Source organism: Ursus arctos, unplaced genomic scaffold (assembly GCF_023065955.2).
Source record: "Ursus arctos isolate Adak ecotype North America unplaced genomic scaffold, UrsArc2.0 scaffold_7, whole genome shotgun sequence".
NCBI lineage: Eukaryota > Metazoa > Chordata > Mammalia > Carnivora > Ursidae > Ursus > Ursus arctos.
This window is the reverse complement of record NW_026623089.1, coordinates 29700995-29770922: the sequence shown is the minus strand read 5'-3', so window position 1 is coordinate 29770922 and position 69928 is coordinate 29700995. Positions and strand designations below refer to the sequence as shown.

The window sequence follows — 69928 nt, the reverse complement described above, 5'->3', positions numbered from 1 at the left end:
CCATCATTTCAGGGAGAACCTCCAACTGCCAGACTTGAAAATTTACGACTCTTTAAAAAACCCATCTCGTGTCTTGTGGGTGAGGTTCTTAATACAAAACACGCGGTACCAGGAAAGGACCTTTGGGGAGTTGAATAGAAGTAACGTTTGCTCTGCCTCCGCTTTGCAACTGGCTGCGGGTCTCAGAGTGGCGGGGGAAGGTCCTGCGCGCGATGGGGATGGGAGGCGGGGGCGGACGGTGCTGCGGAAAGGGTAAGGTGAGACGCGGAGCGAACCCTCCTTCCTCTCTCAAATACGTTCACAGCCGGCCCCCTCCTCCTCGGGTTCAAGGTCACTGTTTCCTCAGCGCCCGCGGAGTTACGGGGCTCTAGTAGAGCAGAAGGGTTGCCGGGTTCCGCCTGTACTCGGGAGAAGTGCTCGGTGTTTTGCAAGTACCGGAGTCTCCTAAGGACACGCGCACCGCGGCCACCGCGGTGTGGGGAGGCGGGGACGTGCCGGGCGCCGGTGCCTTCCGCGGGCGACCGCGCCCTGGGCTTACATAGAAACTGCCCAGAGTCTTAGCCTCGGGTCCCGGCACTCCCCCTCGACTCTTCTGTCCTACTCCAAGCGGGTGGCGCTGGCGCTCCTTGGGGCCCGGGCTGGGGGCTGGGGAGGTGCCACGTGACGGGCACTCCGGGGACACAGCCTCGCACAGCAGCTTATAATGGACTCTCCGGGGCCATTTGCAATAACAGCTGCAATTCCCTGGATAGACGGAGTTGATTTCCTCCTTCTGCCCCTCCCCCAGCCATGCCAGCTCGCCTTTGTAAGTGAAGGAAACCGAGTAGAAAATGTGACCCTCCAAACGGAGAAGCTGCAGGCTTTGCCATTGTGAAGCGTGGTGAAGTGTTTTTAGCATACCGTTCACTTACTCTGAGGGATCGAAAACCGTTTTGTTGGTGTTTTAGTTGTAAAAGATTCAATGGCTGTTCATCATCCGGATGTGGCTATTGACATATCTACACTTCGCACCGGAGTGTCTGGAATTGTGACTATCCTGATTATAGGATTTTAACTTAACTGAAATACTTGTTTTTAATAAATGCACTGGGATTTTTGTTGGGTTTTTGTTTGTTTGGTTGGTTGGTTGGTTTTATCTTATTCTTGCCTTCGGTAGGAAAGATGCGCAGAACACGTTTCTCTAATCCATAAACCTAAAAACACTTGACATCCTTGTCAGCCTGGCTTGTGGATGGTAATTAGAGCGTCTTTGTGTCTGAGCAGCTCACTAGTTAAGCAGGGTCTGCGTGGCTGGGTGTGTATTGGTGCTGGCATGAAATTAAATGAAAGTGAGGTCAGGTTTTGGACCAATCCCATTCACTAAAACCTTAGAGCCTTTTGGATTCCTAGTCCGTGATAGAGCTTTTTTATGAAGCTGCCTCTGACTGTATTAGCAGAGGACATCAGATCAGCCCATCACTGCAGACTGGGAGGCTCATCAGTTTTTTTTCTTTCTTTCTACTGTGGTCATTAGGTGGACTTGTTTCACAAGGCAGTCCTTAAGGCTGGGGCAGCTCTTGGTTAGGGGCTGATCAGGATACAAACCCACAGTGGGAAAGCTGGCTGGCAGCGTCTGAAAGGACTCCTCTCTTTGCCCTTGGAATGTTTGCTGCCATGCTCTCCCTAAATGGTGACCTAACAGCCATTCTCTGTCCCTCCCTTTCTGATTTATTTCAGTCTATTCTGAAGGAGCCACAGTAGGCAACAGATGATCCCAGGTTCAAGGCCACTTATTAAATGGGGTCCTTGGTCAAGGTGCTCAACCTCTGTGGGCTTTGGTTTCCTCATCCGTACAACAGATGAGAAGTGAGATGAGGAAAATGTTCATGGTGACTGGCATGTACTGGAGATGACAGTCTCTAGTCCCTATTCCTTCCTTCCCAGGACTGCCCCCTTGGTAGCCAAACGACTGGGTCCTCAGTTTCTCATGAAAGAAACAATGCTTTCTGGATTGACTGCTGTATGACACCATCCTGATTTTCTAACACCCTTTGGGACTCAATGCCTGGCATCTATAACCACCCCATTCTCTCAAATGCACACACAGCCCCTGATGGTCTGTGAGAGGTACCTCCAGGGCACACCAAGCCCGCTATTTCCCACAACCTGTCCAGGAAGTGTTGTGGGAGTCTTGTCCAGTGCCACTCAGCAATGGAGGCGTGATTACGGGGGCTCTAACACAAACGGGGGGGGGGGGCTCCAGCCGGGCAGGTGGCTGCCACCCCTGGGCACTGAGCAGGAGGAAAGTGGTCGAGTGCTGGCTTCCCCTGGCATTGGAGCAGCCCTGAGCTCCTCAGCCCCACTACTTTAGTGGGGATGGGATTTCCTGGAGGTCAAAGGGTTAGGAGCAATCCAGGGCTAAACTGGCCATGATCCATGCCACTGCACAAACTGAGCTGACTTCTTGTAAGGATTGATTAAGGCTAGACTCAACCATGGGGCTCGTGCAGTACTACTCCCTCCTTAAAGAAGGAAGACTGGAGAAAACGAATGCCTACTATCAGGCACTTTAAATATACTATAACCCTAACTGTCCCTCTTTTTAAAAATCCTGCAGCTCTTAGTAGTCACCCCAAAATCCTTTTCCAGAATAAGTCAAGGTTTACACAAATGGTTTTAAGTTATTAGACCATTTTATAGATGGAAAAATAGTCCCGGAAGGGGACAGGGCAGAGTGACCTACTGAAGTCACTTATGAAGTCAAAGGCCTATCAGAGTCTAGAACCCAGGTCTCTGGGCTCCCAGCTCAGGCCTCTTTCCAGTAGCCTAACACCATTACGCATAGTCCAATATTGTTCACCGCACAACTCCACACATGAATGACACCCCTGCCTGCCGTCGTCGAACATGCCAGCCCTGTCCCTGGAACCCGGAAAACCCTACCCCAGATTCCACCAGGTACACCACAACCCTTTTCTTACAAAATGTTCAGCACCCTATGAAGATAGCTAGCTGGCCACAGAAAATGGCCTGGATGAGATAAAAGACCAAGCTATAAAGTCAATGAAAAAAATCCAAAATAAATTAAAACACAGAAAGCGGCAAACAACAAGTGCTGTGAGGAAAACAATGGCACACCTCACGGAGGACTGCAGAGTCTGCCGCCCCAAGATTTCATTCTAAATTAGGCGCAAATGCTACAATATTTGGATTCAATTTTCACCCTTCCTTTTTCAGCTCATAAGCAGAGACATGGAACGAAGATCAGACACCACTTTCCTATCCAGCAAAGTCTGTGTTGAACCCTGTGATCCCTTCCTTCCAATCAGGAAAGAGTTACCCTGGCAACCAAATTACTAACTCACTCAATTAGCTCCCCCCTCTTCCACCAATGCTCAGTAATCACAGAATGTCAGCGCAGGGAGAGCTGAGCCTTAGGCGGTCCCATGCTATTGCCTCGTTTAGTGATGGAAGCCCAGAGAGGTTTCCACTCAGAGGTGCACTCGTTGGAACACCGTGCAGGCTGGTTCAGGCAAAGGAGCAAAACCTTTCCCATGGAGCGCATCTTCCTGGTCTGTCCATAACTGAAAGGAGACCAAGTCACCTGCCCTTCACAGTTTCCCAGAAGGCATGAGAGATAAGAGCGCGGGCTCTGCAGGCAGGCTTCCACTGCCTCCACACAGGCGGCGGTGGGATTGGGGGCAGGGTCCTTAATCTCAATGATCTCAATGACTCATCTGCAAAATGGGGTAAGAACAGAGCCTGCCTTGAAAAGTCGTGTGAGTAGTCAATTAGGTCACGTAGGAGAAGCAACAGTAAACACTCAAATAATAAAACATCAAATTTGGAAGCTATTGCAGAAAGGCCACTACTTTATTTTCTGTGAAAAATCCTTTTAAAGGCTTCTTCAATCTGTTTCTTAAAAAGCATCAACCTGGGCACCTGGGTGGCTTGGTCTGCCTTCCCCTCAGGTCATGATCCCAGGGTCTGGGATTGAGCCCCGCATCGGGCTCCCTGCTCAGCGGGGAGTCTGCTTCTCCCTCTGCCTGCCACTCCCCCTGCTTGTGCTCTCTCTCTTTCTCAAATAAATAAATAAAATCTTTAAAAAAAAAAAAAAAAGCACAAACCTGTTTCCTCTGAAGATTAGTTGTTTGAGCATACGCTTCTGCTGTACAGGTGTTAAGGCAAGTATAGAGGAAGGGAATATTCAGTCGAGAAGAGGTTTAATCTCAAAGGGTGGCAATCCCCTTTATCCCAAACCTTGAGAGCAGATCAGGATTGGGACTGATAGAGTAGGACCAGCAGGGCATATTACAAAGGGGAGGGTTTGTGCTGAGGACAGCCTGGGACCACAGCTCTTAATGCCCCCATCAGAAAAACCATCCCCTTCTAATTCAAATTCAACGCTCAGCCGAAGTTCTGCGTGCCCACCCCGTCCACTCGTGTTCCTAGTTTGTACTGAGGAAATCATGCAATTTCTTCACAGGGAGTGTCTTGGAGTTCGTTGTGTTCTTACCCTTCATTTTATTTACTGTGATTATAGGGTTATCTCAGGAGCTCATATGTGAATGTCTTCTTTTCCCCAAAAGATCAAATAGTCTTTGATGGCAGAGGACAAGATGAGGAGGATGTGTTGGGCAGATTATCAGGCCACTCAGCATGAGGGATGGTCTGAGGTTGGGGAGAACATTTATGGTCAGCCAGAGCAGTTGAATGGCTGTTATAACATCCAGGCACTAGGTGATAAGGGCCTTGGTGGGAAGAGAGAGGAAAAGACAAGACACACTTTGAAAAGAAAACAAAAACCAAAACCATGGGCCTCCATGCAGTACCTTGTGGCATCGAAGATGTCAGTTCTGGAGCCAAACGGCCTATGTGGCCAGTTCTGGCTCTTTCCTTCAAAGCTCCTTCCTGTGACTTGGGCAGGTCATGTCACCTAACCTAACCTCGAGTTCCTCATCTGTGAATGCCGATAGTAATCAAGTCCCTGCCTCACAGGGTTGTGAGGATTCACCGGGCTACTGCTAGTAAAAATGCCGAGGCCACTGCCCAAAACGTAGCTGCATTTAGTAACGCTGCCTGGGTATTGGCATTTAGTAATATTTGCAGAGCAAACAAATGGGGCGATTTCAACAGACTTGTAGAGCCAGGGAAGTGGGGTGCTTGGGGTGAGGAGTTGTGGTTCCTAGAAGTTCAAAGGAGATGGAAAAGAAAGGACAGCATTCAAAAGGGAAAAACCGGGGAAGGATCTGCTCAACCAGGAGAGACCTGTGTTTGCCTGACTGCCACGGAGGACGTGCTGAAGGGGAAACTGAAGGGAAGACGCTCCAAGGGGACAAGCCCGCCTGGGGAGGCAAGAAGGACAGGGTGCCCAGTCTGGACACGTTTGAACGGCAGGGTTCAGGAGGGGTCATAGGGGTGGCTGTCCCACCTGACAGCGCCTTATGTCACAAACTGTCCTGCCACGGTGGGCTGGGGACCTGACCGTTGGCCGTTGGAACCACTGTGTATAACCCTTCGTGCCCGGGATCCCTGCGCAGGCTTCTGTCGTGCTTACGTGAAGGAATCCTTCTCTGCGACTTACGCCAGAACAGAATCGAAGCTAAATCTGCTATCGAGGAGTTTATTAATTGCTCCCCCTTATCAAGTAACTGACTCATAAGGAGGTAAAATTCACAACCCCCACCTGATGGCCTGCGCAGGCAGTTTGTTTGACTTATTGATTTGGGTGGGTTAAAAAAAAATCACAAGCTTGTTATCATCTTGTTACCTTTGGCCTGCCTTTTGCCTGTTTCTTTTTTACTAAATTAGATTCCACAACCTAACTTGGTTAAAAATTGATTTCCTAGGTTTTCCCAAAAACCTTCCCCGGACTGGAGTCATCTCGCCTTTCTCCAGATGCACCAGGCATCGTACTTTGCTTCAGCGGGGTTAAGGAGGTGAAGAACCCACAGCGCAGATATTCAAAACACAGGCTTGATGGTGCCAAGGGGGGAAATTGAGGGACTTCAGGTGCAAAAAAGATAGTGAAAGTCACTGAGCACGTTCCGATTCCATATACCCTGGACCTAACCACAGAGGATGTACGCAGAGATAATGTAGATAAGCTCTGCGTGCGTGTGCAAACGCCCATGCGCCTGTGTAGACACACTCGCACACCAGCCAGCCCTTACGGCCCACCTTCGGCCTCCCTTGGTTCTACTCCTACGTGCGCTCCTATTATTTACTTTTCTTCCTCCCACGTAGATGTGATGAGTTGTCTTCGTAAGGTACTTGGAGCCTAGCACCTTGTAGGCACTGGGTACATTCGCTGGTGTGAGTGCTGCTTCTCAAGGGCCAGTGTCTCCCGGGCTCCATCCACCCCCCTTAGTTCCAACAGCCGAATCCTTAGCTTCAGCCCTGCTCTCTCCTCTCCAGCCTGAGGCCCTAGGCTGTTGTCCCTGTAACTTCCCATATGAAACTCCCAATCAAGCCCCATCCCCCACTCCAACAACCAGCTTCTGCTTGCCACTTCCCTATTGTTCAGGACCTTCTGGGCTCGACTGGCAGAATGTTACCAGGGAAACCTAGGCCCCAGCTCCTTCAGATGAGAGTTGCCTCAATTCTGCCGGCTCCCACACCCCCGGTTCTGTGCCTAGCCACTCCGGACGGCTAGGGCTATCCCAGCCACAGTCATTCGTGGGCCAAGTACTAGGAATGGGCTATCGCAAGCTGCAAGCCCTTGGAAATGGTCATTGCCTCAACACAGACACACTTGCCCCAGCTCAGGTCCAGGCTCTGGATGGTCTTTGCAAATGGCTGAATCAGTAGCAGAGGCCATTCACGAGCTGTGCGGTAGGTTCAGGCAGGAGGCAAGAGGATCAGCTTCAGAACCAAGTTCAGATCCCGCTCTACCACCAATAATTCCTACCTCTCCCCATTATAAAGTGCAAAGTCACGTCTTATAAAATGTGCCAGCAGAGTACCTGCCCTTAACAGGTATCGTGTCTCTTTCCCTCTCTCTACCTGGCTTCCCAGGTCCTGTAGACCCTCCCTCCTTTTCTGCAGACGCCATCCTAACTTCATTCCCGAGGGCCTTCATTCCCGAGGGCCTTTCTGGTCATCGTGCCAGACACCGCACCACCGTGGCCCTACGTCCTCATCTTACAGACAACCTGAGGTTTGTTATCCATGCCTCTCTTATGCAATTCCTACTACCTTACAGGAAGGCCTTAGCCCCAAATCTGCTTGTGAATTCTTCCAGGATGTCTCAAACCCAGATCCCCCAGGACCTTACACATGAGGCTGGCATTCAAGAGAAGTTTGACAACAGTGATGCTACTGTGTTAAGTACTTAGTGGGTCAAGGTCTGTGGGATGCTCTTAAGAAATCTTAATAAATCCAACATGGGAGAAAATGGTGTCAAGAAAGTCTCACACGGGTGGCACAGTATACTGGAAGTTCTGGTTGAGGAACAGGAGATCCCAGAACCAGGCTGCCTGGGTTCAAATCCCAGCTCGTCCACTTAAAAGGTGGTGACTTCCAGCAAATCACTCAGTCTCCTGGGCCTGTGTCCTCATCTATACAATGAAGGAAACAGTGCCTACCTCATGGCCCATAAAACCATGACATAATGAAATGACAGTGATTTAAGGCACCCAGAATAGTACTTAGCACGTGTGCCCAGGGAATACGACCCCCAGAATGATGAAAGCAGAGGGACAGACTGGTTTACAAGGTTATGTGGAAGCAGCCTTCTGGGAGTTAGAGGGACTTGTAGGGTACAGTAGCAAAAGGCTAGGGCACCTTGTGCTCATGGGGGCTGAAGTTAGGGCAAGTTGCACATTTATGAGACAGATATGGGTCCCCTGGGAGGAAGGGACCGTGGTGGTGCCAAGAATTAGCCGCTATCGTTTTTTGAACATATAAGTTATCTCAGACATCCAGATCTTCATTTAATCCTCCCAACCACCCTATTAGGTAGTATTGTTTTATTAACGAGAAAGAAAAAGCACAGAGCAGTGACTCGCTCATTATGACACAGCTGATGAGTCGCAGAGCTGAGTCAAACCCAGTCACTGAGGGCCAGCTTTCTCCTGCAGCCCCAGCGTGGGTGAGTGGTGGGCAGGCCAGGGAGGAAGAGGTGCTAAGCAGGAGAGGACCTGGGGCGGCTGCCTGGCAGACCTCTGGGCTGGACCAGGTAGGAAGGGACTCAACAAGAGTTCCACGCCCGGGCAAGATGGGCCTGAGGACAGGAAACCTTCAGTTAATCTAACCCCTGCCTGCTCTAACCAAGCCATTTATAACTACCAAATGCATGGCTGTGAAACTATTTTTCCTTTTCTAGCCCATAGCTCAAGACTGGGTCACTGGCGAGAGAGGAGAAAAGGATGGCTTCACCTCTGCCCTCCCCATTCTTCACACACAAAAATCCAGATGAAAATCACCTTCCCCCACCCCCTCCAGACACAGCAAGTCACTTGGCCTCTGCCCTCCAGCCTAGAAAACATTTCTGGAATATGTTCTTATTTCACAAAGGGAATGGAAGCCCATCTAGCAGGTTTCAAAAACCTGGACTTAATCTGCTGTTCTCCTGGAACATCAACCCAGAAACAATGAAGGACGGCAGCCCTACCGATATTCTATGCTGACCAAAGCTGGCTCCAACCATTTGCCCAGGTGCCCCCAAGGACACACTCAATTATGAAGGTATCATATCCCCTCTGTGTGTTTCTCTCCCCCACATTCCACCAAAAAGCCAAACCACGCTCCAAAACAAAACCGAATTTATTCAGCAGACATTGTAATTAAGAAATCCTATAAATCAGGACCACCGCGATTTCTGACACTCCGGTGCGAAGTGTACGTCAACAGCTACATCTGGAGGATGAACAAGCCATTGAATCTGTTTTTAAAATTGGTTTAGCTACCTTAAGTTTGGGGGTGGCACTTTACTTAAAGCGCCGTCAAGTTTCACAAGGGTAAAGCCAGCGGGTTCTCCTCTCGGAGAGTCACATTTTAAACACGGTTTCAGTCACTCACAAGAAGAGCTGGTGACAGGAGGAAACTGTGAGAGATGAAGGCTCACGAAGTCTCAGGCCCACGGCTCCACAGACGGCCAGGACGGAGCGGAAAAACGGCCGGGGTCTCATCTACCCCACGCAGACACCAGAAAGGGTGGAGTAAGAAAGTCTGGCTGGGAGGACAGGGGAGATTGTTTATGACTGTTTCTCAGAAAGCTCATGGCAAGGCGAAGAGTGGCCCCAAGAGAGGAGGAGGAGTTCTAGAAAGAGGAAAGCACAGAAAAAACAAATAACTATCCCCATTTGTCCCTCTCTGCCTGTGTGTGTCCTGGGCAGACTCCACGACGTAGCAAAGCACAGACACAGCTCTTCTTGGAGCAGGAAAAAGAAAAGACACAGGGGTGAATTTAGCTCTCCCAGGAACCCCACAGCCTTTTGTGCACAGCAAACTGTGACCTTGAACCACAGGTGGCAAGGTCAAGTCAGTTAAAAAGTCCACATTCAACTCCAACTCTACCCACCTTCAAAATTCTCCACCTCCCTCTAACCCCTAACAGGAGCTCACATCTCCCACCACCACCAAACATCAATTAAGTGGGAAGAAGGGGGTGATGGCAACCCACCCACCAACAAGCTTTTACATTCTTCTTCCCTCCGGAATTTCTTTGCACAGCAGTTGTAGCACCATTTCCACTAAGCTCTTCCACCGGAAAATAAAGAAAATGTATGCGTATCATTAGTTTTCAAGTATTGTTATAAAGCCCTGGCGATACCCGCCCCTTGGAGCCCAATCTTTGAACAATCCAAGCACACGACGCCCCCAAGGGTTAAGTCAGGTACAAGTCGATGCAAGTAGCTGCCTTAGTTCTCCCAGTTTATCCCAGGTCCTTGGCCCCGAGGTGGCCGGGGAAATTCTCACGCGGCACGTCTGCGCCCTGGCCGGTGCATTTCTCCACGCTCTTGTTCTCCGACAGCCTCGCTGGGGCCAGTTAACTTCTCGCCTTGCGGTCTCTCCCCCGCGCGTCTCCCCGCAGCCCGGGCGGTCGCTCCCAGGACCGCGACGGCGGCTTCAGCTCAGGGTTGGGGAGGGCAGGACGCTGTAGGGTCTGCGCAGCGGCGTCCTCTTCCTCCTCCAGGGGCCCCGGGTCAGTGCAAGGCGCCGGAGGGCTGCAGGGCGACAGGGTCCGGTCCGCTGCGGCCGCCTCCGGGCCCAGAGGCGCCCGCGGGGCTCGTGGCTGCCACAGCGGCGACGGCTCGCTGAAGCCTCCGCACGGCCTCCTTGATGAGGTTCCCCGAGAGCACCAGCTGCTGCAGGAGCCGGTGCGGGTCGTCGTCGCGGGCGCGCGTCCCGGCTGGGGGCCATCGTCGCTGTTGCAGGCGGCGGGAGGCAACGGCGCCCCGCAGCCATCCTCGTCGGCACGGCCCGGGCAGCGCGCTGGGGCCTGCGGCGAGCTCGGCCACGAAGTAGGGCGCAGCCCGGCCCCGCACGCGGCCGCGGTCCCCGAGGGCGCAGCGCAGGGCCCCCGGAGGCGCCGGGCCCACCGCCTCGGCCGGCGCCGGCTGCAGAAGCAGCGGCAGCGCGGGGGGCCGGGCCTTGTCCGCCCGCACGGCCGCCGGGGGTCGCGGGGGCTGCAGCGGCGGCCCCGGGGGCGCGCACGGGGAGGCCGGGCTGTCCTGCGCCGCGTCCAGCTGCAGCGTCTCGCCGATCTGGGCCACCAGCAGGTCCACCTCGCCCGAGCCGCCCAGCGTCACCGACTGCTCCAGCAGGAGGAAGCTGTCCTCCTCCTCCTCCTCCGCCTCCCCCTCCGCTTCCTCGCCGGCTTCCTCTTCCTCCTCCCTCCGGCACGGCATGGCCCCCTGTCCGGGCACCCGGAGCTCTGCGGCCGGCGGGGCTCGGTGGGGCGCGGCGGAGCGGGGCGTGGGACTGAGGCCGAAGCGGGGGCGGGGGCGGGGGCCGGGGCGGGGGGCCGGGGCGGACGCGGAAGCGGGAGCCCGCCAGGCACTCGCGCCGCGCGCCTGCAGCCGCGGGAGCCGGAATCCTACCGGCTCGGGTAGATTTGTAAACAATGGGTGACGTCGCCGCCGGGCCCTACCACCGCGCCGGGCAAGGGAGGGGGACGCGCGAGCAGGGGCCGGGTTGCGGGTCGTCGCGGGCAGTGCAAGGCCGCGGCCGGAGCCTGCTGGCGTTTGCTTTCGGTACCTACTAAGAGGGGATCCCGGGAGTTGGGAGAGCTGCGAACTTCCTCGGCCCGGTAAGCAGCACGAGAAAACGCCGACTCTGAGGTGGTCTGGGTTGGTTTCTCCCACTCGCGGACACACCCACCCACACACCCAACCCCTCCTCCTCCGACGCTTCCTCGCTCCCCACGTGTCAGAAGCGCTTGGGCCCGCCCCGCTCCTCCCCCGCGCACCCGCAGTCACCCGGACCTGGCGTAGTGGGGGAGGGGTGGGCTCCGCCGGCGGTCCGGCTTCGCCGCGGTGGGGGCGGGGAAAGAAGGAGGAAATTGGGGTGCAGAGGGGACATTGCAAAGGAGGGCAGGTTCGTTACGGGGTCGGGTCTCTGAGACTTCCCCTCTGCCTTGTCCTCAAGTCCCAGGGACACTGGAAGGGAAGGACGCGCCACCGCAGGGCTAAAGAAGAGCTTTTGTTTATTTAAAAAAAAAAAGTTAACTAGAAATATAGGACGGTGGAAAAAATCTCTCATAATCATAGGACTCAAACATGTTCACATTAAAATTGTTTTTCCTTTCCAGCCTTTCTCTAGCAAAGTGTTATACAAACAACCACACATAGTGTTACACGCTTTTCCATTTCTCATTACACCATAAATGGTGTTCGCGTTGTTACATGCACTTTGACAACCTATTATTACATAAGTTTCCATCAAGTTGCTGTTCTATAAATTATTTAACAATTCCTTTAGCGTTTCCTGTTTACCAAATTTCACCACTCTAAGTGTGTGACTAACATTTCTTTTCGTAAAACTTTTTCAATGTTCATGATTCTTTTCCTAAGACCATATTCCCAGGAGTAGAATTTTAGGTCAAATGATACGGATATTTTAAGGTTTCTGATAAACTACCAAACTGCTTTCCAAGAGTTGAGTACATTTACTCTCCCATCATTAGTGTTGAGTATTAGTTAAAAAAAAATTTTTTTGTTCTGATTTCATAGGTGAGACTGACATCTCCTTTGTGTTTTCATACCTTTGATTTTTAGTTAGGTAGAGCGGTTTTCTAAATGTTAAGCAACTGTACTTCCTTTTTTGGTGGATTGTCTGTTTCCTAGTAAGTTTTTCCTCTTGAGTTTTTCTTATGTATTTGCAGGACGACTCCCCACACCAGAAGTTAAGTTAACCCTTTTCTTTCACATTTTGCTATTTCTTCAGGTTTTTGTTGGCCCTGTAGTCATTTTTTTCCTCTACTAAAACTTAACAAAATTTAATGTAGCCAAATCTACAAAATCCCTTTCTCTGAGACTTTTAACACAAGGCTAAATTTAGAGTCTTCTTGTCTCCAGAAAGTTATTAAATATTCAGTTCTATTTTCCTGTTGTTTTTTTTTTAATGTCTTCCGGTTGGGTTGTGTTTTGTTTTGTTTGTTTTTCAAATCCATCTGGGATTAATTTTGTTTGGTCTTTGGTGTAGGGAGACGATATGAATTTTTTTTTCCCCAGAGAGTTTGCTGGTCCAGGCTGTATGTCTTCATTAGAAGAGAGGTGTGTGGGCAGTGTGAACACAAGCTCTGTCCTCCTGAGCGCCTCATTGCTGGTTAAGCGGCGGCTGTGAAGATTGGGTGGGGCTGGGAATATTTTGATCAGTCTGCTGTGTGGAGTCAAAAGAACCCTGAACAGGTTGCACAAAGATCTAGATTGAAGTCTCTCATTCCTGCCACGTCCTGGGTGTGTGGCTCCTGGCAAATCAGTTTACAAGTGTTTTCACTTGTAAAATGGAAAAATAATCCCCGCCCTGCCTCCCTCTGAGGATTGTTTTCAGGATCAAATGAGATAATGGGAACAGGCTTTGTCAGGCATTACACAAATGTAATGTGGGATTAGGTCCAATGATTTACTAACAGAGGCCCGGCTCAAGTCCAGCGATCCCCCGGGAAACGGCTAGTATATTAATGATAAGTGCTCCCCCTTGCAGCCCACTGAGTAAAATGGGCCCTGAAGGCATGACTTCCTTGGATTCACCCTTGAATCCTGCCTCCTGTCTACCCTGACCTGCGCTTCTTTGAGGCCTTCTGAAGTCAGCCCAGAGGCTCCCAGGTCCTGAGGTATGTCACCACAGCTAGTTTTGCAGGTTTTGGTGACAGATCCTTTCCCAACTGGCAGCCTTCCTCCTCCGTCTCTGTGGAGGGCTCTTCACACACTGATGAGGATTGGAAGCCATTCGCCCCAGAGAGAGTGATTCTCATTTTCATTCTGATGGTACTTACTGGAGAATTTCAATGGGAATAAAAATTAGGGGAGGGTTTAAGGATTTCACTAGAGTTAAATGGTAATTTTCCCCCCTCCTCTCTGTAAGATGATGCCTGCCTGTAAGTAGAGAAAAGCAGTTTTATGCTCCATTGACTTTAAACATTAATGGGGCCGGCTATTGTCTCTAACCCAGCATCCCTGGAAGTTCTGTCTTCTTGTGAGGGTAATTCCCATAGTATTCTTAGTACTACAGGAAATAGAGCTTTGAGATGACATTCTTTTAAAAATCTTCCCTTTGTAACATTGCTTTTGTATGGAGATTGCTACGTAAATATGCGGGGCTTGGTTATTATACTCTCCATTATAGAGATGAATTCATTAGAGAAGACCAGCTCCAGTTTCTGGGGGCACTTCTCTGGGGAGCTCTGAGAAAAGCAAGTGCTGTGCTGGACCAGTGGGAGGCAGAGAAACGCCCCGGATTAGGAATCAAAATACAAGATGCTAGAGAGGCTCCGATGCAATTAAAAGTAATGAGAGGGCATCAAGAAGGGATGTGATGAGAGCTGTGCACTGGGCATGGTGGCTGCCCGCCTAGAGAGAGATGCTCGCGGAGGGTATTCAGAAGCCCCCGTGGAAGGACACAGAATTCAAGGGTTTTCTGCAGTAGTCCACACTGCATTGAAATCTTCCCCAAGGATTTGCTTTCCACACGGACTTTGCTTTCAGTTACCTGCACTCAAAGATACCAGCGGGGGTGCAGTGGGATGGACACCAGGCTTATAATCCCACCTGGATCCAGAAACTCTGTCCTTCCGTGCCTCAGATTCTGAATGTGTAAAATGGGGGATGATCCCTTCTTTACAAAAATGTTATATGGCATGAGAACATGTATGGAAAGGCTGAGCACATGGGCCCATAGGGGTGACATCGGAGTTAGGCTCTGGGGGGTAGAAATAATCTTAGCGATGTTCCAATTAAAAATAAGGCAAGGGGCGCCTGGGTGGCACAGCGGTTAAAGCGTCTGCCTTCGGCTCAGGGCGTGATCCCGGCGTTCCGGGTTCGAGCCCCACATCAGGCTCCTCCTCCATGAGCCTGCTTCTTCCTCTCCCACTCCCCCTGCTTGTGTTCCCTCTCTCACTGGCTGTCTCTATCTCTGTCAAATAAATAAATAAAAAATCTTAAAAAAAAAAAATAAGGCAAATTCTGTGGGCCATCAGCAAACGAATGGGTAGACAAATTGTGGCATGCCCATACAATGGCATATTCGTCGGCTATGAAAAGGAATGAAACGCTGATACGGTACATTATGCTAAGTAAAAGAACCAGACACAGAAGGTTGCATATGATCCAGCTCTAGGAAACATCCAGAATAGGTAATTCATAGAGCCAGAAAGCAGACTGGTGGTTGCTTAGGTCTGGGGGGTGGAAATGTGAGGGGGTGCATAGAGATGGCTGCTAATGGGTACAAGGTTTTGTTTGGGAAGCTGAAGAAGTTTTGGAACTTGATAGAGATGGTAGCTGCACAACACTGTGGGTGTACTAAATGTCACTGAATTGCACACTCTTGCTCTCTCTAAAATAGATAAATAAATCTTTAAAAAAATTTGCTTTGGACAAAACTGTAAGTTCAGATAACAGAACAGCGGTTGCCAAGGGTTAAGACAGCGGTTGAGGGGAGGCCGAGGGGAGATCCTGATTGGGATGACAGTTACATACATCTGTATATAGGTCTTAAAACTCAGAGCTGTACGTCGAAACAACGAAAGAAACCGTAAACACACACGCACCTTATGGTGGTGGTCGCATGGGGATATACAAGTGTCAAAACTCAATGAACACTTAAGATGGATGAATTAATCATATATAAATTATACCTCAATAAGGTTGATTTTTATATTATTTATTTGTTTATTAGAGAGACCACGAATGGGAGGACAAGCAGAGAGAGAAACCCCACTGGGCATGGAGACTGACATGGGGCTTGACGTGGGGCTCGATCCCAGGACCTGGAGATCATGACCAGAGCTGAAGTCAGACGCTTAACTGACTAAGCCTCCCAGGTGCCCCAAAAAGGTTGATTTTTAAAAATTTGTCTTGGAACACGAAGGCCATAGGCCCTATGAATTCTCTATCAACCACGTCGTATGGGGAAGTAGGAACCATGACAAATAGGCTGCTGGCCATGCGCCAGCCCAGGCCTCATGGGGAGAGAGAAATGGGCAGGTTTGCCACGGCCTGGGGCTCACTTTGGGAGGCTGTAACCCTACCCATTCCATCACCTGACACACTGAAGAACATCTACAGTGTCCCAGGTACAGTGCCTATTTCTAATGCCACATAGCAACAAACACTAGAGGCAGTCCTTACAAAGCTTAACGGTGTGTGGTGGTCAAAATAATGGCCTTCCAGAGATGTCTATGGTCTAATCCCTGGGGGCCCTGTGAATGTGTTACCTTACATGGCAGATGTGGTTGAGTCGAAGAGCTTGAGATGGGGAGTTTAGCCCGGATTATCCAGGTGGGCCCAATGTAATCACAGGGTCCTTATAAGACGGAGGAAGAAGGGTCAGAGGCAGAGAAGGAGACGTAGAGGTTGGAGGGCTGTGATGGTTGGCTTTGAAGATGGAAGGGTCTGTGAGCCAAGAAGTGCAGGAACCCCCCCACCATGCTGGAAAAAGCAAGGAAACAGACACCCCCCCACCCCCACCCCAGAGCCTCCAGAAAAGAGCACAGCCCTGCCGACACCTTGGTTTTAATCCAGTAAGACCCACTTCAGGCCTCTGACCCTAGAACTGTAAGAAAATGAATTTATATTGTTTTTTAAGCCACTAAGTGTGTGGTAATCTGTTACTGAAACAATTGGAAACTAATGCACATTCTAACGCAGGAAAATGTGTAAAGAAACCATGATCGTACTCTACCTTCCATATGGGTTATGAAAGGATTGGCTTCCAAGGGTACTGCGGCAACCCCAAGGGAGCAGCTCAACCCAGTCACAATGCGGTAGGAAATACCTTCTGTGAAAGTGACTCGGGCTGACACTCAAGGACAGTGTGTCCATGTTCAAGAAACCCTGCTTCGCTGGGAACACAGCTAGAATGTTGCCCAGACCCCCTCGCAGTGAAGTGTGGCCAAATGACTGAGTTCTAGCTCGTGAAATGTGAGCAAATACATTTATGGTGCTGACCCGGAAAAAGGATCCCCCGGGGGTCCCTCCTGTGGTGCTGCAGCCTGTGGATGCCTGGGGCAATCTTGGAGGCCTTGCCCTCACCACCATCACAGCCAGCCAGCCGACAGCCACAAACTTCAATCCAGATTGTTAGTACCTGAAAACGACTGTGTTAAGCGTGGAAGTTCTGAGATTTGTTACAGCAAATGATTCACCCTAACCAATAGAGATGGGGAAAGGCTAAGGGGGAGAGAGAAGCGGGGAGAGTAGCACACCGAAGCAAGCTGGAAAAGCTCAGGGTGGCTGGAACTGAGGGACAGAGGTGAGAAAGGGGACATGTGAGGGACAGGGATGCTGTGCTGCAGAGCGCCGGGTCCACTTGTGGGCACAGGTGCGTAGGGGGACCGGATGTGCATTTTGAAGAGAGCAGTACTCCCCCCGCCAGAGGCAAACCCCAAAGAAGTGAACACGAAGGCCACATGCCAGTTCAGACTGATGGCAAGTAGAGGCCTCCCTGTGTGAGGAAGGGCACCACGGTCTGAGCCCAACACCTTCCTCTCCCATGCCGCAGCCCGTGTCACCCTGGCCTCCCTCCCAGGAACACAAGTTCCATTTCCCAAGTCTCACAGGCCCTGTGTGTCACAGAATCTTGGTGAGTTTGTCCTAGAAAGGTCGCTTCAAGTAGGCCGTTTTGAGTTTCCCTCCCCAGTAGCTTTGCTTCTGGTTGGTGGGGGGGGGGGGGGCAGGGGGAAGGATGGGTGATTCCATGCATCTGTAGACCCCAACCTGTAAGGACACTTGAGGACTTGTCTTTCCCATCTCAGATTCCTGCCTGCAGATCTCAGGACCTTTTTAGAGACATTGCTGGTCTCATCCACAGAACCACACAACCTCATTTGGAAAACATAAATCCCACCCCCCTACCTGCCCATTTGGAAATGTAGACTTGAGGCGTGTGTCTAAATTCATCCTTAGCTGTTGTGGGCCTACATTCGTAGGCCTAGTAAGCTGTGCGTGGCTTCCAGCTTCCCTGTGGAGTCCTGACCACCTTTAGCAGAGGACCCCGGGTTGGGAGTTGGTGACCTGGGTTCTAGTCCTGGTTCTTCCAGTACCTGGATGCTGAGAAGGGCAGTCCCTGCTCTGGGCTTCAGTGGCCCCATTTGCAAAGCAAGGGGTCTGGACTCAAATGCTGGAGACTTCTCTGGCTCTAGGAGGCTGGGTGGGCAGCTTGGCTGTGATATCCAGGCTCATAATTTCTCGAGCTCCCTCATATTCCTCTTACAAAATTAGGATGGCCAGAAGCTAGTCCCAAAAAAGATGATGAGGGGACAAATGGATTTCTCTGTGCTTTTTCCTCTGTTTCCAACTCCGTAAAATAGACATAACAAAAACATCTATGGGGCGCCTGGGTGGCACAGTGGTTAGGCGTCTGCCTTCAGCTCAGGGCGTGATCCCGGCGTTATGGGATCAAGCCCCACATCAGGCTCCTCCGCTATGAGCCTGCTTCTTCCTCTCCCACTCCCCCTGCTTGTGTTCCCTCTCTCTCTGGCTGTCTCTATCTCTGTCAAATAAATAAATAAAATCTTAAAAAAAAAAAAAATCTAACTCAGGATGTTTTAAGCAGGGAAGGAAGAGTCAGCTTGCACTTTGTGGTCTGCTTCCCAGCCCCAAGTAAACGATGGCCCTTCCCCCATCATCCAGGCCCACCAGACGCATACTTCTAGATACCTATTAGCCTGGCTTTGGGGTTCGTTCTTCTCTCTCTTCTACTATGTGGTTTTATTTTATTTTTTAAATGGAATTCTTTTTTTTTTAGATTTTATTTATTTATTTGTCAGAGATAGAGTGCACAAGCAAGGGGAGCAGCAGGCAAAGGGAGAAGCAGACTCCCCGCTGAGCAGGGAGCCCAATGTGGGACTCGATCCTGGGATCATGACCTGAGCCGAAGGCAGATTTTAACGGACTGAGCCACCCAGGCGTCCCTACTATGTGGTTTTAATATTTTCTTTTCTAGCAGTCTTGCTGTATATTTGGCTTTTTTTTTTTTTTTGGCTTTTATTGTATAAATTTGTGGATGTAGATGGTCTATACACTTAAATAAACACTGCTGTCTCTCCAAAAGGACAAACAAAACTTGTAAGGTTACATTAGACAGGAGTTTAGGTAATGATATCTAACAGTTATTTGTAGTTAATATATGCCATGTACTGAGCTTAATGCTTTACATAGGTTTTATTTTATCCTTAAAACAAATGTACGAGTTAGATATTGTCTCTGAGAATATTATCTCTGGGGAACAGAGAAGTAGGAGAATCAGCTGAGGTCACACAGCTCACAAGTGGGAGACTGGATTTAGATGACCAATTATCACAGTGTGGCTGGGCCTCTCTTGGTTTTAGCATCAGAAGTCTGGTGTCCTGGGAAACCCCCCTAGACCCAGGCAAGCCAGGACAGTTGGTCACAACTCAGGGCTTCTCAACATATTGTCTCAGGGGACATTCTGCAAGTTGTTATGATAATGGCAGTCATTATTATTTGTATTAGAATTATTACCAGGTATAACTTTTTCACCTCTCCCTCTCCTTTCCACCATAATATCCCTAAGGAAGTATTAGCTCTGCCAAACCCCTTCCCATGCTTATAGGAGGAGGAAAGGAGTTGATTTCAGAGTACCGAGGGTGAAGGGTGCCTATGTCTTACTTTTAACCAGAACTGAGTTTTCTGGCAAGACAGGGCTCCCTGGAACCTCCTGCTTTGAAAATCAACTGGCCCAGGGGCGCGTGGGTGGCTCAGTCAGGTAAGCGTCTGCCTTCAGCTTAGGTCATGATCCCAGGGTCCTGGCATGGAGCCCTGCATTGGGGGTCCCTGCTCAGCAGGGAGTCTGCTTCTCCCTCTCCCTCTGCCCCTCCCCCCTGCTTGTGCTCTCCCTCCCTCCCTCTCTCTCTCTCAAATAAATAAAATCTTTATAAAAAAAAGAAAATCAACTGGCCCATTTCTCTGGGTTCTGAGGACAGGGCTGGGTGTTTTAAAATGTTACCTGGGATATTGGTTTTATACAGGTGCAGTGAAGCCAACAGATCAGTAAACTCCAACCACTGAAATGAGAGTTTGTTACTCACGGTTTGCAAGAGCTCAGGGCCTGCTGGGTCCTGTGCAGACTTCAGAACGGCGGCTGCACTGGAAGAGTGAAGACAAAGAACAAATCAGTGAGCGACCCCTGAGCTCCTTAGTGTTGTCCCCTAAACCTGGATCCTTAAAGGGGACAGGCCCTTTCTCCTTTCTGAACAATGAAAGTACATTGCAAATAAAGCCATTTTTAAAACATGGTTGATTAGTGGTTTCCATACAAAGGAGAAATCCTCCAAAAGCTAGACAGCCCAACACAAGTGTAAGGTAGGAACTTTGGGGGCCCCATGTCCTAAAGTGGTGGCCACTGCCCTGCAGAAGTGGCTCTAAGCCTCACACAAAGTAAACAGAATTTATCCTACGATCCTGCAGTTCCAATTCTGGGCACATACCCAAAATCGGGAAAGTGGAAAGCAGGGACCCAAATAGATACTTGGACACCCATGTTCACAACAGCATTATTCTCAAGAGCCAAAAGGTGGAGACGACACAAATGTCCATCAACAGATAAATGGATAAACAGGTGTGTATACATACTGTGGAATATTATGCAGCCTCAAAAAGGATGGAAATTCTGACACACGCTACAACGTGGGTAGAATGTGAGAACATTCTGCTCAGTGAAATAAGCCAGTCACAAAAGGACAAATACAGCATGATGCCATTTGTAGGAGGGATGCCAAGGAATCACATTCCTAGAGACGGGCAGTGAGATGGTGGCTTCCAGGGGCTGGGGGAGCGGGATGGGGAGTTAGGGTACAGTGGGTATGAGGTTTCAGTTTGGGATGATAAAAAGTTCTGGAGCTGGATGGTGGTGATGGTGGCAAAACAGGGTGAATGTACTTCATGCCACTGAACTGTACGTTTAATATGGTTAAGATGGTGAATTTTAGGTTATGCATATTTTACCAGAAAGAAAAGAGGAAAGGAGTGCCAGCTGCAGAGAAGAGGGAGGAGGAGGAGCTGCGGGGCTGGTGTGTCGGCAGGGACACAGAGAGACTGGAGCCCTTCCTCATACCCTGCTGGTGGGAATGTAAAACAGTGTAACTGCTTTGGAAAATGGTCTGGCAGTTCCTCAAAACGCTAGACATGAAGTTAGCATAGGACCCAGCACTTCCACTCCTGGATATACACCCGGGAGAGCTGAAAGCATACATTTGTACACACAAACACTTGTACACGTGTTCGTAGCAACATACTGATTACAGCCGTGAAGTGCAAGCAACCCAAATGCCTACCAACTGATGCATGAATCAACGACATGCAGTATATAGCCACACATGGAAGGTTCTTTGGCCATAGAAAGGAACAAAGGACCGATACGTGCTATAACATGAATGAAACTCGAAAATATCATGCTCAGTGAAAGAGCCAGACAAAAAGGCCAATTCAATTTATAGGACATGTGCAGACAGGCACATCCAAAGAGACAAAGTAGATAGGAAGCGATGGCGAAAAGGGAAGTACGGCGTGGGGAATGAATCCTTAATGGGTACAGGTTTCCTTTTTTTTTTTTTTTTTTTTTAAGATTTACTTATTTGAGGGAAGGAGGGGCAGAGGGAGAGAGTGAATCTCAAGCAGACTCCCTGCTGAGTGTGGAACCCGACATGGGGCTCCATCCCAGCACCCTGACATCATGACCTGAGCCAAAATCAAGCCAGCTGCTTAACCGACTGAGCCACCAGGTGCCCAGTATAGGTTTTCTTTTTAAGGTGATAGAAATTTGTGGAATTAGATAGTGGGGATGGTTGTGCAACATTGTGAATATGCTAAAAAAACACTAAGTTGTATTCTTTAAAAGGGTGAGTTTGGGGGTGCCTTAAGCATCTGCCTTCAGCTCAGGTTGTGATCCCAGGGTCCTGGGATCAAGCCTCACGTTGGGCTCCCTGCTCAGTGGGGACCCTGCTTCTACCTCTCCCTTTCTCTGTGCCGCTCCCCCTGCTTGTGGTCTCTCACTCTCAAATAAATAAAATATTTTAAAAATAAATAGATAGATAGATGATAGATAAAAGGGTGAGTTTTATGGTATGTGAATTCTATCTCGATACAGCTGTTATAAAAAAGATATCACTAAGAAAATAAAATACCACACATTAATGAAAAATTGGGCAAAAGATTTGAATAGACATTTCACTAAAGAAACACACATGGCCAATAAGTACATAAAAAGATGCTTGATGTCGTTAGTCATTAGGAAAATGCAACTTAAAACCACAATGAGATTCCGGTGTACAGCCACTAGAAGGCTATTAAAGGCGACAGACAATGCCAACTGTTGGCAGGGATGTGGAAAGACAGAAGTCCCCAGACATGCTGGTGGGAACGCAAAATAGTCAGCTACTTTGGAAAACAGTTTGGCAGTTTAACTTTTTTTTTTTAAGATTTTATTTATTTATGTGACAGAGAGACAGCCAGCAAGAGAGGGAACACAGCAGGGGAGTGGGAGAGGAAGAAGCAGGCTCCCAGCCGAGGAGCCCGATGTGGGACTTGATCCCGGAACACCGGTATCACGCCCTGAGCTGAAGGCAGACGCTTAACGACTGCGCTACCCAGGCACCGCTTAACTTTTTTTTTTTTTTTTTTTAAGTAATCCCTACACCCAACATGGAACTCAAACTCATGACCCCGAGATCAAGAGTCACATGCTCTACCGACTGAACTGGCCAGGATCCCCTGTTCAGCAGTTTCTTAAAAGATTAAACATAAACTTAGCATATGACCAAGGAATTCCACTCCTAAGACTCTACTCAAGAGAAATGGAAACATATGTCCACACAAAGAGTTGGACGTCAATGTTCATAGCAGCATTAGTCATAACTCCAAATTGGAAACAATCCACATGTCTATCAACTGGTGAGTAGATAAACAAAATGTGTGTGTAGCCATACACTGGAATACTAGTCAGCAATAGAAGGAAACGGAGTACTGACACGTGCCGAAACATGCATGGATCTCAAAAACGCTATGCCAAGTGAAAGAAGCCGGAAGCCAAAGACTACGTATTACACGATTTCATTTACGTGAAATAGCCAGGAAAGGACAATTAATAGAGACAGAAAGAAGACCAGTGATTGCCTGGGGCTGTGCATGGGAACAGAGAGTAACACCGAAGGGGCAGGAGGGAACTTTCTGGGGTGATGGAAATGTTCCAAAATTAGAGATGGGGAACGGTTGCACAATCTATAAATTTACTAAAAACCATAGACCTGTATACTTACAATGGGTAAATTTTATGGTAAAGAAATTATATCTCAGGGGTGTCTGGGTGGCTCAGTCAGTTAAGCATCGGCCTTCGGCTTGGGTCATGATCCCAGACTCGGGCTCCTTGCTCAGCGGGGAGCCTGCTTCTCCCTCTGCCGGCTGCTCTCCCTGCTTGTGCTCTCTCTGTCAGGAGCGCCTAGGTGGCTCGGTTGGTGAAGCGTCTCTCTCAAATAAATGAATAAAATGTTAAAAAAAAAAGAGAGAAGAAGAAATTATATCTCAATAAAGCTGTTAAAAATGGTTGTAAGGGGGGGCGCCTGGGTGGCTCAGTCGTTAGGCTTCTGCCTTCAGCTCAGGGCGTGATCCCAGCATTCTGGGATCGAGCCCCGCATCAGGCTCCTCCGCTAGGAGCCTGCTTCTTCCTCTCCCACTCCCCCTGCTTGTGTTCCCTCTCTCACTGGCTGTCTCTATCTCTGTCGAAGAAATAAATAAATAAAATCTTAAAAAAAAAATGGTTGTAAGGGAATTTATCGGTCCAGAGCTGTGGTGTCAGTTTGGCAATCCCCAGCCACACAGGGTACGGCACGCTTGAAGTACAGGCAGTCCGGCTACAGACGTGTGCAGGGTACACATGGATTCCAGACTTAGCGTGAATAACAGAATATAAGATAGTTCATTAATGGTACTTTACATTATTATATGTTAAAATGATACTATTTTGGATATTAGATTAAATAAAATATATTATTAAAATTATTTCACTTCTTTTTAATGTGGCTACAAGATAATTTAATAGAGGACCTACATTATATTTCTGTTGGACAGTGCTTCCCTAGAGGCCGGTCTACCTTCAGATGGACCTTGATCTAGCAGCTTAACGATGTCACCAAAGACCTAATTTCTTTCCAGTTCTCTATTTGGTCTTCTGTGGGACGGGTTTAATCCTATGGCCAGCGGCTCTTAGAGGGGCAGGCTTCCTTATCCAAGGGCAGAGTCTGTGTATCAGCATTATTCAAAAGGGCTAGGATTCACCCATTAGCTTAGCTGACATGCTCACTCCTGAATCAGTCCTGAGGACAAAAAGATAGACTCAGTGGATAGCTCACATGCCCAACTCCTAGAGCTGGTCACAGGTCAGCCTCTCCAGTACCAAAGTCTTACCAGAACTGAAATTAAGAGTGTTGGGAAGGGAAAAGGATGGAATGGATGCTGAAGAAGCAACCAAGAAATGTTCCACATCGGAAAAGAGTCACAAAAAATAATAACGCAATGTGACCAGTGAGATCATAGAGCTGTGAACAGCTTGCCTGTGGTATATTCTTGTTGTTAATATTACTTCTGTTTTTTTCTCACTCATGCTTTACTGTCTCCTAGTATGCCTGGTTATTTTTGTTGAATATCAGATATTATATTTGAAAACTTATTTATAGGAATAATTTGGAACCTAGGTTGATGTTGTCATGTTTGTTTCTGCAAAATTCCTGGGGACACTAACAGTCCAGAATTACCTAAATCCAAGTCCTAGCCTCAACATTCCCTGGACCACCCAGACGACATGACGGTAGTTTGCAAGCATGTGTGATATGCTTTAGATTTACCCTTACACCTAGGTTGTCACCTATTAGGGTCCCAGACTAAGGTGTGAGTGTGTAATTTATTTGAGTTTCTGCTCTTGGTGGTTCTCAAACTCCAACTTCTGTCCCCTTAATCCCATGAGGCCTCCAGAAATGCACTTCGGCCTTACAACAGACTCTTCCTACTTTGCACCACCACTCACCCGCCCAAGCTTAAGTTCCCCTTTTGCTGGGCTTCCCTTTCCAGCTCCTGTCTACTCTTGGGGCTTGGTTGGTAATACTTCACTCTCCAGCTAGCTCCTTGTTGCTTTTAAGAAGCTTATTTTGGGGCGCCTGGGTGGCTCAGTTGGTTAAGCATCTGACTCATTTCAGCTCTGGTGACGATCTTGGGGGTCATGGGAGGGAGCCCCGCATTGTTGGGCTCCCTGCTCAGCAAGGAGTCTGCCTCTGCCCCTCCCCCTGCTTGTGCTCTCTCTCTCTCAAATAAATGAATAAACTTTTTTAAAAAATAAATGTTTCATCCTACTTTTTAGTTGAACTTGAGAGCAGTTTGGGCTGAACTGCTGATTCCCAGAACTTCTCACCAGCAACCTTCGTGTTACCAAATCCAGCAATCCTCAGCTTACGTGACCTCTCAGTAGACCTGATGCAGCTGATAACCTCTTTTTCCTTGACATATTACCTTGACTTAGTTTCCAGAATACTGTGTTCTCTTAACTTTTTTTTTTTTTCTACCTCACTGGCTGTTCTTCCTTATCTATCTGCTTTTAATATTGGGGTATCCCAAGTTCAGACCTTAGACATGTTCTCTTCTCTATCTGTATCCACCCACTTGTTGATATCCCAGTCTATCTGCTCGAAACACACACACGTACACACACAACTCTCAAGTGTGTACAGCCATGCTGGAACCATCCTGAGTTCCAGATTCCTATCTCCAGCTGCCCCATCTTCATTTAAATGTCTAACACCATCTCAAACTCAGTATGTCTAAAACTGAACTCCTATCTGTCCTGCCCCCAAATGCTCCATCTGCAGTCTTTCCCATCTCAGATGATGGCCTTTTCAGATCATGTGACCCCTATATTCACAATCTTCCAATGGTTCCTCCTTCCATTGGGAAGAAAAGTCAAAGTCCTCATAATGGCCTATAAGATGCAATGCCATCTGGCCCCAGTTCACATCCTGATCTCATCTCCCTCTCAATCTCTCAGCTCCAGCTGTTTTTCTTTGAACACCACATGCACATGCATACCTCAGGGCCTTTGCACTTGCTGTTTTCTCCATTTTGAGGAGTTATCTAAAGGCTCAATTCCTCAAGGCTTTAACCACCTTCTCTGATTTGCCAATTTAAAGTTGACACCATCCCTCCCTTCCATCCAGTTTTTCCTATCCCCTTTTCTGCTTTATAATTCTCTAGAATACTTACTGCTATCTAACACGCTAAAAAAAATTTTTTTTTTAAGATTTTATTTATTTACTTGAGAAACAGAGCACGCCCATGAGCCAGGGGGAAGGGCAGAGAGAGAGGGAGAAGCAGACTCCCCGCTGAACAGGGAGCCCAATCAGGACCCTGGGATCATGACCTGAGCTGAAGGCAGACCGACTGAGCCATCCAGGTGCCGCCAAAATTTCATATTTATTTTGTTTGATCTTCCCATGAAGCTGGAGTTGTTGTTTTGTTCTCTGGTGTATCTACAGTTCCTAGGACAGTGCCTGACACACAGGGGGCAACAACTAAAAAGGGCTTGAAAGATTGAATGAAGTTTGTCCACCCTTTGTGGTCCAGTAAACAAGGGGCCCGGCTGCCCTCTCCCGAAGCTGAAGGTCCCTCCACTAAGAGCACTGGACTTCAGCTTGCACCTATAGCCCCTTCCCGCCATCTCCACCACTGGCACCCCCCCCCCCCCGCCCCCGCCACATGCACCATCCCCTCTGGTCTGGATTCTGACAGCAGCTTCCTAACAGACCTCCTTGTGTCCTCTTGCCCTGTTCCAATCTGTGACTCACACGGCAGCCAGTGATCTTTAAAAAAAAAAGCAAGTCAGATCAGGTCAGCCCCTACCTCGCCACTGCCACTGCCACTGCCACTGCCACTGCCTCACATCTGAGTCAGCTTCGTCCAAGACCCTGTGGAGCCCCAGCAGCAGCTTCTCCAGTTTGTGCACGTCCCACGCACCAACCTGCTCCCCTGGTCTGGCAACCCTGGCTTCTTTTCAGTTCTTTGAAGGGGCCAAACTCTTCTTGGCTCCAGGGCCTCCGCACATGCTATTCCTCTGTGTGGAGCATGAGCCAAAAGTGGGTGAGAGGAGCTTTCGCTGCACCACCCCCCATCCCTCACCACACACACACACACACACACACACACTCTCTCTCTCTCTCTCTCTCTCTCTCTCTCTCTCAACGGAACAGTGAGCCTGGTATGGAGCACAGCTTCAAGACAGGTCTTGCCCAAGCCCACCTTTCAATCCTATTGCTGCCCATAGGCCCCACGATCTGGAAATTGGGGAGCCTTGGTCATGGAGGCAAACGACTTAACCTAAAGCCTGCTCACCCTTCCGGCCTTACATAAACATCATTTATCCCAAGAGGCCCCCACAGCCTCCTCACCCAAACCAGGTCCATTCAAGGCACCCGCGGAGCACTATTCCAGTGACGTGTGTTTATTCTTTCTTGACCTGTCCCTTCCTCATACGGTTCATGAAGGCAAAGATCCTGTCTATCTGGCTTACTACTGTATCTCCCGTCTCACAAAATGCTTTTTTGGAAAGAAGTCCTTTGCTCAGAATAAAGGCACAAAGCCAACGTGTGTGTGTGTGTGTGTGTGTGTGTGTGTGTGTGTGTGTGTGTGAGAGAGAGAGAGAGAGAGAGAGACAGAGAGAGAGAGAGAGGGAGAGATACACCGTGACAGACAGACAGGGAGGGAGGGAGAGGTGAGGAAGAGGACAAGGAATGTGGTAGAACAGAATGGCAGAAAGAAAGGAAAGACCTGCAGACCAGCTCCAGCGCCCTCTGAAAGGGGACGAGGAGGGAGAGGAAGGAAAGCCCAGCAAGCAGCCCCGCCCCCGGCCCTCAGTTTTCAGGAACTGCAGTCCTGCTACAACTCCACCCTCTTCTCGCCAAGTACAAAGAAACCTGTTCTGTAATTGGTTTTAATCCCAGAGTGGCAGGGCTTTGGGAGTAAAAAGCCTGCAAGGGGATGAAGGGAAAGGAGACAGACTCTGGTGTCCCAACCGCAGGCGGGTTTGGAAAGGCCCAGCTAAGCGTGCTTGCAACACCGTGTTCTCCCCGGGGCTAAGTTACGCAGGGCGCAGCAGTGTCGGCTTGAACCCTGGGGGCCTGGGCTCTACCTTATGGCAACGACTCAGCTCTGCCTCTGGGCTCCCGGCCGTGAAGGATCACGACAATGGCAGCCATAATCAGAAGGCCACCGTCTCGGGACCGGGAGATAGTGCCTGTGGATGCGGCTGGCGGTAACTGGGCCGGCTCTGTGCCTGCGCAGCTGTGTGTCCCTGAGTGAAGTCCTGAGGGACGGGATCCACGTGACCCCTGTGACAGTCCTCGTGTGGGATGGCAGCTCTGCGAGCCGGTTACCTGCTCAGGAGGTTTACTCCACCTCCCTGCGAGGAGTTGACCTGGCTGCTGGAATGGCTGAGGAAGGCGTTTTGAGATGTCACCACCCAAGGACCCGATCACTGCGCAGCCGTGTCACATCTTCTCAGGGATTGCCGCACCTCGTCATTTTTATGAGCTTATTTACAACGGAGGCCTGGTCCCAAGTTATCAGCTGTGTTTGTATTTCAGGCTCAAGTCCAAGATCTATGGCCTAGCAACAGTTCTGGCTCAAAGCGAGGCTCTTGAAGAGCGTGTAAACCGACGGAGGCGCCGTCTTCTCCCGGCACCATTCACAAATCCATCCGCCCGTCCTCAGGGCCTCGGGCCCTCCCTGGGATCCTGCCCCAAATGCCATCAGCTCCGGTAATTGCCACCTTTGGGTCTACAGGGTAACATCCCTGGAATCTGGAAATCAAGCTGCCCTCTAGGAGTTAAACCCTTCAAGTCCACACACGACAGGTAGGATTAGTTATGTGCCCAAGGCCCCAGAGAGAACAGGATGTCTCCCCGGCGAAAGCCCAAAGCGTTGGCCTTGGAAATTCAGCGCAGGCGTGCCTGCGTGTGAAGGAAGCAGGAGCCGAAGGAAAGCTCAGAAAAGCTTCTGCACAGCAGGTAACGGGCTCTGAGAGGGCTCAGAACAGAGGGGGACCCGGTGGACAGGTATATCCCACAGAGAGAACGCCGTCCTACCTCAGCACCATGACCACCGCTTTCACGCACATGATTCGCAGGGCCCTGTTCCGTGCTCACTGAAGCCTGATTCTGACTTCCTGTGCGGGGGAGCGTGTGCCGAGCAGTCGCCATGACACCAGTCTCAGGCCCCTTGGCACTTATATTTCTCATTACAAATTAATAAACCATCATTTTCACTAGGCCTCTTGAGAGTCTCTTTACTCCTCTCTGAACACGATCAACTGACTTTAGACTTGTAAAGCTGATACCCAGACCTCAGCCCAGCCTGAGTGTGCCACCATACTCCCCACCCACATTTTTTAAAGTTTAACTGACAGAGCCACCCAGAAGCCCTCCCCACCCCCACATTCTTCATCAGTTTTTACCCATTATTGACCACAGCCTCAAAATCCTGTTCTAGGCACTTCCACGACCAATCAGTGGAGAACACCTGCCGCCACTGTAGCCCTGGTCCTGGACAACGTGGCCAGCCTCTCTGACAGTGTGGTAAATGGTTCTAATGGCAGAAGCTACAGTTCAGCATGATTTCCGGAAATGGCAAGTCAGCTTACAGTGCCCCAAATCAGGCTTATTTTCTGAAGTATACTTATCTATTCAAAATAATGTATAGCAAAAGTAGAACAAAGAGCAGTCATCACGTCACTTTCTAAATACTGCTTTGCACATGATCCAGCATCGAGTGATGGCCTTACACTCCTGTGTATGTCAAGGAGCAACATACTTCTGGGCTCAAAGATTCTTTGTAAACTGACCTACGTCCACTGGGAAGACGTTTAAACTGGGCCACCGAAAACAGTGTTTATCAGGTGCTTATACCGGTAGAGTAAAAAGTTCGTGATAGTCAAGTGCAACTAAACTTGTATTTTAAAAACTCTATTTTTGTATCAAAAAAACCCTCATGTGGGCCTCAGAGGGGAGGGGGGTGGGGGAATGGGATAGACCGGTGATGGGTAGTAAGGAGGGCACGTATTGCATGGTGCACTGGGTGTTATACGCAACTAATGAATCATTGAGCCTTACATCGGAAACCGGGGATGTACTGTATGGTGACTAACATAATATAATAAAAAATCATTAAAAAAAAAAACCCTCATGTATTAAAAAACAGGAATGAAATATATAGTTGATACAGCTGATCCCCAAAGAATATGGGGGTTAGGGGTACTAACCCCTGTTCAGTCCAAAATCCACATACAATTTTTGACTCCTTTAAAACTTAACCACTAACAGCCTACCGTTGACCAGAGACTTACTGATAACACAGCTGAATAACACATACAGTACTGCCAGGGTTATACACTGTAGTACAATAAAGCAAGCTAAAGAAAATGCTAGTAAGAACATCATAAGGAAGGGGCGCCTGGGTGGCTCAGCTGGCTAAGCGTCTGCCTTTGGCTCGGGTTGTGATCTCGGGGTCCTGGGTTTGAGCCCCGCGTCTAGCTCGCTGCTCAGTGGAGAGTCTGCTTCTCCCTCTGGCCCTCCCTCACCTGTGCTCTCTCTCTCAAATAAATAAATAAATCTTAAAAAAAAAAGAACATCATAAGGAAGAGAAAGCACATATATAGTACCGTGCTATATTTATCAAAAACAATCCGGGCGCCTGGGTGGCAGTCAGTTAAGCATCTGACTCTTGGTTTCGGCTGGGGTCATGACCTCATGGGTTGTGAGATCAAGCTCTGCAATCGCGGTGAGTCTGCTTGAAGATTCTGTCTCCCTCTGCCCCTCCCCCCACTCCTGCTCTCTCGTTCTCTCTCTCAAAAAATAAATATTTAAAAAAAAAAAATCCACGTCTAAGCGGACCTGTGCATTTCAAATCTGTGTTGCTCCAGGGTCAACTGTACTAGGATTCACAGTGAGAATTTGGTGGAAGGATTTTCTAGCTCCTGCTTTTACTCTTCTATTTTTTCTAAATGTTCTGTGAATCTTTATAACTTTTACAGTGAAATAGAGAATACATTCAATTTCCTAAGTTACCGTATGACAAAACATAAGCAAGCACGAAGAAGAATGAACACGGAGACCACCTGATCATTGCACGTGACTTTCTCACATGTTGCAAATAGTACAGGAAACACGATGAAGCATGCGGACTGGGGCAGGCGTGCAAAGACAACAGCGGACCCAAGACGGCGGCCCCTGCCAGGAGTGAAGTTCAAGAGCCTTCGCCGCCAGGCCCACTGCCACCGTCCCGAGAAGCTGCATTTCCCAGAAAGGGCTGAGGTCGGTTTAACCAGACACGCCTGTGTCCACAGGCATCAGGATGGGGGGACACGAACGGACTGCCTCTGTAAACCCCGCGGCCGCACGCCTCCTTGGCCAACACAAGGGTTGCTGTTTTGGTGCAGTCAGGCAGGCTGTGTTCTGCCTTCCACTTCTGAGAAGGAATAGAGGAGGGACCCCAGAAAAGCCAGAAGTCTGATTTAGACTTCGCCAAAAGCGTAACAAACTTAAAGTAGTAGATTTGGATCTTGGCGGAGGCCCTCAGCTTTTTTAGTTGTCCGGAAACTCAGTGAGCCTTGTGTTAAGTACCCCCAATTCCCCTTCACCCCCACAATTGGAACAAAAGCAGCACTGACTTTCACAACAAATGTTTCAAGCACCTTAAGTTTCTGGGGCAGATTAATGCTTGCCTCCACTTTAAGATAATTTGCATTTGAAGTCTACTTCCACAAGGATCTGGAATTCAGCATATCAGCAACACCAAGCTTTGTAGTCACCTGCTCCAGCCCCACCTTTGAAAGAAAACGAAGGTCCTTGAGAAGCACGGTATAGTAAGCAAGTTGGCTTCAAACTTTTCGTACAAGACATCAACATTGGGCGATCGGCTCATCCCCATTCCTACTCTCACGGAGCGTCCTACTGCATATGGCTAATTTCCCGAGAAAGGAAACAGGAAAGGGCTGCGATAGGCCTAATTTGTCCCAAAGTGTAACTACAAGGGGGTCTCAGTTAGACCACCTCTGCAAATCTCTAATAGCCACCTCTTGCAACCACCTTCCTTGCTCTCCAAGCCCAGACTTTCTGTGAACAGGCATGTAAAGAGCGCCACCTCTGGGTGAAGTGTGGTTCCTCTCCACTTCCTAGCCCCCAAATCACTAAGAGGAAATGCCCTCATTTAGGGGTCAATGGATCAAATCAAGACTGGAGCTCCCTTAGAGGACGAACAGAACTGTGCACAGGGCCTCCTGGGAGCATTATCAGAGCCGAGGGCATGAAACTAGAATGGAAACTATTGAGTATGTGGCGGGGGGGAGAATTTGACATGAGTAAAGCTATGGATCAAATGCCAGGGTACAAGTCCTCCTGTTGGGAATAGCCCTGGGGTTCCTTGCTTCTTGACGCCTGTTGGGAAAGCACACACAGGGGTCCCCTGGCCGATAAAGTGACCTCAGGGGCAGTGGGAGGTCAGCACTACTCCCTCTGCTCCAGACCAACAAAGCTTGATAGCGAGAATCATGCTGCTCTTTGCACAACTGTCCACCTGGCAGGAAAAACAGGACATGACGATCAGGGAGGCAGGTGATCCAGCTGCGCTCGGTGCTCAGGGGGGGGGCTCAGTAAACACTTCAGTGAATCAGCGAACAAGGCCGCTGGGAGAAAGCTGTGCACGGGACAGCCTGGGGCAGCCAGTGCCATAGCTCTAAGCCACTCTCAGCCGCGCTACAGACCGGCCCAGAGCATTCACAAATGTCACCTTCTGACTGGGGCTGTAAAGTGAAGCCAGGGAGATCTCCTGACACAGGTGGGTGTCCCTGGGCAAGTTCTAAGGCCTGACCCAGGGCTACTGGCAATGCCTTAGACCAGATGCCGGGCCTGGCCAAGAAGCGGTCAAGCTACTGTTGCCAATAGCTGGAAGCGGTTCTTGGCCCTGGAGGGGTAGGTGATAAACACAGTGTTTCTAGGGATAATGCATGGTGGTGCATGTTTATTCTACATCTGGTCACAGCACATCTTACACACCCAGACCACAGTCACGCTAAGTGCCACATGGCTGCAAGCGGCTGGAAGAAATGGAAACTGCTCTGGTACACATGGCCACTCTGGGCAGAAAGCATAGCGGCCTCACTGGCCTACTTGGAGGCAGGGGGGGCCCAATCCCATCTCTAGGCCCTAGGGACATCTCTGAACAAGATTCCAGTTTGGAGCTTCCAAAATCCTGGGTGCCTCTCTGAAAGCCAAGCCCTGTCCAACAAGTCATTCTGAGTCCAGGCTGTGCCAGAACCTCGAGCATCTGGAGCTGATGTCAAAGCAGCTTGGGAGCTGCAGAGGGACCTCAGGCTGGATCCCAGAGCAGCTCTGGGGGCCCTGGGGTTCAGGGCCGACGATCCTTTCTGCGGAGTTTGTGTCCCACCTGGGATCCCCGCTGGGCAGCTTTCACCAGGCCTTTAAACTGTCCCTGCAGCTTCACCTTCTTCCTGCAGGGAAAGGAACAGAAGGGTCACGTCTCCCTGAAGACAGGCGGCCCCCCTCACCATGATGTTGAAAGATGGCTCCCCCAGCATCAGGAGTAGGGGGGGAAGGGCACTGCCTGAGAGTGGGCAGCATGAGGTCTGCGTAGACCAGGCGCTCCCCTGCTTGGAAGAGCAGTTCAAGTTGACACCACACGTGCGTACCAATGATGTGAAGACGTACATTGAAAAGTGAAAATAAAAAACCGGGAAACACTTGAGCCATTAAGTTGTGAGTTTAATGAGAAGGAGACCCTCCCCTATTTGGAGTACTGAGCTCCCCATCCCCATGCTTACCATGCCAGCCCGACCCCGCATGACCCAGCACGTACCTGCGGTTGAGCTTGGTTCTGTTGAGAGGGATGTAGGCATAGGGGTCGAGCCGACCTTTCTTCTTCACGTCACCCTTTGCTTTCTGCTCAGTCGGAGAAACAGAATCAGCTAGGAGTACAGGGTTGCCCTTCCTCCCTGCTCCTGACTTAACAGGGCCCATGTCCTCCCCTTCGCTCTGTGCCTTGGTGGCAGGTACCAAAGGGCCCCTGTAGCCCTGGAATGCCACCCAACAAAGGTGTGGACTTTAGATGCTGACAAGTCCCCGGTGGGCCCCTCGGTGTGGCCTGAGTCTGGCTCCACAAGGGTGCCTCTCCAGAAGGGTGATGGGCACAGCTGCCCTCGTCCTTTCCCAGGGGTTCTGTCCCTACCCATGCCTCTTACCTTGGCTTTGTATTCGGCCCCAGGTGTGGCCTTTTTGGCCACAGGACGATGGATGCCAGAGCCTCCAGCTAGAGGGGGAACACAGAGGCCACGGATCAGGCAAAGGCAGGGCAGCTTCCTCCCAGGAGAAGGCAGTGGGGACCTTCTCTTTGCAGAGCTGCCGGGGAGCAGACAAATTAAGGCCAGCAACCGGCTCTGTCCCCTAGCAAGCAAGGACAAAGACCTTCCTCGAGAAGGGACTGTCCGGTGGCTGACGGTTTAGACCAGTGGTCTCTTCAGGCGGTCCTGAAGGTGCAGAGACCGATCAGCGACCTCTGAGAACATACACCTTCTCCACTAATATGAACCACCCCCCAGTGTCCACAGCTCAATGTGCCCTGTTTGTTCTGGGAGAAAGAACACAGGCTTTGAGGTCACACAGACCCAGACTCAACTCCCTGCTGAACCATGACCGGCTGTAACCTCAGCAAGTCTCTGAATTCTGGCGCTTGTAACCTCGTCTGTAAAACGAGGTACTTGAGGCTTCAGCACACTCGGGCTTCACACCAACACAGACAGAAACGCAGCTCTCGTCGCACTGTACAGACTAGAGAACTGCGGGCACAAAAACCCAGCTGCTTCTGAGGTCCCTTAGCATTTCCAGTCTGGATTTTCACTCATGGATGGAGTCCTACAACGACGACTCGGAGGACTCTCTGAGATGATCCGCAGGAACCCCACTTCTTTCACAGGTGAGAAACTAGAAGCTCAGAGAGGCAGCAGGACTGGGCCAAGTTAGCCTCATGGCTAAGAGCAAGCAGTCCTGACCCCGGGCCGCCTCCACACCGTCCGGCTCCGCACCGCACCACCTCAGAGCAGAGGTGAACTGCGCGCTGGCCTGTGAGGCCACAGAGGGAGAAGTCATGAGGCTCTCTAGCTGGGTTAGGGTGCTGTAAGGCTCCGAGGACACACCTGCTCCTGGGACTGGGGACTCTCTACAGAAGCCCCTGTCCCTCCAGATGCACAGCAGGGGCTCTGCTGCGGGGACTCGAAGCCAGGGGCTGCCCTCGGGGGAAGGAGGCAGAGGTGAGTCAGAGACCTCCCCTGGCCGTGGGCAGCCACGTTGGAGCTCTAGCAGCTGCTCTGGGGAAAGGATCAACTTAGGGGACCAGAGACAAATGTGTAGGGGAACCCCCTGGGTGGGCCCAAACCAGACCCTCCCAGCTGCCACCCTCCAATCAGGCTAAGGTGGTCTCCCTAAACCCAGCCTGACTCAGGGGTGGACAAGAGAGGCAGACACCTCCCAGGAAAAGGGGTGTGTTGCAAGCCTCATGGAAGGCCTAGGTGGGTGGGATAGAGATGGGGCTCAGGGGCTCCCTGGAAGGACTGGAGGTTCCGTGCATAGATCTCCTGACCCCCAGGCCCCGACACTCTCAGCCCCAGCCCAGTCTTGGGTGACATATCAGGCAATCTTTGTCGGTCTGACTGACTGCAATGGGGCCATGCAAACTCGTGGCTCTGCCTGCAACTCCCCTGTCTAATGTGGGGGAAAGGGAACACAGTGTCCCAAGAGAGAAGCGTGGAGGCCTCACCTTGGTATCGTGGAGGCATCTCCAGCTCCTCGTCGTCAGCCTCCTTCTGATGCTTAAGCTTCTGGTGTTTCTTCTATAAAGTGGTGAGCAAAGGTCATTCACAAAGGTATACAATCATCCTCACTAATGTTCACAGTAAAAGCAAGAACCTGAGTTAGCGGGAAAGGTTCTCTGCCAAGCACTCCACCCCCCACTTACAGATGAGAACACCAAGGCTCAGAGAGGGTAAGGAACTGTCCAAGATCACACAGCTAGACAGCACAGAAGCAAGGTTCCAGCCAAGGCCCTGACTGCATACTCATCTGGCTGCTTCACACAGAACTCCTGTTCCAGGGTTCCGAGTGCCTGTCCGGGCATCTTAACCTAAGCTTACGCTTCAGTTCAGAGGGGGCTTCCTGCATCAGGGGTCTCTCAGACCCTCAGCTACCCTATGACCCCGTAACTCTCTGATCTTTTATGTCTGATTTTCATCCAGATCTCCAAATGGAATTCTGCATGGGTGCAATACTCTGATAACAAGGTCGCTCCTTGGGCCCTGGAGGGAAGATGAACATTTGGCCAGGAATAGGGCATTTGTGAATATGATAGTAACGAAAGCAGTAATTCGGGGAAAAGATCACCAGATACTATACTCAAGCGCTTGACATGTCCAATCTCATCAAGCCAGCCCAATAATTCTACAAGATTTACAGGTGAGGAACGGAGTTTGAAAGGTCAGGCTGAAGTTGGAATGGGACCCCAGGACCTGCATCTTCACTACTAATACAGTATTCCCTGCTTAGGCAGCTGTCCCCCAAGAGGGACACCCAAGAAGGCTGGATGGGCTGGCTACAGTCTGAGAGAACAGAGAGGAAAGACACTGTTCCAAAATGCCCCCAGAAGTGCTGTACGCTGAGCTTGGGAGGGACAGTGAGAGGTTGAGCCCACATCACCCTCACTGGTTCAGGTGGGGCAGGTGAGAGGCTGTACTCCATCCTGGGAGGTACCAACGGGGTTAAATTCTTGGGCTCAGGAGACTGGAAGGCCAGGGTTCAAATCCCTGTTCTGCACCTAACAACCCCTGTGACCTTGGGCAGGCTACTTACTTTCTGTAAGCCGCCTCTGGAAATGGGGATGATAAGAGTCCCCGTCACCCATGAGGACTAGGTGAGGTGACGCGTGGCGCCCTTTGCACTTCTCAGTGGTGGCTGCCCCTGGCCCATGCAGGAACCTACCCCTTGGAACACACAGGCCAGCTGCTGCCTTGCAGCTCGCATTGCATGTGCTCTCGGTGGAGAGAAGAAGGGCTTTGCTTTTCTTCCTTCAGCTGGAAAGCTCAGCTAATACGGAAGCATCGGGTGCTTCAGAGCCCCTCCCACGCCCCCCAGAGCAGTCACCCGTTACAGCCTCCGGCCCGCCCCCTACACATCCCTGCAAGGCTCTCCTGGGCATTCGGGAAGCAGGGAGGGTGGGTCCGTGTGCGGCCAGTGGGAGCGGGGGAATTAGGGCAAGATGGCTGAGAAGCTAAGGGCACAGCCCCCGGCAGAGGAAGTACTCACACTCCTGACACCCATGTCTTCCATCACGTCAGCCATCTCTTCATCTTCCCCTGGAACCAAAAGGAAGAGAGGCCTGTGAGCATGCAGGGAGCACCTCCGTCTGCCCAAGGCCCGCACACACTTCATCCTACCTCTTCCTGGCTCATCAGGCTGACAGAGCCGGCAACTCCGGCCCCAGAAAATCTGTGTCCTTCTGGGGGAGACAAGACCCCTGAACACCGAATGCCCCTTTACCTCTCCCATCCTAGGCCCCAGGGATGACGGCCCCTCAAGTAAGTGGTGATCCCACTTCCGAGACAGACACAGCTTATTCTGAGACCTTAAGAAAGCCCTGGGTTTCCTGGGGAGTCAGGCACGTGCCAGCCTCACAGACGTTCCGCTTTGTCAGGAAGACAGCCTTGTTTTCCTACTTGAGAATCCTTTTTTTTTTTGCCCTCTATGAGCTGAGCACTGTGAGGGAATGAGCCAAAGAAGTATGAACCAAGAAAATACACAGGCAACCAAAATAAAAATAGATAAAACTGACTATCACAAAATTGTAGAACTTCTGTGTGTCATAGACACAGCAGACTGAAAATGCACTCTAGTGAATGAATGAGAGAATGTATTTTCAAATCACACAAGAGATAAAGGGTTAATATGCAGACTACGTGAGGGCCTTCCACAACTCAACGACACAAAACAAACGTCTCAATCAGAATGAGCCACGGGTTTGCGTAGACAAAGGGGATTCTGCCACACGCTACAGCACGGGTGAGCCTTGCAGACACCATGCTAAGTGAAACACGCGGGTCACAGACAGACAGACAGTGCATCATTCCACTTACATGAGGCACCTAGATTCGTACTCAGATTCAAACGATTAGAGACTGAGTCTGGAATGGTGACTGTCGGGGCGGGGGGTCCAGGAGCAGCTGCTGTTGAACGGGCACGGAGTGCCAGTTTTGTGGATGAAAAGGGTTGTGGAGATTGGTTGTAAGACAATGTGAACGTACTGAACACCAGTCCGTCGCATGCTCAAAAATGGTTCACGTGGGAAGTTTTATATTACATGTACTTTCCCACCATTGTTTAAAAAAGCTATTAGCTTAAAAGTATGAAACTGACCAGCTTGGGCAGGAGACACATTCAAGTGAAGTCAATCAACAAGCAAATAACGTCACAAGACAACCTGGGACGACGTGCCCCATGCTGGGCTGGTACCCAGGCTTGCCAGGTGCGCTGGGGGATGAGGCCAGACGCTGAGGGCCATGCACAGGCCACAGAAAAGCACTCGGCCTGGATCTTAAAGAAGCGGGGAGGCAGGAGGAGAAGGGAGCAAGGAGACTGGAACATAGAAAGCGGTGAGAGGGGACAGCGGTGGGACCGGATGGGGAACGAGTGTGGTCACCCTTCCGCCAAACACAGACACAGCTGTTCTGGTACCCACTTCGTCTACAACCATCTGAAGTAGGTACTGGTATGATGCCCATTTTGGAGTGAGGAAATTAAGGCACAGAGAGATTAGTGACTGTCCCCAGTCACACAGCAGGTAAGCTGGGTGCAGGGGGCACTGTGAGAACACTGGTTAGGAGGCTGCAGTGAGTCAAGGGCTCAGGGATCACGGCAGTGGGAACAAAAAAAAAAAAGAGGAAGGCACATAAATGTTAGAAGACATGCTTTCTGATCCAACGGATGACACAGGGGAGGGGGAGCAGGAAAGACTCCCCAGGACTGAGACTTCCCGCCAGAATGGCTCCCAGACTACAGGAGACCACGCAGTCAGGTACAGGGCAGGCTCTCTGAGCCTGGGACTTTCTACCTCTGAACGAGCTTCCAGGCTTCAGCCAAGTTTACATTAACAAAATGTAAACAAAAAACAAAAACCCCAAAAACCCCAAAAAACCACCTCCCCCCCAAAAAAAGGAAGAAGAGAAAAGAAAAAAATGGGAGAAAGGGGAGAAGGAAAGCAGCAGAACAGAATACAGGCCGACAAAGTGCGTCACGCGTGCTTAAGAGGAAGCTGGGCGTTTTGCAAGTTCTGTTTGAATTATATATGTATTGTATAAACGGCTAGCTTGCAATAGAAAGATTTCTTAATGTGGTCAAAAAAGTTTGAGAACTCAAAAAGTTTGAGGAAGTCACCTTAGCTCCAAAGCTCCTTCTATCTGTTGCTACCCACGCTCCCCAGCAAGCGGGCACTGAATGAATGAGTGAATGAACAAGGAGTGAATGAACGAACAAGCGAGTGCAGCCCTGCCCAGGCCAGAGCTGTGTCCCTAGAATGGACGATGGTCCCACCTTTCGTGCCTTCCTCTTCCTCCGTCTTAACCGTGGCAGCATCGTCCTCCTCCTCCTCCCGGATGATGAGGCGGCCATCGGCGCTCACCTTGAAGCCGTGGTCCTTCTTCCTGCCCCGGCCGGGCCCGGGCTGTGTGGCTGGCGTGGCAGAGTCGGGCAGTGAGGAGCTGCCAGGTCAGCCTTAACCCACCCACAGCCTCATCCTAACCAACAAGACGGGCGCCAGCAGCTCAATGATGTGTGCGTGTGGTATCAAGGGGTGCCCACTGGCCTCTGTGGACGTCACCCCTGACCCCCGAACTTGGCACCAAGGCAAGCCTGTTTTCCAGGCTCATGTGCCAGCCGCTTCTTGCTTACCTAGGACCCGCTGGGCCACCTTAGGGTCCAGGAAGTTGAGGGGCTCATCCCCGCCCCCCTCCTTCAGCCACGCCTGGCTCCTCTGTCGGGCCAGCCTCCGGCGCTCCTTGGCCTGGCTCCTTTCCTCCTCCTCTTCCTCCTCCTCCTCCGAGTCGGCCAAAATCTCCTCGATGCTAAGCACAGAGAAGCGGCACGTCAGGGTGTTCCCAGGAGAGGCGCGGGCAGCTGCGCATGACCTGGGCAGGTCGCGGGCTGAGGGAGACCGGGTCCCCAGGACACCACTACGGGTCTTACCTGTCGCCTTTGCCCTGGGCAGGCTCCTCGTCCTCCTCCTGCTGCTCCTCGTCCATGGCAGCCTGGTTCAGAGCACGGTGCCTCTTGGCGCGGGCCTCGGCTTTCCGAATGTTTACCAGGACTCTGTGGTACTCCTCAGGCAGCAGCCCCTTCACCAGCTCAAACCTGCAGGGCGACGAGGGGCTGGTGGGGCGCGCGGGCCAGAAAGCGCTCTCCGCAAGTAGGAGGGTTCGGCCAGAGCCCTTCCAGCCACAGGGGGCCTCGCCCCCCCCAGCCCCACGCCCTCTCTGCAGACTCCGTGCGGGGACTGGAAGCCCCTCAACTCCCCCTCGGTCCGATGCACAGACCCGAACTTGCGGATGAACTTGGTGAACAGGTTCCGAAGCTTCATGCGGAAGTGCCGCCGCATGTCGTCTGAAAGCTTCCCGATAGCTTCCATCTGCCGGGCAGAGCAGCGAGGGTTCAGGGGCGCCCTCCACCCCATCTGCCCTCTCATAGCAATGCAGACCAGGCATACAGCGAAGGGGTGAGGGTCAGCAGCAACCCTGTTCCTGGCCCACCCCTTGGCCCAACTGTGTTTCCGCGACGTGGGCAGACTTCCACCGTCCCCCTAAAGCCTCCTTTGTGACAATCCACGACCACCCTTCCGAGATTACAGCTTTAGTCTCGACAGCATCTGGCATCTCATCTGCGTTACCTCACTGAATCCTCAGAACCACCCCATGAGGCAGATCAATCATGACCCTCGTTTACAGATGAGGAAACTGAGGCACAGAGAGTTAAGTGGCTGTTCCACGGCCAGGGGCAGCAGTCAGCCCAGGTCTCTCTGAAGCCATGGCCCACACTGTGCCCCAACACTGCCAGGCTCCTCTGGGTTCCACACATCCCTTCCACCACCCCGCATTCACCTTGGGCTGGACTATTCGCACACCTTCATTGGGTTTGGCTGGGACCCACGATTGGGTGGTGGATCTCACTCTCTGCAGCGTCTCCAGACAGGGCCCCAATGATCCTTTGAAAGGCTTTTGTAAATTCTCGGCACCCCATGACAGACTACTGCTCTAGCCCTTCTCATCTCTGGTCCCCAGTGAGGAAGCAGGCTACCTTGACCCCCACCTGCCCTTTCTTGCCTTGATCCAAGGCCAGATATGAAGACGAGAGGCAAGAGGGACCTGGAGGTCTGATGGGACCCTACCCAGCTGGAAGGGCAACACTGAGGCAGTGGAGGTAGTGGCCGGACAGACCCAGCCAGTGGCACACCCTCGGTCCAGCTGAGGGGCCAGGACCCAACCCCGGAGGCTCTGCGGGCCCTTCTGGAGCCAGCGGGGAGAGGAGCTTCCTCGAACCCAGAAGGTCAAAATGCAAGCGGGGGTTAAAAAAGGGCCCACCAGGGGAGAGCCTGAGAGTCAGTTCTGAGCTTTACATTCTGGTCCCAAGGCCACTCTCTCTAGCACTATGACCTGGGAAACTCTCTGGTCTCTGTTTCTCCATCTGTAAAACAAGGTGGCCCTGCCTACTGGCGTTGGCCTGCAGGGCCCTTGCTTCCGTGGAGGGGGAGGGGGCGGCTCACAAGAGGCGGCCTGGCACCATGCCCCTTCCTCACTCCCACCGGGTATGCATTACCCGACCGGTCCCTTCCAGGGCTCCTGCGGGACCTGTTCCATGAGACAGTGAGCAGCTAAACACGTTTGGAACTTGCTGGCCTCAAGGCTCAGTGCCTCCCTGCCGGCAGGCCATAGGCCAGGCTGCCACCCACCGAGGGGAAGGGGGGCACTTACCACCAGTGGCGCGTGCTTGGCCAGGCGCGCCACATCCATGACAACCACTGCCACCTTGATGAAGCCCAGTGCCGACTTGACCACGTCGCGGGTGCGGGAAGCCAAGAGCAAGCACACGTTCTCCAGCAGCTGCTCTACTGTGCTGGTCCCCATGAGACCTGGGGGCGACCAGAGGGCCACTGTCAGAGACGCCTGGGGCCCCATCCGCACCCAAGATCCCTGTCAGGTCACATCAGTTGGGACTAACATTTGGGGCACTTCTGTGTGCCCAGCACGGTCCTAGTCACTCCCCACAGAATACAGCCAACCTGTGAGCAAGTCCTGTTTTTCTCCCCCATGTTAGAGATAAGAAATTGAGGTTCTAAGAGGTCCATAAACTTGCTCAAGGTCTCCCATGGTTGGTAAGAGGCAGAAGCAGGACTAACATCCGGACCCAGGACCTGACCTCCTCTGATCCACTCTGACAGTGGGACACAAGGCAGCTGCAGGTGGGCAGGAAAGATGACACGTGCAGCAGATGGGACAAGAGGTAGCCAGGCTTGGTTTTGGCTCTTCCTCCTCCCTCGAGGAAGAAGGTGGTAGCTACCCTGTTCTGATGATGACCTTGTTATGACCTTCTGGGCATTTTCCCACCCTGATGGCTCCCCAGGCCTTCAAGGAAGCACCGTTCACCTTTAAACTCAAACAGGAGGTGGGTCAGGGCCAGGATGCTGCAGCTGACCATGGTCACAGCTCCCACGAGGCCAGGGTAGATCAGGACGAGGTAGCGCTGCAGGGCCTCTGGGAGGGTGACACGAGGACAGTCACACGAAGGCAGAGCCACTCTGCACGCTGCACCTCGGGCCGCCCAGGGAAGGGGATTCCGGCCAGAGAGGAGCAGCCTGCCCAGCTCCAAAGCCAGGCAGCTCCCCCCACCTTTTCTCTTTGGCCAGTGGTTTGGAGGGGTGCCTCCCCACGGCCGGTGAGCAGAGCGTCTACCCCAGCCCCGTGTCACCCACACCTCACCTTCTTGGTTTGGGCCAAACCGAAGGAAAGCGTGGCCCATCTCCACCAGCAGGGCAAAAGCGTTCTTCCGAGCACCCACCGAAACCTCCTTGGTACACAGGATCACCTGCCCAAACAACCCCTTGAACACGTGCTCCGGAGCTGGCCACCGCAGGACTGGGTGGTGGCCTGAGGCATAAGGGGGCAGGCAGGGGCACCCATGCTCCCAGGCAGAGAACCGAGGCACCCCTGACCCCCATGCTACTCTCCCCTGAACCTGACAGGTCCTCAGAAGCCACACTCCAAGGAACCCTTCAAGAAACACACACAGCCCCCTCCTGCACCCCTCACCTCCGGGACGAGGGCAGTGATGAACTCCTCATGCTCAGCTGACAGCTTCTTCACAATATGTATGAGGCACTTCAAACGGGGCTGCAGGGCAGGGGGGAAGGACAGTCAGGCCCCCTCAGTGCCACCTGTGCCCCTCAAGTTCCCTGTCTCGCGGGTGCTCCCCCCAGGCCCATCCTCCCGCGGGCAGCGCGCGGCTGCCTTGCAGGCCTCACCCTCTTGGCAGGCGAGGAAGTGCTCCGCAGCGAGTCCAGCAGGGTCGCCTTCAGGTCGTCCAGGTGGCTCTGCACAAAGCGGGCCCCGGGGCCCTGGGGGCTGGCGCACACCTCCTCCAGCACCCGGTAGGCCTTCTTCTGTACTCCGTGGGCCTTGCTCTGGGAGGGTGCATGGTGGGCAGGGGTGGGTGAGGAAGGGGACTCCGGGGTCCCCCATCCATCCACCCACCCCCCACTACCACTGTCCAACAACAGTCACAGAACAGCCAACATTAACTGTGACCAGCACCGGGAGAACTTGGGACCAGGGCCTGCCTCTGGAGCTCACGAGATCTGAGAGGGCCGGCAGAGCATGGGTGGGGAGGCTAACGCTGTGCCGGGCAGGGGATGCTGCAGGGAGAGAAGCCACCCCAGCCTCCACCCCATTCCACTCACTGGCCTCAAGTGACGTTCATCCAGCAGCGCGAACTCCAGTGCCTGGCACGCACCAGGGCCCATGTGCCCGCTCCCCTTTCTAGCTGGACCACTCCCCTCTCCCCTTCTTTGCCTGACTAACTCCTTGCCATCGCAAAGGAGCTCTGTTACTCCCCCTAGGACAGCTCTCCTGAGGTTAGGTGGCTCCAACCTGGACTTCTGTGTCCACCCAAATAGTCCAGACACGAAGACCGGTCCCACCCTTCCAAGGAGTCCCCTTTCCCCAGGTGTGGTCACGCGGGACTCCAGCCTGCGCGGCTCACCTCTAGGTAGGGCCGGATGGTGGAGTACAGCCTGCTGATGGCGGCTTCATCCGCGTGAGGCGCCAAGGCCACGACCAGGTCCAACACAGACAGTCTGCTCAGGGCGGGAGACCAAGGACGGGCTTAGGGGGGCTAGAGAAGGGCACAGACTCAGTGTCTTCTATCTACCGGGCACAGAGTGGGAGAAGTCGGGGTGAGGAGGGCCAGGGGCCCTGAAGGAGCCTGTGAACAAGAATCACAGCTTGCACCCAGTGCAGCCACAAGGAACCAGGTGTGGTTCCAGGGCTTTCTGTGTGTTCAAGCCCTCGGTCCTCACTATAACCCTACTGCAGGTCTATTCTTGTGCCCATTTTCACAGATGAGGACAAAGACGGCACGGGGCACGTAAGTAACTTGTCCAAGGTCACGTATCTTATAACTAGTGGCGCTGGGATTTGAACCTGGGCAGTGCATCGCCAGGGTCCGCCTCCTTCCTAGCAGGCTCTAATGCCTCTCCAGGAAGAAGGAGCCAGTCAGGCTTCACCACAGAGCTGGGACATTCAATATCTCAAGACTTTCCTAAATAATGCCAGAGAGAAGACACAGGGTTTCTGCTCAACACACCCTCCGGCTCCCTGGGCCGCCCCAGCTCAAGCGGGGCATTTTACCTGGTGAAGTCAGAGCTAGTGGAGTCCAGAACCTTCTCACTGGCTTTTTCCAGGAAGCTGTTCACCAACTGGTAGCCCCAAGGGGATGAGAAGGAGGGAGTTGGTAAAGAGAGAAACACGGAGCAGGAGCAGATCGCAGAACTACACCCCTCCCCACACACACCTCCTTTAGAAGCCTCGTGACCCAGGTGCTGCTGGTATCTGGTGCCCTGTCCCCCAGGTGGCAGAGCCCAAGTGAGCCCTGGAGGGTGGGGCCTTTCCAACACACATACCCCAACACTCCCTCGACAGCATTCCTCCCTTCCCTCCACCAGCTCACCTGAGGGTCTGTAATGGTCAGGTAAGTTTTGACAGTTTCCAGCACAGCCCGGCGAGGGGCTGGGGTGTCTCCGGCTGCAACAGGCTGACCATATAGGTTGAAGAGGATTGGCAGAAAGTTCTTAGCAAAACGGCTCACCTCCACACGGTCAGTCTCTGGCAGAAGGACCAAAGTTTGCATAAAAGGGGCAGGAGTCAACCCCCACCTCAAAGGCTGTTAGCGCTGCAGCCCAGAGGCATCCTTTTGGAGGACTCGTGACAGGACCGGGAGCCCATGGATTTGGGGCTTCTCTGGGACAAGAGGTGCCCCCATGCTCTATGCTCCTCCATGGCTCTGTCCTCTGGGTCAGCCAAGAGCCAGCCACATGATACAGCTCTTAACATGGATTGGACAACACCCTGCTGCTGTCAGCACAGTGCGAGTAAAAAGAGAAAAGGGGCAGCTTTCAGTGTCCTACTAACTCCTTAGGGTCCCCAGCAGAAGCCCCAGGTCCTTGCAAAGCAACAGCTATGGCTCAGGCAGTGTGGCACAGCAGGCCAGGAGACCTGGGCCATCGCAACCATCCCCCTCCTCGCCTCTGGCCCCAGAGCCCACACATACCCGCCTCGCAGCCCTTGGTGATGAGGGTGCGCAGGGCCTGGCACACGGTGACCCTCAGGTCCGGGCGCTCACTGATGGCTGTGCCCAGTGTCCGCGCCAGCCCTTTGAAGGAGGCGGCCACGTCCGTGGGCTTTGTGCAGAACCCAGGCAGGAGGGTCCAGATCTGGGGAGGGGGGATGGTCACGAAGAGTGATGCCCAGCAACCCAGGCCCCTGGGCCATCCAACCCACGTGCCCCCGGCTGATCCCCTACCTGCCACTGGAGCGTATCGTAGATCTTGGACTCCACCGTCCTGCCCGCCTGCGCCAGATCCATTGCTGCGTGTGACACAAGGACACGGTGGGACCCCGGGCACCCTTCGGGCCAGTGGGCCTCATTTTTACCAAACCCAAAAGCCCAATAATGAGGAAAGGAATGTGGGTGATTTCTCCCTCCCCACAAATTGAAACATAGTACTTGTTCATTCTAAAAAAATGTGAAAGAGCTACATAAAACACGCAGTGGATGTCTCCTCGTAATCTTACGCCCCCAGGGATAGCTGCGACCTCTTTTGACTCCTTTACATTTCTTTAAACACACACGTTTTTAAGAATATAAACAGGACTGTGCTATACACATACCGTTCCGAAACCTGGTTTTACCCGACAATAAGGAGGCTAAGCGGTAGGCTGTGCGCGTGCCTACTGCATTCTGCGCTCGCACGGCAATTAGCGCTCTGAGTCCAGAGAAGGAGCGCGCCCAGAGGAGTGCATCGACCCCCCCCAAAGTCACCCAACTGTGGTGTGGCTCTGCTGAGATCTGAATCTAATCCGTCCAATTCGCCATCTCCTAAATATGCCCGTTCCCGCGTAAGGCTTCCCTCTCTCCACGGTGGGGCTTTATCATAACTAAGTTCAGCAGAACTCTACTGAGGAACACGTAGGTTGTGTCACATTTTTACTAGGAAGGGCTCTGCATACATATAAGTTGTTGCGTACTTGTCTAATTATCTCCTCAGTAAGAGAGGAGGCCATCGCTGGCCTGCCTGGCGGTGCCTCTAAGCAAAGTGAGGGACAGCCTCCCTGAGGAAGGCCCTCAAGCACTGGCTGGCCACCTGCCTGGCAGAGGGACTCTGCCCAATGTCCTAGGAGCCCTTCCTGACCCCTTCTAGCCAAGGCTCCAGGACTAAGGTGGGGCCCATACCTTTGCTCTTCAGGGTGGTAGCCAAGGGTAAGAAATAGGTGGTGAAGAAACCAAGCCGCGTTTCCCGGACGTGGTCCCGGATGACAGGCAGCAGCCAGCTCCGTGGGAAATCCAGATTCTCCCTGGGGGGAGGCAGGGAGGGCCCGGTGAGGGCAGCAAACCCAGCAGCACATGGCCCGCCAAGCCGAGGAGCAGCTCCAGCCCTGCTGTGGCCTCTCCCGCTCACCCCCACGCAACACACAGAGACTTGCCGCAAAGGGCGAACACCTTGCTAAAGGAGAACAAGCCGCTGGCTCCCCCGGGGCTCATAAGGAAGCCAGCCCAAGGCGCACTTACTCAGAGCCATCAATTTCCAAAGGCACAGCCTCTAAAACCACCTCAGGGCCCATGCTGGCCACCGCGGCCCCCACTGCCTGATCCAGAGCTGCCGTGTGAGGGAAATGGGGGGAGAGGCGCAGGTCACACAGGGACTGGAGGCACTGGAGCAAAGAGACACGAGACGGTCCATCAAGGCGTGCTCACAGAGCAGGCACCCATAGCTGAGTCTGGGCCAAAGTCTCCAAGAGGGTCAGGTCAAGAGCACAGGCCCACGTTAAGCTCTAGGCCAGAGATCACAAACCAATAGCCAAATAACCCACTGAGAAGTCTCACCCCTCCCCAATATCCTAAGAACTAAAAAAATTCTGTATTTATTAGTAACGGAAAAATCAGATTTCGTATACAAACATACATTTCCAGTTTGTCTTGAAAAATGGGAAACTCTGACAAAGGGAAAAGACACACTCACGTGGGACAATTATCCAATCAGTAGACGCTGAGGAGTGGAAGCCCCCCAAGACAGAGCTGTGCCCTCTGGCCCACCACAGCCCCCCAGACCGCCCCCAGGGCCTCACTTGTAGGAAGCCAAGTTCATCAATCTAACCTATTGGGGGCCAGGCTTCTTGAGGAAGCCATTGCTGTCCCAGGGTGGCTCCTTTCTTCCCACCAACAATGGTGGGAGTCAGTGAAGGCCCCATGAGGCCGGGAGCTGCTGATGAGGGGTCTGGAGCCTCCCTCCCCAGCTGGGGAGGATCCCAAGGGGATCCCTGATCCTTAAATGGTTGACTCTGGGCTGCAGTATCTCCCTGGGACCTAAGGCTACTTAAAACACTATAATCCCTTGTTACAGGAAATTCAGAGAATTAAAAACGAAAGAAAGGGGTAGAGGTGAGGGAGAGTCACAGTGGTTTCCTACTCAAAGCCATCCACTCCAGCCAGGACTAGTGAGCAGTTACTGGCCGAGGCACCAGCGGAGGTCCCACCCCTCTTTTTGTTTCTCCCATGTTGGCTCAGACACCTTCCTGGAGACAGAGTGGCTGTGGGTGCCATTGGGGGTGTAACCTGGGGTAAAGTGCAGAAGTAACAGACATGTGACCACTCTAAGAGCCCACAGTCCAACAGCCCAGTCACCACCTCCTGCCCTGGCCCCAGCAGCTCTGCAGCTCACCTTCTTCATCACAGGATGGGCCTGCTTCCCACATGCCTGGAAGAAGACACACAGCAGCTGCAACACGCAGCTCCACGCCGCGTGGAATTTGTACGTCAGGCCTTCCTCCACTGCCCTGCCACGGGAACAGACAGTCAGGGCCAAGCTCATGCTCACCTGGGCCGCAGTCAGGACGTCAATGGCTGCCACCATGGGCTACAGACCACCAGCTGGCCAGTAAGCATGGAGCCCCAGGAAAGGCCAAGGGGGAGAGCTAGCATTTTTGATGCAGCCCCTGTGCTGAGTTTCATTTATGTAATCCTACTGCTTAAAGAAAATTCTGAGATACAGTGTTTCTTCCATCTTCAGATTGGGACACTGAGACCCAGAGAGATGAAAAAACCTGCCAGGGTCACTGTGCTAGTGGCCATACTGGGCCTCCAAAGCCCATGCTTGGTCACCGTCTCATGCTTTCCCGATCTGACCCAAGATGCGATGCCAGGGTAGAGGAGGTGGTCTGGGCTGAGTGGGGAGCGCGGCACCAGGCTGGCTCTACCTCCCAGCCTCCTGGAGATTTGAGGCAAGAATGGCCAATAGGGGTGAATGTGGGGAAATGGGTGAGCTAGAGGTGGGGGTGGCTCTGTTTCTGAGTTTTCCTGAAACTTCATCATAGATGCATCCACAAGTGACAGGCCCATTTCTTCACAAGGAGCAGTACCCAAAGCACCACACCTTGGAGCCGAGCACACAGACCCAGAGAAGACACCACGGATCCTAGCTCCTTTCCTGGGACCACTCTGGTGTCTGTGGTGCCCCGAGGCTCCTCACTGGCTGCAGGGAGGGCGAGGATGGTCAGTGGCCATGTCTGTGAATGGCTGCTCTTGCAGGTGTGGAGGGCAGCACAGCACGTGAACAAGAGTGGGCTGTGCTGTCAGGCCGCCACTTCCTAGTTGGGTGACCTCAGCTTGCCCATCTTTAAAGTGGGGGTCAGTACATATCTCCTAAAACCACAAAGACTAATAGTAGTTTTTACTCACTGAGTGTTTTACTACGTGCCGGATACAGTTCAGAGAACTTTACACACACTCCCTCATTTAATCCTCACCTCCATCAATCACCTTCGACTGATGAGGACCCTGGGGTATTTAGACATGGAGGACATGGAAGAACTTGCCCCAGATGACTGGCTGAGTCCACACTCATGAGCATCACATGAAGGCACCTGGAATGTGGCCGGTGCTCGAATCAACAGCAGCTGCTCTGGCACTGCGCACGTGCCCACAGTAAGTGACAAGTGGAACACATGTCATTACAAGGAACTTTCTAGAATGTACAATTTATTCCCTCCTAACATGGATGTTATGTTCTTACCTGAACATCTTGGAGACATACTGGGCAGGACCGGAGGCTGAAGAGGTCACAAAGCCAATGCTGGCCATGTGGGGAGCGACACATTCCTTCAGGATCTCCTACAAAAAGAGGCCACAGCTGTCTGGGCCTAAGGCAGCCTCCCAGCACCACTCAGCCCTCCTAGCAAAAGTGACTGCTTTTGGACACTTCTAGGAAGCTGATCCCCACCCTGAGAACCTCCTCCCCAGATACAGCTGGAGGTCTAGGGCGAGCTCCAGAAGAGACAGGGCAGCCAGTAGAACCCTCTGTACTCTCTGCTTCCCCCCCAAAGTCGGGGCTGGGCTACCTGAAGGCTCTGAGTGGCAGCTGTCACCACCTGCGAGTGCGGGGAGAGGAGGCAGGTGGTTGCAGTTCCAAAGAAGCGAGGGAGGTGGCCCAGCCCCAGGTCCCGCTGCAGTCTGTGAAGACAAGACTTCTGTGGGACCTGGTCCTGGGCCTTGGGGACCCACATGGCCCAGGTCCAACGACAGTCACTGATCTGCAGGGTTCTACAAGGCCCTTCTAGTGGGCAATTTTAAAAAGTGCTATCATGCGGGGCGCCTGGGTGGCACAGTGGTTAAGCGTCTGCCTTCGGCTCAGGGCGTGATCCCGGCGTGATGGGATCGAGCCCCACATCAGGCTCCTCCACTATGAGCCTGCTTCTTCCTCTCCCACTCCCCCTGCTTGTGTTCCCTCTCTCGCTGGCTGTCTCTATCTCTGTCAAATAAATAAATAAAATCTTTAAAAAAAAAAAAAAAAGTGCTATCATGCAAGTTAATAGCCACATGTGGTAAAAAAATTCAAGTACGTCTTCAGAATACAAAATAAAGACTACACTTTCTTTATCATAACATTTTTCTCCCAGACTGACCTTCAGATGTACTTTCAGGAGGAAAATCAAGGTTAAGTTTCTCAAATACTCTTCCAGAAAGTGCTACACACGTACAAATGTAGAAAGTAATGTATGCTAACGTCTATGTAACACTTTTCATATGCCAAGCACTGATATAACATGCATTCATTCATTTACATCTTGTGACAACTGAGATTAAGTCCTATGACTTAATTTATTTTAAGTGGGGAACCTGAGGCCCAGAAAAGTAACTTGCCCAAGGCCACGTTGCGAGTGGGAGGGCGGAGTCAGGATTCACACCCTGGTAGTCTCACTCCAGAGTACAGAGTACGCAGAGTCACACCATCCACGCCCTTCTCAATACGTGCTGGGGGTCTCTCTGTGTCAGGAGGTACCCCTCTACTTCAGTAACTCCTAACGGCTGCATGGTACCTCACTGTATACTGACGAGTCCTCTCCTCAGACACATTTAGGTTGTGTTTGGTTTCCAGGTTTTTTTGCTGTTACCTATAGCATTACAACAAACAGCGTGGGACGTATACCGTGGCACAACTGTGGGAGGCTTGCCGGCAGGATTAATCCTGAGAAGTGGAGGCAGCACCTGGGTGGCTCAGTCAGTTGAGTGTCTGACCTCAGCTCAGGTCATGATCTCAGGGTCCTGGGATGGAGTCCGGCTCCACGCTCAGCAGGGAGTCTGCTTCTCCCTCTCCCTCTGCCCCCTCCCCCACTCTCTCTCAAATAAATAAAATCTTAAAAAAAAAAATCCTGAGAAGTGGAGAATAAGGTTATTTTGCCATTTTCTGGCACCTCCAGGTAAAAGGTGGATGGTGCAGGAAAAGGAAGTGGGCCGGGCAGACCTGGGCTGGAGACCTGCCTTTGCTTCTTAGCAGCGGCATGACCAGGTACCTCACGGTGCCTCCGTTTCTGGCTCATGACAAAGGCTAGGACATTCCTCCTGGGGTGGCTATGATGAGTGAGGCGAACCATGATAGAATGCACTCAGCACGGGGCTGGAGAGAGCAGGCCGACAGGAGCCCTTCAGCAGACGGGAGGGCCGACACAGCATGGTGGGGCCCCAGAGCCCTCAGAAACCCTCATTCCAGGCACAGCGCAAGTTACCAACTGATACACGTATTTTCTTCTCAGCCTTATTCTGGAAAAGTGGAATTATCAAGTGGCTACTATGAAATGGCGAAGCTCACATGTGAGTGTTCTCACAGACACAGAGCAGACACTGGGTTTGCAGGACTGTAACCCCAGAGGAGGGAACTGTTAACCCAGGTGGGGAGAGGGGGGAAGCCACAGAAAAGTGCATGAGATCATCTGAGAAGGAAGCCAACCATACAGGATTCAGTCAGGGGGTGACAAGAATCAGAATGGAACTCGGGCCCCACCCCCCGGGCCCCAGTGTGGTATGCTTAGCCCACCTTGCTGCTCCTTACAGCTCACTGGTAACTGCTCTGGCAGGAAAGCACTAGCCCTGGCTGACACAGGCCACGCTATCCTGCCCTGTGCCTCAGAACCAGAGCTGGCCTACAGCACACTTGACAAGGAGATACTGCCACCCATCTCCAGCTTCCGGCTCGCGTCCCTCCCATCTGCACCGCAGAGCTGGTGGTCTGGCTACAGCCCTGGGCCTGGGGCACCCCTCCACCACACCTACCTGACCAGGTTGATGTGGGCTTTCTCCATGACCTTAAGCCAGGCCAGCAGGGGTTGTAAGTCATTCTCACTGGGAACGTAGTCATATAAGGCCTAGAGGTGGGACAGGGAATAAGCAGGGCACTGAGCAAGTGCCTCGCTGAGGCCTAACGACAGCGACCCCTTCCCATCTCCAAACACCAGCATGTCCCAGTGACAGGCCTGCACATGTGGCCCTGGAACTCACAGGCCCCTTGGTCTTCCCAGGTCCTGTCTTTCCTATTCATGAAACCCTTCCAATTCTGCTCCTATGGGGTCAAAGTCTCTAGAAGCAATTGAGTAAAACTTGGGTCACACAACCCTTTGGATCTCACAAAAGCCACAGAGCCTTTCTCTGGAAAAATGTACACGGGCACACATATGCACATTTTGCAAACAATCTGGGGGATGTTTATGCCCCCTTTCCCCAAATCCATCCAGGGATCCCTAAATTTGAGAGCCTCTGCTCAAGGTATGGGTTATACCATGAGACCATGCTGAAACAGTTTATTAAGTTAACTAAGTGAAGAGTCAGAGCCCCCATCTCCTGTGGACACTGATGTGGCTTTGGTGGCTCCTAGCTCCTAGCTGCCTGCTTCCTGTCTACTTGTGTACTAGCCTCCTCCACTGGGTCAGTCCAGTCAGCCCACTCAAGCTCACTCTCTACGTAGGCCCCCTGCACCCCAGCACTGCCATCCCCTCCACCATCAGGCCTCACCGTGATGATCTGGGCATTGAGCTCCGCTGACAGGGTGCCCAGGCTGGGCTTGGCGTGGAAGAGGCTGTGGAAGGCCTGCATGGCACAGGCTGTCACCAACTGGAGAGGACATGTAGGCTTAGTGGGGGTCCGCAGAGCCCATGGCTGCCCTGGGCTCCTCAACCTCCGACTCCAGCCGGTGGGCTGGGGAGAGACCCAGGCCCCTGACCTCAAGCAAGCCCCCCCACACCTGGACACTCAGAGGACTGTCACTTTGAAGGCTTGGTAGCTACTAAAAAATGTTTAAATGATTTAAACAAAGATAATAGAAACATGAACCAGATGTTTTTAAAAGAATGCGCTATAAAAGCAGGCTGTAAGTGGTGGGCAGGCTAGAACTATGGCTGTATTTTCACAGGTTTTTATCTACGTTAGTTTATCCAAAAAAAAAAAAAAAAAACATCTGAAAGGATACACAGCAAATTGTTCTGAACGGGTTTTTCCTTCTAAACGATGATCATGTTATTTATATAATAGATATTTTAAAATACGCACGCGAACAAACACTACAAGAGGATATACAAAGATTAACAGAACTGTGCTAGCATGACAGAAATGCAGGGGGGGGGATCACTTTATGTATTAAAGTTGCTGTTCCAATTTGTTAGTAAATAAGCAAAAAAAAAAAAAAAAAAAAAGAAAGAAAGAAAGAAAGAAAAAAAGAAAACAAACCTATGACAGAGCTCGAGCAGGGAGGGCAGCCCCCTTCCCCGACCTGATCCCCAAGGCCAGCTCCCAAAGGGACCACGACCCTGAAGATAGCCTGGTCTATCTGACGCCAAGGATGGCCGGCGTCCTTGGTCGTAAGCAAGAGCAGGGCTGGGGTGGGGAGACCCCAGGCCCTGCTTCTGGCCAGACCAGCACATTCCCAAGCATCAGCACCATGGGGCCTGGGGTCTCAAGTTCAGCCCACCACCCCAGCATGCTCCTCTAGCTCCTGGGCTGAGCTCACCACGTGGCTCAAGGTCATGACCCTGAGGAGAGTCTCGCTGCAGCTCTTCACCAGGCCTTCCGGGAAGCAGGGAAGCACGTCCTTCAGCAGCGTCAGCATGTGCAGCGTGGTGGTGGCCTCCTTGGAGCCTGGCAGACAAGAGGGAGCTGAGCCTCCAGCCCACCCTCTGCAGTGAGCCCCATCCTCCCAGGCTGGCCTCGGCCCCCACCCGCCCTGCTGGCGACCTGGCTCCCCACCTCCAGCTTTCTCAATCTCCTGGATGCAGAACTTGGCGGTGGAAACGGCAGCAGGATGATGGGCAGGCGCTTTTTCACCAAACATGAACTCACTGCCCTTGAGGACCGAGCACACTCCATGCTGGGCAGCTTTCCGGATCTGAGGGGCGAGGAGAGGGAGCCGGGCCCGGGTCAGCACGTGCCCGGCAGCACTGACGGCACTGACGGCCTCCCCCACGGCCGATGCCGTACCCAGGCCTGCCTGTGTGCAGACTCCTGAGCTGGGCAGTGAGACAAAGCTCGGCTCCGACCCCTGCTCTCCCGCTAGCTCCCCAAACGGCCTTGAGCAGGCCAATCACTTCGTCTCCGAGCTACGGCGTCCTCCTCTTTACTCCAGGGGTCGGGTCAGTCACCCGCAATACCAAGTGTCACCGAGCCAGGCACTGTTCTCGGGGCTGGCAGTCTGGCAGTGACCAGGGCAAACAATTCACACTCTGCTTGGCAGGCAGAAAACAAACACATGTACACCAGAAGGTAAAAGTGCTTTGCAGACAGTCCAGCAAGGGTTATTACTTTTTACACAGTAGTCAGGCAAGTGTCACTCCAGTGAAGTGACACTGCAGTAGAGACCTGACGAAAGTGCAGGAAAGGCCTTGTGAATACACAGGGAAGGAGGCAGTTCCCCCACCTGGGGAAGTGTGCTGAGCACGCTGAACGGCTGTGGACTGCTGCTGCTGTGTGCTATTACGTGCTCCCTGCCCTACATTTCAGGAGGAAATGGGGTGGCTGACCACCATTTGCGGAGCGCCTGCTCTAAGCCAGGAACGGTGCCAGCCTGTGAGGGACACTGGAGTCGCCCCACACCCGGGCAGCGAGGCTGGTACTACTAGCCCTACTTTCCCGCTAGGAAAGCGAGGCTTGGAGAGCTTAAGTAACTTGCCCAAGGTCATAGCACAAGCAGTGAATGCAGTATCCAACTGCGGTCTGAGAGACTCCGAAGCCCCACTCTGCCCCTTCCTGCCACTGCAGCTAAACTTGTCACCGACCAATGAGGCAGCAGGGACTCAGGAGGGCCTGACCGTGAACACCCCTTCTGCAAGATGAGGAGCTGCCTCTCACCTTCTAGGACTAAGCAAATAAGGCGTCAGAGGCAAGAAGTAAACCTCGGGGCAAGAGCCCAGCCCTCAGGGCAACCTCCCCTACTCCCCTTACTCAGACACGCCAGCCCCAGCCCACTTACTAGAATGGCTGCCCCCCCCGCCCTTACTCTGGGGGCCCAGCAGCCTCACCTTGGGCTTCGGGTGCACCGTGAAGCTCAGCAGCCCATGGTACACCTGCAGGGTCACGGGATAGCTCCAGGCCTCCAGGTCCTGCTTCCGCAGAAGGGTGGCCAGACAGGAGAGGACCTTGAAGAGAGAGGCAGAGTCTCTCAGCTTCACCTGCTTCAGCCAGGTGGGAAAAGAGCCCAGGTTCTCACCAATTCCAGAAAATCACACAGGGATCCATCTGAGGTCCATAGTGCCTATACCCCTCCCAGAGAGGAGCCAAGCTCTGGCCAAACCCGCGGGGCTCTGGAAGATGGCAGCGGGGAAACAGACCCAGACACTCACCCATCGGAGGGCAGAGGTGGAGCCACTGTTGGTCTGGGCCGACATGATGTCCATGAAGGCTTTGGAGGTATCAGAAAACTTCTTAATGAGCACTGGACTGGGCACGCTGTTGGGGGGGAGAAGAGAGACCCTCAGAACCCCGAGGGGCTTTCTGGAGCAGCTGGAGCAGGCCCAGCCCTGGTCTGAAGGAGGAAGCGAGACAGAGGGAGGCAGTGCTGGCCCAGTCACTCAGCAAGCGAGCGAGAGTCAGGACAGGAGCCCACCCTTCCTGGCACACTTCAGTGTGCTTTCCGTGGCCCCTGGGCTCTGCGCCTCCTCCCTTCTCCACTACCCGTTCCCCACTACCCTGAGATGGACCCTCACTAGCTCAGCTCAGTCCTCTCCGACCTCGCCCCACCTGCAGGCCTCCAGGTACCCTTTGCCAACAGCCCAGCCCTCCTGCCCCACTCACCACAGCAGGGCCGCCCCTTCCCAGGCCCCAGCTCTCACACTCTGTACGACATCCCAAGCCACCCCGGGAGCCTCGTGTTGAAGAACGCCATCTGAAACTTAACAGTTCCCTTCTCCCCAAGAGACTCTGGGTTCAGACCAGGGGCAGGACTCACCGCTTCAGGACAAGGTTCAGCAGGTAAGCGACAGCAGCCAGCGACTCGGGGGACTCCACTGCCTCCACTGTTGTCATCTGAGGGCCAGACCGCAGGGGGTGAATGGGAAGTGTGTCAGCTGGGCAGACGAGGTGCTGGGGCCACCATGTGCCCAGCAGGATGGTGGTGACCAAAAACACTGGCGTCAGAGGTTCAAATCCTGGCTCTGCCACAGTCTGACTTTGGGCTAGCAACTGAACCTTTCTGGGATTCAGCTTCCTCACTTATAAAACAGAAATAATAAGTTGTAGGTTTCACCAAATTCATATGTGTCAATCACCACACTGCCTGGCACGTAATAAAGACCACGTATTCCTGTCTAACTTACTTCACTATTCTACACAGGGGTTGGAAGGCTTTTTCTGTAAAGGGCCAGATAATAAATATTTTAGGCTCTGCAGGCCATATATGGTCTCGGTTGCATATTCTTTTGTGTGTGTTTGAACAATCCTTTAAAAATGTAAAAACCAGGGATGCCTAGGTGGCTCAGTCGGTTAAGCAGATGCCTTTGGCTCAGGTCATGATCCCAGGGACGTGGGATCGAGTCCCACATCGGGCTCCCTGGGCATCGGGGAGCCTGCTTCTCCCTCTGCCTGCTGCTCCCCCTACTAGCATGGTCGCACGCTCACGTGCTCTCTCTGACAAATAAATAAATAAATAAAATCTTTTTTTAAAAAAATGTAAAAACCATTCTTAGCTCTCAGGCTGTACAAAAACAGGCCATGGATCAGATTATTCCCATGTGCCGCAGTCTGCCAACGCCTGTGCCAGAGTAGCGGTTCTCAAACTTTTACACCCTTAGAATTTGTTGAAGATTCTCCAAAGAGGTTTGTTTACATAGTTGATATCTACTGATACTTAACACCTTAAAAACTAAAACTGATAAATTTTTAAAATAGAAGCATATGAAAGCATGATTAGCTGTTGAAATAATGTCATCAGATATGAGGTAACTTCTGGAAAACTCCATGGTACATTCATGAGAGAATGAGAGTGAAAAGGCAAATGATGGTCTAGTATTATTATGAAAATAATTTTGATAGCCCACGAACCCCAGAAAAGGGTCTCAGGACCACCCCTCCCCCCAATGCCCCCCCAGCCTCACTTTGCCAACCATTTTTCTAGAGGATCCCCTGGGCCTAACTCAGCTCCACGGATCAGGGAAAAAAACAACAGCAATAACCAGAGTAGTGGATTTTTGTTCCGTAAGGATAGTGCAGCAAATGCCACCAGCTTTACCAAGTCGCCACCTGAGAATGAATGAAGCACTCTTTTTTTTTTTTTAAAAGTAATCTCTACATCCAATATGGGGCTTGAACTCATAGCCCAAGATATCAAGAGTTGTATGCTTTTCCAACTGAGCCAGCCAGGCGCCCCTGAAGCACTTTCACCTATCCAAGGATGTCCTGCTCTATCTCCTCACGCCAGGGGCAGGTCTTCTGCCTCCAGCTGGAATAGCCCGCTGTTCTGGACACCCACTCCCAAGTCACACCTACTCACCAGCGCAGCGAAGTACTCAGTTTCTGTCTCCTTCCCTCCCTGGGAGCGAATCACCTCGGTGACGGCAGCCAGAACGGCACAGATCTGCATGTAAGGGAGAAGGCACCGCTGGCATCTATTTTAGATCGAATCCCGTCCCTGGGCTGGCCTCTTTTCGTTACTCCCTCACAAACTATTCTCCTGACACAGCCTAGAGACGGACAAGAGGAACTACATTCAAACCCAGGCGTACACACCATTAAGGCCCAGCAAATAGGCAGACAAGTTTGCCCAAACTCCGCCTCTAAGTCTCTGTGCCTTATACGAACACCTGCACAAAACTGTGCTCACATGTGTGCTCACTGCAGCAACAAACTGGAACACAGCAGCCAGCAACAGAGGACTGATAAAGTACTATTACTGCATAATAAGGAATGACTGACTGGAATACTATAGGACTATTGAAAAGAATGAGGAACAATGCTATATTCGTTTAGAACCACTGTTCAGTGGGGCAAAAACTGCAGGACATTTCATATAAAACATAATCTGTAGGCCTAAATAAAAAAATATACCAAAAAGCCTAGAACAGTAACGTTCATAAGAGGCTACTGAGCACCCGGAACATAGCTGGTGTGACTGAAGAACTGAATCTTTCATTTGTAAATTTTAAATTTAAAAATGAATACTTGAGGGGCGCCTGGGTGGCTCAGTCGGTTCAATGTCTGCCTTCTGCTCAGGTCATGATCCCGGGGTCCTGGGATGGAGCCCCGAGTGGGGAGCCCGCTTCTCCCTCTGCCCCTCCCCCTCTTTTGTGCATAAGCACACATGCACTTTCTCAAATAAACAAAATCTTTTAAAAAAAATGAATACTCGATCTAGTTATTGGAAAACACAGATTTGTTAAAAGATTTTATTTATTTGAGAGAGGGAGAGAGCACTTGCATGCATGCCAGTGGGGGGGAGGGGCAGAGGGAGAGAGAGAATCCCAAGCAGACACCCCCCCCCCCGCCCCCGGCCAAACAGAGCCCAACTCAGGGCTCGATCCCACTACCCTAGATCATGACCTGAGCCGAAATCAAGAGTTGGATGCTTAACTGCCTGAGCCACCCAAGTGCCCCAAAAACGCAGATTTAGAACAGCTTGGAAATACGAACCTACTTCTGCAATTATAAATTTCATGACCAAATCAAGTACTTTCAAAGAAGAGTTAGCATTCAAATAGAGATGTAAATGCAAATCATCTCACTTTATATTGATTATAGATTGAAATCACAATACTTAAATACATAAGTTTATTATTAAGATTAATTTCATTTGCTTTTTACTTTTTTTAAACATGGCTACTAAAACTTTACAATTACTTATGTGGCTTGCACCACATGTTGGACAGTGCTGGGCTAGTAGACACACGATGAGCCATCAACAGTAACTGCCACGAAGGAGTTAAGCTGGGAGAACAACTTTCACGTTTTATTCTACTCACATCACTTTGGTACCACTTATAATTTTGACATTTTTCATTTAAACAATGAATGTAAATATGTATAATTTAAATGCATTAACTAAAAAACAAATAAAATCTGGTTCTTGTTAAAGACATTTTCTATCCGTTGTTATTCAGCACTAATTTACTCAACAAATGTGTCTTGAAAATATTCTATGTAAAAAGTCCTGCATTAGGTACAGTTGACGAGATAAGTATTTGGAAAATATTTCTAACCCGAAGGACTTTACACTTGAGTAGGGAAGATGTCGTTAGAAAAAAGCAGAAAGTGGAACCCGCCTCAGGAGAGCTAGTGACTAGGGAACACAAGGGGTGGGAGAGATGACACAATATCCAAAAATACTAGCCGTCCTGGCAGCAGTGAGCCAGCACTGGGAGAAAATAAAAAGCCTGAGTCTGGCTCCTCCTCCCCATCCCAGGTCCTCTTGACCCTACCCCCTACCTCCTTGTGGGCAGCGGAGTTGGACTCCCAGAAGCGTTGCACTTTGCTGAAGGTGACATTTGTGCAGTCCGAGAGGCCGCTCAGGAAGGTGCCCGAGGACTTCTCCGTGAGAGCTGGGGCCACCTCTTCTTCCATGGCCGTCTCAGGGGCTTCGCTTTTGCCCAAACGCAGGGACCCGGACTGAAGCTCATTATGCAACTTCACCGCATCAACTGTCAGGTCACTTTTTCCTGAAAACCCAAGGCACAGGTGAGGCCCTCACTTCTACCCGAACCTCCTTTTGGCCGGGATCCACCAAACGACAAAAACTAGCAGAGTCCAGGCCCGCAGCTCGACAGGCTGAATTCTGAACATGGGCTGCCTCATAGGCCCACCATACGCCTAGAACTTAGCAAACCGGGCAGGGAACCCGCCAGGTAAGTTTCTGCTTCCGGGTCCCGACAGATTAAGTGCAGGTGGGAGCCGGCGCGGGGGCTGCACGCAGGGGCTTGGGAAATAAATGCGGGTGAAACCACTTTGTAAAGACTCCCCCAAAGTTAATTATAGCCAAGTCCCAATTTTGACACCCGTGGTACCCAAGGCTAGTCATTTCCCTACTGTGGACTGAATTTCCCCATCTGTCAAATGGGAAGGGGGGGGGGTCTTTACAGCAGGCTCCACATGCGACGTTCTAGAAGAAACGTCCAACGCCTGGGCCCCGGAGCCTCCAGAGAGGCCCAGACCACCAGACCCAGGCCCACCAGAACCCCGCCGCCAGCTCGTCGGAATCTCGACCCCGCTACCTGAGGGCCTGCTGAAGAAGCGGCTGCGGGCGGCCTGGCGGTGGCGACAGATGGCAGGGTTGCTGTCGCTACTATGGCCTTTCTTCCAGCGTTTCAACTTGGCCGAGACACCGGAGGGTAATTTCCCTGAGCGACCCATGTCGACAAAGTCGGGAGAGAGCTTAAAGCACCGGCTCTCAGGGACCGGGAAACACGCGCACAACCCACGTGGATAAGTACCCTGCTTCACTTCCTCTTTCTCTGACGTAACTTCCGGATTCTCGTCCGTTTCTATGGCAAAATAGTCAACATCCGGTTTTACATTTCCTCCAGGTTCAGGATCCCGAGCAGCTCAGAGGAGATTGGTTGCTAGGGAGTCCCTAGGGCTTATCTTCCAGGGCATCGGTTCTTGGCCGCAGGAGTGAGCATTATAAAACTAGAATTACTTTGCAGGTTAAAAAACAATCAAACGTATATTTATATTATTGTTTAAGATCTAATTTCGAAAGTAAAGCTTGGAAACAGATTTATCTGGAGGAGTCAAAACCTGGTCTGACCTGAAAGAGTGAAAATCAGTTTGTCCCAAAACGAGAAAAAGCAGCCAGTGATGCTCTAAACACGCTTAGTTATTTTCATTTAGTAGTGGGGATACCCAGTTACTAAACCACCCTCCCTCATGGCAGCACTCTGTCCCTCTCACTAATCTCTTCTAATCCCACATCAGAACCAGCAACCAATCCTGAACTGATTTCCACTTCGACCCTCCCCAAAATCGTTTAGCTGAAACCAAAAACTTAAAAAGATACTTTCCTCCCTGTCTTGGGGTGCAGCATTCCAAGATTCCTCCAGAATTCCCTCGATTTTGTCAAACTATGGATGGATCCTGGTGAGTTGTTTTGTTTTGTTTTGTAGACTCCACACCCAACATGGGCCTTGAACTCACAATCCTTAGATTAAAAGTCACATGCCCTTCCATCATGTGAAGACACAGCAAGAGGGAGCTGGCTATGAACCAAGAAGTGGGCCCTCACCCAAACCATGCTGGCACCCTGATCCTGGACTTCCAGCCTCCAGAACTATGAGAAATAAGTTTCTGTTGTTTACAAACTGCTAAGCCTATGTTATTTTGGCATAGCAGCGTGAACAGACTAAAGACACCCTTTGTTCTTAAATATCCTTTTGCAAAGATGATTCTCACAGCTGGGTGCAGCTGATCTCTGTGGAGCTTGTGAAAAACATAGATCCACCACATAAATTCCATGAAGACAGGAATTTTGCCTTTGTCACTTCCGTTCCCAGGACCTGGAAGAGTGCCTGGCAAGGAGTATAGTCACTCAACAAATTACTGTTGAATGGATGAATGAGTATATGTATGTTGTGGAGGAAAGAAGAGGGACTAAAACAGGGGCACAACTTATAAAAATTCAAGGATAAATGTAAATATCAATAACTGTAACTAGTCTTTACTTAGCCAAACTGAGATGGTCCTTGACTCCACAGATAGAAACACAAAGCTCAAAACATACATGTCTGAGGGAGTTAAGAAGTACGAAAAAAATGAATTTTGGTCCGAAAACCAAAGAGCTAGAGATGGGGAGTAAAGGGAAGGCTGGGATGAAATTCATGCACCTGTAGTGTTGGTGCTAGAAGCAGTCACCTGAGGGGTCATCCAGATCACAGGTCACATGCCAGTCAAGGTCAATACTTTACTGGTCTGTAGTAAAAGACGTACAATCTAGTGGTGCTGATATTCAAATGCCTTTTCTTTTGCAAAGCAATAGTGAGACTAAATGGAAGGATCCCTCCCCCAAAAAAACACTATTAGTTGCCAAAATAAGGAGTTGGCAACCTTTTGTTAGGTCCCCTTTTATTTTTTATTTATTTATTTATTTTAAAGAGAGGAGGAGGGGCAGAGGGAAAGGGAGAGAGAGAATCTTGAGCAGGCTCCATGCCCAGGCAGAACCTAACATGGGACTTGATCTCACACCCCTGAGATCATGACCTGAACCAAAAATCAAGAGTTGGATGCTTAACCAACTGAGCCACCCAGAGGCCCCAGGTCTTCTCCTTTTAAAAGCAAGTTTACTAATGTGTAAAATTAAACATATCTGTAAGCCAATTTTTCCATTGGAATATCTGAACCAACTCTTCATTTTGCCAAGTCCAGAAAGATGAAGTGATTTGCACAAGTTTCCACAGCATGTTAGTTTATTCAATGAGACACAGAAAGAAGTAACCATAAAGGAAAAGATTGATAAACTGGAATACACTAAATGTAAGAAATTCTGCTCACAAAAAGACACCATAAGGAACACTAAGAGGCAAGCCAGAATGTAAGAAGATATTTGTAGTACGTAAAACTAACAAAGTATGGCAGCATATATAAAGAAATCCTGCAGCGGCACCTGAGTGGCTCAGTTAAGCATCTGCCTTTGGCTCAGGTCATGATCTCAGGGTCCTGGGATCGAGCCCCATGTCAGGTTCTCTGCTTGGTGGGGAACCTGCTTCTCCCTCTCCCTCTGCCTGCCACCCCCCTACTTGTGCTCTCTCTCTTTGTCAAATAAATAAATAAAATCTTTAAAGAAAAGAAAAGAAATCCTACAAATCAATAAGAACAGGGCAGACAATCCAATAAGAATGGGCAAGAGACATGAACAGGCACTTCACAAAAGTGGATATCCAAATGGCCAATTAACAAATGGAAAGATGCTCAAGCTCATTAATCAACAGAGAAATGCAAATTGAAACCACAATGAACTGCTACTACAAACCCACCAGAATGGCTAAGACTAGCAATAGTAAGTGTTGGTGAAGATGTGGAGCCACTGGTCACATATGCACTGGAGGCAGTATTGACCGATGCACCCACGTTTGTGTGGTAGTGTCTAGTCAAACTTAATAGATGCCTTCTCTATAATCCAGCAATTCACTTATGAGTATATACTCAACAGAGAGCTATACTTACATGCATAAAAGACATATATGATAATGTTCATAATAGCCGAATCCTGGAAATGACCCAAATGTCCATCAACAGCAGAATGGATAAATAAATTATAGAATATTGATATAATGAAATAACATAGTATTCAACGGTGTACTATGTATGTAATGAGAACAAGCAGACTACTGCTACATGCAACAGCACCTATGATCGAAGTTGAGCGAAAGACTCCAGACACCAAAAAAAGAACATTTTGCATGATCCTACATAGCAGTTCAAAACCAGGCTTTGCTATTCAGTATTAGAAGTCAGGATAGCAGTTACCATGCTGGTAGTAACTGAGAGTGGGCACAAGGCATGCTGTAATATTCTAATTTTGTATCAAAAGGGAGTTTACATGGATTCTTCACTGTGTGATAATTCATTAGCTGTGCGCTTATAATTTGTGTGCTCTTGTGTATATATGTTACTCTTCATTGATTTACTAAAAATAGAAAGCGCTCCTGGCATGCAGAGCAGAGAGAGCACAAAGACTGTTACTGTGAGAAGGGGTCACCGCAGAGAAGATAACTCAGTGCTGACTCTGGGCCCTGTATCTCCAGCCTTGAGAGTCAAGACACCACGTGCCGGCAGAGCCCACTCCTGGGTCACAGGCTGAGATCTGGGCCGTAAGGCTGAGGAAAGGGAAGTGGCGGCCTGAGGTGGAAGAGGAAGCCGAGTTTGGAAACTGTTGTAAGCAACCTGGTGCTCAGAGGTCTAGATGTGGGAACAGTCACTGAGAGAAGACCTAGAAAGTGTTGGTTAGAATCTGGACATACTGGGGCGCTTGGGTGGCTCAGCCGTTAGGCGTCTGTCTTCGGCTCAGGGCGTGATCCCAGGGTTCTGGGATCGAGCCCCGCATTGGGCTCCCTGCTCCACTGGGAGCCTGCTTCTTCCTCTCCCACTCCCCCTGCCTGTGTTCCCTCTCTCACTGGCTGTCTCTCTCTCTCTGTCAAATAAATAAATTAAAAAAAAAAAAAAGAATCTGGACCTACTTTACCGCATGACACTGGGCAGGGATGTAGCCTCTCTGAGTGTCCGTTTGTTTCATATTCTATAAGGTGGAGATAATAATACTGAACCCATTGGGCTACCCTGAGGATTCAATATGAAAGTGTGTGTGTAATGTCAAAATACCTACAACTCCAAAAATGTTAGCGGTACCTTGTGAAGGGTGTGGTGGCGCACCATTGCCACCAGAGGGAGCTCTGCAAACAGCCAGCTAAAGCTGAAACCCTTGGAGAGAGGCCGCAGCACCTGCAGAGCAGGCGGGGAGATGAAGAGGCCCTGGCTGGTGGCAGCCTTCCCATCCTCTTCCAGGACAGCAGACACCTGCCGGCCTCCAGACTGAGTCTGCTAAATCACAGCCTAATATAGCCTCTGGATGAACCACGTGTTTGGGAGTGGGCTGGCCCTCCACCCGGAAGCATTGCTCAGAGCCTCCTCCAGGAGATGGTGTCGGGAGAGAAGGGACACAGCATCCAGATGGCTTGAGCATACTTTCTCCCACTCTGCACAACTAGGTTCACTTTTCTGGTGAAGGACCTACTTTGCTGCCCCTGAATTCCAGCATCGTCTTCCACCCAGAGGAATTAGCCTTCTCTATGATAATCCATACAGTTTATGGCTAATAAGGACCACTCACATTTGTAGGATGGGTCCTATAGTTAGACCTTCTGGGTTAGAATCCAAGTACTACCACTTGCTGTCTGGCCTTCAGCAAGTCACCTTACTCTCTAGGCCTGTTTTCCTCAGCTGTAAAATGGGGTAAGAATGCCTACCCATATAGTTTATGAGAACTAAATAAGGTAATAACTGTAAAGTGCTTAGTACACTTAGTGAGAAGGCAATCAATGTGAGCTAATTATTATTATTCAAAAAGCTCGTGGGGCGCCTGGCTGGCTCAGTCGGTAGAGCATGCGACTCTTGATCTTGAGGTTGTGAGTTGAGTATACCCATGTTGAGTATAGAGATTACTTTAAAAAAAAAATGAAATCTTAAAAAAAAAAGCTCTTCTTGAGTTCCAAAACACCTTCTAACTTATTATCTAACTAAGGAGGACAGAGCGGTGTCCTCATTTCACAGATGGGGAAATGTGATTCCAAGGGCTTCCGTGACACCCCCAAGGTCACTCAGTTGGTCAATGGGCAAAAGCCAAGAGATCCAACCCTTTACCCTAGGAGCTCCCTCTGCAACCACTGCTCTCAAAATTGTCTGTGAAGCTCTCGTGGAGGGAACAGGGCTGCTGCACCCGAAGCAATGAGCCCAAGGCCAACAGGAAGGCCATTTTTACATCAGTGGGGCTGTTATCTGTTATGACACTGGGCAGGAGGAAAGGGAAGTTGAGGCTTAGCCTCTTGCCCCACACAAAAAGGAAGCAGATGGTCTGGGTGTTTAACTTAGAGCTCAAATTCTGGGTGAGGGAGACGGGCTTTGCCGCCCTGGGCAGCCCATCATGACCCAGGTGGTGGAGTTAACAGCTGCTCGGGGTTACCGCTGTCCTCGCTGCTGGGGCTGTGTCAAAGCCCGGGCTAGGGACTCAGGCAAGCCCACGTTTGGAGCCACGTCCCAGCTGTGACTGGGGGCAGGTGGCTGAACTTCGTGAGCTGCAGTTTGCTCACCTGAAAATGGGGCTGCCGTTCTGAGGCTAAAACAAGCTCATGCGCGCAGAGCATTCAGCCCCATGCCTGGCATGTCACTGTCCCAGAGGCTGTGTGTCCCTCAGCCTCTGGGGCACTAACATTCCATCTGGCTGAAGAAGAGCTTTTATTTTTTATTTTATTTTATTTTTTTTAAAGATTTTATTTATTTATTCGACAGAGATAGAGACAGCCAGCGAGAGAGGGAACACAAGCAGGGGGAGTGGGAGAGGAAGAAGCAGGCTTCCAGCGGAGGAGCCTGATGTGGGGCTCGATCCCACAACGCCGGGATCACGCCCTGAGCCGAAGGCAGACGCTTAACCGCTGTGCCACCCAGGCGCCCCTGAAGAAGAGCTTTTAAAAAGAAGAGCTTGCTTCCTAGACTAAGTCTAGGGGGGATGAGCAGATGGCCTGGTATACTGAAGAGGGCCCCAAACTGTGAAGAGGATTGAAATCTGAGCATGACAGATGTACTCTTACTCAAAGAGGGGACTACCCCCAAAGCGGAGTCCACCCTTGTTTGTCACCTGACAGGTGTCCATGACAGGCAGAAGGGAGCATGGGGGAGCAGAGACCATGTGATCTCCACTCTAACCTGGCGTCCTGATGCCCCCAAATTCACTCTTACTGCAAAATTAGGCATTTCCCCACCTACTACTTCCAACCCCCCATTCCCGTCAGGGCCTCTGTATCAGGAATGACTTGTATACGGCTGCTCTAACAGAGACCTCAAGGTAGTGGCTTAAACACACAGGGTTAATTCTTCACATTCAGCAAGTCAGGAGGTAGGTGGACAAATCCAGGCTAATATGGTGGCTCCATAGAGTCCTCAGGGTCCTAGACTTTCTCTCTTTTTCTGCTCTACCCTCGATGGTATGGGACTTCCATCCTCAGTGTCACCTCATGCTCCAAAGATGGGCTGCAGGAGCTCCAACCATCACATTCACAGTCCAGGCTGAGGCCCAGACTCACTAAGATGGAAGCAAGCAAGAGCCAAGAGGGGCACTCCCAGCCAAGCCAGCTCCCTTTAAGCCAGGTCTGCTCACATCCGATTGGCTAGAATTCAGTAATTTGGCCAAACTTAACTGCAGAAGGGCTAAGAACTATAGCCTTTAGTCGGGCACATTGCAGCCACCCTCCCACCCCGTGGGAGTTCTATTGCCAAGGTGGAAGGGAAGAACTGATATGGGGTAGGCGATGAGCAGCCTCTGAATCGCAGTTAGGTGTTGAGAGGGCTGGTTCTGATCAGTTTAACTCAGTTACATACCCAAGAGTTGTTTCTTGAGCACTAATTATATGCAAGACCCAGTGCTAAGCAAGCACATGGAGGTACGTAAAGATGCGTGAAGGCTCTCATTCTGCTTTTAGGAGACCTACAGGTTAGGGGCGCCGGGGTGGCTCAGTTGGTTGAGCGTCCAACTCTTGGTTTTTGCTCGGGTCATGGTCTCGGGGTCATGGAATGGCCCCAGGTCAGTCTCCGTGCTCTTCAGGGAGTCTGCTTGGGATTCTTTCCCTCTCCCTCTGCCCCTTCTCCACTGCTGCCCACCCCCCACCCCGGGGTGTGTGTGTGTGTGTGTGTGTGCGTGTGTGCGTGTGTGCATGCGTATGTGCGCCCTCTCTCTCTCTCTCTAGAAATAAATAAATATAAATAAATCTTAAAAACAACAATAACAACAACAAAAAGAAACCTACAGGTTACTGGTGCTAAGACAAGCACAAAACCTTTCAGTCTTCTCATTTGCACATTGAAGATGTGTCTAATTCTCCCCAGGACTTCAGAACTTGAAAGCTCGAAGCTTAATTCACAGAACTGCATTTTGCTTCCCTGCCACCTCCTTAAAAAAAAAAAAAAAGATTTTATTTATTTGAGAAAGAGAAAGAGCAGAGCGAGAGAGCAAGAGAGGACGAGTGGAGGCGAGAGGCAGAGGGAGAAGACAAGCAGACTCCCCACTGAGCAGGGAGCCTGATGCGGGGTTTGGTCCCAGGACCCTGAGATCATAACCTGAGCCAAAGGCAGATGCTTAATAGTTTGATCCACCCTGGCGCGCCTCCCTGCCTCCTCCTTGACTGGTGGACCCCCTGAGGACAGGGACCATGCCTTCGTGCCATCAGAGCCTTCCTCAATGTCTGCACATAGTAGGTGTGCAATACTTCTATTTGTCAAATGAATACATGACATGCGCAGAGCTCAGCCGGAGGCACAGGAGAGGTTCAGGACGGCTGTCAGAGGGCTGTCTTTGATGAGTAGGTGACTTTCCAAAAGTGAAACTGGCAAACTAGATTGGAAGCAGATCCTGAAAGACCTGAGGGTCAGAATAAAGAGTCTGGATTTTAATAGGGAGTTTTCACACATTCCAATCTGGGAAAATGACTTAAGGGGTTTGTACTTCAGGAGTATTTGTCCTCCATTTATTCAACCGATACACATTACTGCTGAGTATGTCGGGCGTTGTGGGGAGAGGAGGAGAGGGAGATAACACTTAGCTCTGCGTCAGGGACTCTTCACGGTAGTAACAACGATACCACCGTTGATTGGCGCTCCCAGAGCTGGGCGCTGGGCCAGGCGTCTCGCCTGCGCCCTCCCGCCACGTCCTCACAACCACACTGTGCAGTCAGGGCTATTATTTTTTTGAAACTGTATTATTACTTTTTTATTGTTAAGGAATCCATTTCTGTGCCTGTCGTGAAGCCCAGGCTGGGTTAACGGTGACGAGTCTGGAGGTAATGACGCCGCATTCCGGGCTTTGTGGATACAGCCACTGTCTTCTCCCTCTACCTCAACCGAGAACCCAGACCCATGAGGCCTCCATCCCTGCTCCCCTATTCCTGAAAGGTGCCAAGTAGGTGCTATTGTTATCCACACTTTACAGCCGGGAAAACCGAAGCTGGGAAAAGTCGAGTAACTTGCTTAAGTTCTCAACAGCATAAAGTGGTAGAGTTGGAACTGTAACTTACTTTGTCCGCAGGTCCTGTCCTTCCTAACGACTGGCTACAAAGAGACGAAGGATGAACGGCTGGTTACTCGCTCTCCCGTGCAGCACCCACAGGCTGGTTGAAAAGGCAGAAAAGGGAGCCAGGGTGACGAGCAGGGCAATCATCCAGCTACGCCTAGGGGCTGTGGGAGGCCCCAGCCTGGCAGGGAGCGGTGGTGCCTAGGAAGAGAGTCAGGGACAACTTTGGGGTAAGGGGACCGTCTTTGTCTGTTTGGGCTGCTTATAAACAACAGAAATTTGTTCTTCACAGTTCTGGAGGCTGGGCGTAGGCAGATTCAGTGTCAGGTGGGGTCACTTCCTGATTCACAGACTGCTGTCTTCTTGCTGTGTCCTTGTATGGCAGAAGGTGCCAGGGAGCTCTGTGGGGTCTCTTTTATAAGGGCACCAGTCCCATTCATGAGGGCTCTACCCTCATGACCTCATCACCTCCCGTAAGCCCCGCCTTGCAATACCATCACACTGGGGGTTGGGATTTGGGGAGGAGGGACATAAGCATTCAGTCCATTGCCGTGAGGTTGGAGCTGAATCTTGTCGGGTGAGTCAGGGTTGACCAGAAAAGTGGTGGTGGAGGTACAGGCCAAGCCAAGGGAACAGCGACTGTAAAGGCACAGGGCCAGCAGAGCATGAGATGTTTGCTCGAGGGTCAGGCAGGACCGGAGTCACGGACGTCAGGTAGACTCCTGCACCAGTTCAGACAAGAAACGATGAGGTCTGACACCAAGGCTGCGGCAGTGGGGTAAAGAGGAGGTGACAGATTGGAAAATGTA

The 69928-nt window shown here is 51.3% G+C and overlaps 2 protein-coding genes across 2 annotated transcripts; both read right to left on the bottom strand.

The window, feature by feature from the left end:
* Window positions 1-8729: 8729 nt before the first annotated feature.
* FRAT2 (FRAT regulator of WNT signaling pathway 2) lies at window positions 8730-10927 on the bottom strand. The gene has a single exon (XM_026493780.4). The coding sequence runs from the start codon at window positions 10830-10832 to the stop codon at window positions 10128-10130; it is 705 nt and encodes a 234-aa protein (XP_026349565.1). The 5' UTR covers window positions 10833-10927; the 3' UTR covers window positions 8730-10127.
* Window positions 10928-32681: 21754 nt separating this feature from the next.
* Window positions 32682-60816, bottom strand: RRP12 (ribosomal RNA processing 12 homolog). Its single transcript, XM_026493781.4, has 34 exons — window positions 60568-60816; window positions 59786-60015; window positions 57858-57941; window positions 56319-56395; window positions 55714-55819; window positions 55393-55509; window positions 54125-54263; window positions 53889-54016; window positions 52898-52996; window positions 52163-52254; window positions 49954-50065; window positions 49629-49726; window positions 48279-48393; window positions 47129-47271; window positions 46793-46914; window positions 45863-45927; window positions 45611-45773; window positions 45011-45165; window positions 44692-44759; window positions 44045-44138; window positions 43308-43466; window positions 43096-43176; window positions 42766-42871; window positions 42433-42540; window positions 41761-41918; window positions 40330-40421; window positions 39983-40147; window positions 39689-39861; window positions 39332-39469; window positions 37052-37101; window positions 35514-35586; window positions 33943-34010; window positions 33561-33643; window positions 32682-33195 (listed from the first exon to the last, which is right to left on the bottom strand). The coding sequence occupies exons 1-34, from the start codon at window positions 60704-60706 to the stop codon at window positions 33093-33095; spliced, it is 3903 nt and encodes a 1300-aa protein (XP_026349566.2). The 5' UTR covers window positions 60707-60816; the 3' UTR covers window positions 32682-33092.
* Between the last annotated feature and the right edge of the window lie 9112 nt (window positions 60817-69928).

Coding starts and splice junctions, on each gene's coding strand:
- FRAT2 (XM_026493780.4), bottom strand. CDS start 10,832: ATGCCGTGCCGGAGGGAGGAGGAAGAGGAAGCCGGCGAGGAAGCGGAG.
- RRP12 (XM_026493781.4), bottom strand. CDS start 60,706: ATGGGTCGCTCAGGGAAATTACCCTCCGGTGTCTCGGCCAAGTTGAAA. Junction 45,166..45,610: donor CACCAAGGGCTGCGAGGCGG/GTATGTGTGGGC, acceptor TCCTTCTGCCAG/AGACTGACCGTGTGGAGGTG. Junction 39,862..39,982: donor GCCCAGGGCAAAGGCGACAG/GTAAGACCCGTA, acceptor CTCTGTGCTTAG/CATCGAGGAGATTTTGGCCG.